The 72,089-nt window shown below is 42.0% G+C and overlaps 3 protein-coding genes and 1 long non-coding RNA gene across 5 annotated transcripts in view; all 4 read left to right on the top strand.

The window, feature by feature from the left end:
* The first annotated feature begins 2,895 nt into the window (after positions 1-2,895).
* On the top strand, positions 2,896-4,458 carry LOC139635553 (uncharacterized). Its single transcript, XR_011694250.1, has 2 exons — positions 2,896-3,103; positions 3,826-4,458. It is a non-coding gene; the product is annotated as an uncharacterized lncRNA (long non-coding RNA).
* A 2,332-nt stretch (positions 4,459-6,790) lies between these two features.
* On the top strand, positions 6,791-16,178 carry LOC139635159 (sortilin). Its single transcript, XM_071502206.1, has 21 exons — positions 6,791-7,153; positions 7,472-7,534; positions 7,842-7,918; positions 8,003-8,099; positions 8,602-8,769; positions 8,960-9,033; positions 9,317-9,363; positions 10,023-10,159; positions 10,334-10,417; positions 11,179-11,239; positions 12,633-12,785; positions 13,161-13,258; positions 13,347-13,446; positions 13,610-13,784; positions 13,866-14,059; positions 14,684-14,876; positions 14,984-15,100; positions 15,181-15,325; positions 15,418-15,524; positions 15,614-15,731; positions 15,819-16,178. The coding sequence occupies exons 1-21, from the start codon at positions 6,896-6,898 to the stop codon at positions 15,831-15,833; spliced, it is 2,481 nt and encodes an 826-aa protein (XP_071358307.1). The 5' UTR covers positions 6,791-6,895; the 3' UTR covers positions 15,834-16,178.
* A 1,037-nt stretch (positions 16,179-17,215) lies between these two features.
* fam3c (FAM3 metabolism regulating signaling molecule C) lies at positions 17,216-23,368 on the top strand. 2 transcript variants are annotated; one of them, XM_071502207.1, is made up of 10 exons: positions 17,216-17,323; positions 17,718-17,770; positions 17,887-17,991; positions 18,203-18,229; positions 18,558-18,681; positions 19,749-19,807; positions 20,187-20,237; positions 20,325-20,409; positions 20,550-20,676; positions 21,551-23,368. In XM_071502207.1, the coding sequence occupies exons 2-10, from the start codon at positions 17,755-17,757 to the stop codon at positions 21,638-21,640; spliced, it is 684 nt and encodes a 227-aa protein (XP_071358308.1). In that variant the 5' UTR covers positions 17,216-17,323; positions 17,718-17,754; the 3' UTR covers positions 21,641-23,368. The 2 variants fall into 2 exon arrangements, with proteins under 2 accessions (XP_071358308.1, XP_071358309.1); XM_071502208.1 differs by having other exon boundaries at positions 17,249-17,332.
* Positions 23,369-68,664: 45,296 nt separating this feature from the next.
* Positions 68,665-72,089, top strand: part of btg1 (B-cell translocation gene 1, anti-proliferative) — a 9,122-nt gene continuing 5,697 nt past the window's right edge. The window contains exon 1 of the mRNA XM_071501723.1: positions 68,665-69,127. Coding sequence (XP_071357824.1) covers positions 68,983-69,127 — 145 coding nt within the window. The 5' untranslated portion in view covers positions 68,665-68,982. The remainder of the gene's footprint in view (positions 69,128-72,089) is intronic.

Below are 72,089 nucleotides of genomic sequence, written 5' to 3' on the forward strand. Positions count from 1 at the left end.
TCTGACTCACAGTCTTTTGTTTTCTCGTTAGTCCATTGTTTGCCTGTTTTTACTGGCTCTGCCTGCCCTTCACTGTATGTGCAGTAATACACTTAAAAGATGCCTGGAATGAAATCTAACCTAGTCTTCTTGAGAGTCAGCTGTTTTAAGTCCAGGAAGTGAAATTAAAAACAAGAGGATTTAATGTGTGTGTGCGTGGGTCTAAAAACCAGGAGCCTACTATACTTGTGGTGTCCAACAGCTTTGTGGGGACCAACATGCTGCACCCCACAAGTTCAAATAGCTGTTTGTGGGTTAAGACTAGGTTAGACTGGGCTTAGGTCAGGGTTAGGGTAAAGGTTGGGGTTAAGCATTCAGGGGTGATGGTTACAGTTAGGATAAGAGGCCAGGGAACGCATTATATTAATGTGTGTGTGTGTGTGTGTGTGTGTGAGTATATTGAATTATTGGCTGCCTTTCAGCTGCTGCTGAGGAAGAAGACATTTCTGGCAGTTAGTGAAAAGGGCAGTGAGTCAGAGTACAGCTCCTGGGCTCCGGACTGTCAAGGCTGCTTACTCAACTCCAACCTTTTTTGTTTTTAACCTCAGGAAATCAGGAGACTTAATGCCCTGGAAAGGAAGCACTATCAATCCCCGCACTGAAGACATTTTTTATGTCATTTGTAACTATACTGCAATATCCTCAACATTTTGTCTCATAAATTACAGTAATATTATCTTGAAAGTAGTATTTAGTTATATACTCACATAGCAAATGTGTGGTGTTGATTCTAGAGTTTGCTCTAAAGGTTTGCTCCCTCTTCAGTGAACTGTGCACAATCTGGGCTGTGTGTCCTCAATTACTATGCCAAGCCACAGAGGAAGTGAAATCATGACTGTTGCATGAGAAAGATAGAGCAGCTGCTATTTTGTTGCACTCAATCTTCTGAATGTAGGAATTTTCCACACTTAAAGTCTGGAATCTCCACTCGGGGATATGACGAGATTGGAAATCCCGTGATAGGATGATTTTTTTTTTTTCTGATGAAAGACTGCAATCTGGCTGGCAAGTTTATACAGAGTGATGGAGCAGGAACAGGTCTGAACAAGGTCTGAGGTTTTATGAGTGAATGAATGGCTGAGTGGCAAAAATGGAATATGAATGAAATACCTGATGATCAGTCACTCTCTAGCTGTTAGTCAGTGAGACTGCTCTTGATCCATAAATGTCAACCCTGCAGTTAAAACACAGACCTCATTGTCTTATGGCCAAAGGCATAATAAGGAAATGAAAGCAAGTATTCATGAGGGATCATTTTGATCTCAATTGTCCTGGCTGCCTTTCGAGAAAGATTTTCTATATAGTAAGTAAGATTCAGCATGTCCTGAGTCTCAAAGAAACTAAAAATGAACTACAACTGTAATGGAACTAAAATAAACAAATGGTCTATCATTTGAAGAAAAACATTTAAAACAGCCAAACCAACCTAGACAACATTACATTCAGCAGCCAACATGTTTGGACATTCAATGTCCATAGAGGTTGAATCTAACTGACTTTGAGGGTCCCCTCGACTTTCACTTTCACTCTGTCCTGGTTGGCATTTGTGGTCATCTGTGAAATTTCTCAACAGCTATTGCGCAGTTTGTCTGATGGTTATGAAATATGGTTTAGACATCCACATTCGCCTCAGGATAAATAATAGCTCTGGTCTGATCTATGATGAAAATGTAAAAAAAAAAAAAAAAGGAGTATAAAATATTGAGATATCATGTTTTTTCTTCCGTGCATTCTTCATCCTACATGACACAACTCCACCGCCGCCAGCTGCGAGGGAGATTTGGGTGTGTTATGCAAGGAGCGGCTAATGCGGCCTTCAGCCTCTGGCCTCAAGCGTAGATGAGGAACAGGCTGCAGAGGTTTGGTAAACTCAGTTCTTTCAAATCCATAATCCAGATTTTTATTTTTATTTTTTCCTTTTTCTAAACTGTTCGTCTTCAACCCCTACTCATGTGACATCACTTGAGGCAATTTAGCAGACTACAAACATCCCCCTTTGGAGCCACGTTGCTTTATAAGACTTTTTTTTTTTTTTACACTCCCCCAGACCTGTAAATAGATTTTGGATTTCCCCTTTAACTGTCACACATTCATTTCAAAATGTTAATTTGACCACAGCTGTTGAAACTAATGACACTCCCACCAGTCTCAGCTGTATTTACTGCTAATTATCAACTGGTTTAACCATCCTGTTATTGTTATTATAAGACGTGCCCCGGCTTCAAAGATGTCAAACACAGTTAACAGTTTATCTCTTTGCTAAACTTCAACATGTTAAGAGATGTTTTCACTGTGGTTGAAAATTTCCACCAGTATGGGGATGGTTTGGAAACAGGGTTTTAGGAGGGAAAATCAATGGGACACAAATTCAACAGTTTTATACCTTTTTTATTTATTTATCTGGGGAAGTTGGTTGCTGCGGAGCATTGTGTCACATCCTAAGACAATGAATACACCCTGATACTTGCACTTCTTAGGAAACTTGATGCATTCTACTCAGGAAAAGGGTATTTGAACATTATTTCAGAATTTTGAGCAACATTTTTCCCTGGAACCTTTTTTTTTTTCCACCCCCTCAATTACACATCCTCACCTTTCAGACAGTAATACAACTATGAACACAAATTTAAAAAACAAAAACAAAAAAAAAACTTTATAGTGAATAGGGAGCAACCGAAACGCTGTTAATTAAGAGAGAAAAAAAAAAGTGTTTTTCAACCCAGTGGAAATTCCACTCCCCACCGTCTATCTCAGCTTGTGTTCACAGGAAATCGCAGCTTTTTCGTAGGGTGATGTCACTGCTACGTACGTGAATCAGTACGTACGTGGATCGAGCTCAGCTTTCTCATAGGGGGGGAGAAGCAGCAGCAGCAGCGGCAGTGGCTCTCACCTCCTCCTGGGATGAAGACACGGAGAGGACCCGTCTGAAGTCGCTCTCTGATAAAACATCACCGGATTTCTCTGCGGCCGCCGCGTTTATCCGAAACCACCTCGGCCTCTTTAAAGCTGCCGGGGAACGAAAGGAGGAGGAGGAAAAACAGCGCCGATCACACCGGGGCCTGTGGTGGGTTGCATTTCGTTATGTTCTGCCAGCCAACTTGTGTTTTTACGCACAGACGGGGAAGCGGCGGCCGCTCGTTCCCGTGGCCCGTGGTCGCCTCTTGAAGCCGTGGTGCGCCGTGGCTCCTCGGCCGCTGCTCTCCGGCTTCCTCCTCCGAGGCGCCCGCTTCTGGTGATTTACAGCCTTCAGCCTCAGCTGGAGCCTGTCAGCACGACAAAGTGCAGAATGCAGATAACACAGTAGATTACAGTCACACCTCGAACAATGCTGGGGTGTAGTGGCTGTTATTTTTTGGAAGACTAAAAGCCAGCCAAATTTAAAAAAAAAAAAAAAAAAAAAAAAGCATTTAGTCTTCTTCCCGCAAATTGAAGGGCAATTCTGGAAAATGAAATCCAAATATTTCCAGACAAGTTAGGTTTTGGACAGCTGATCATTGTGAATTAGATTCCTCCCGCGCTCTTTGATGCACTGCCAGCAGAGGCTACTGGTTCTTCCTGTTGATGTAGTCGTGTAATTGTAGCTGTCTTGCAGGTAATTTCCAACCAGCCACCAGCTTTAACCTAATGCTCTTCCAGTTACTGAAATGCATTGTGTGGCCTGTTGTGATCATTCAGCCTGTATGTTGTGTTTAAAAATACACGATTATTGAAAATGTGAATATTCTGTCTATCTATCTGAAGAAATCTACAATAATTAACTGTTTTGTTTTGTTTTTTTTCCTGCAGCCAAGCGTCCTTTCTCATTGGAGCCATGGTGGCAGCAGTCCTTAAGTTGTACTTTATTGGAACGGCGCTGACTGTCCTTGCAGTCATTTATGGAATAGTGGACTCCTTTGGTGGTCTGATGTACGTCCAGGACCGTGACCACATACTGGAGCTGGACCATGAGACTCAGAGACAGCTCTCATCAAGCATCCGCCAGAGACGATCGTCTGTGACTAAAAACATTGGCTCATAGTGGAGACGCCTTGGATGGGACTTACAGAAATGTCTGCTGGATGGACATGTGGGACACCTTGGACCAAGAGGCTGTGAGACGCCGTGCTTCCATTGCCGAGTTTTGACGTTATTGTTGTGTCAAACTTGTTGGATGTGTTGTGTGCGTTGTAAAAACACTGCACAAGATTGTTTGTTGATACGGAGGCCTAATCCCACAGTATGTCTCTGTTAACTCCACTTTTATCATCTGCTGTCAGACACTGTCGCAGCGAGTCTGCGTCAGAGCAACTACACGTCGGACTAAAAATGTAACAGCACTACTGAACCATGATTTGCACTAAGACTAGAAAGTTTTGTCCTTTCACAGGTCAATGTGTGCATTTTTATTTTTTTAAATAAAAGGAATTAAACTAAACAAGATTGAAGTGTCGTAGTGAGTACAAGTATACCGCAACTTCCTCTAAGACACAGATGTCATAAGCTGTTTACTGCAAAGGTTAAAGGTAGAACCCAGGCTGATTCACAACTCTGTAATTTACTGACAATTTTCAGCAGCGACTGAGCACAGAAAAGACGAACCAGTTCAGGGATGTGTTTACCCTTATACCGAGGGTATAGCGAGGTATTGTCACTTTGAAACAGTCCAAGACTCAGATAAAACAAGTTAAAACTTAGTTCAATAAAAAGCAACTGTGCAGGACACAGTAGTCAAGTCAAGTCAAGTCAAGTCAAGTCAAGTCAAGTCAAGCTTAAGCTTTTTGTGGATCTGTCAACATTACATGCAATATCTTTTCAAAAGGGATTCACCAGCCCATAAAAGCAACAGGTCCCAACACAGCCTACACTCTTTAGAGAACAAACAAAAAGTAATATTGGAAACCTTAAGGAAAGCAATTAGAGCACTTTCCCAATTCATATGTCTGTTTGCGCAACAGCAGACCTGACCAGTCTGTACTCCATGCCCCTGTGGTTTATGAGTATGTGCTAACAATGAATCAAATGTGTGGAAGCAGCTGCTAATAGTTAAAGTCCGTGGGAAACATATTCTCTGCTCCGTGCAGCTCGCTGGTCTCTTGTTTTCATTTTGACGGCTCGGTTTCTCTAGAATTCGGTGCCATTTCTCCTATCCAGGTTCAGATATTTTTCTCACGAGCTGACAGAGAGTCGGAGAGGCTGTCTCCCCTTCTGCTTGTCCTGAAGTTCCTTTTTTTCCCATTTTTTCCCTTTAAAAGTTTTTTTTTTCCTTGTCTGATTTGAGGGTGTTGTAACATGATGTAACAACGCTGATGCAAATAAGTGGATATTAATCTTATCAAATAGTGCTTCTTTGGGCTGAATATAACCCGAACCTGCAACAGACAGTGAACAGAATTCACTACTGCTTTATAGGAAATGTAAGATTCAGCATTTATGGCACTTGACGCATACAAGGATCTCCACTTTACAGGGCAATAAGTCAGGGCGTCCCACATGTTGCTTTGTCTTTTGTTTCCAGTCTACCCCCTGACCCAAGTACGAAGAAGAGCACCAGCTTACTGTAAAAGCCTTGTCACTATCAGGGGATACATAGTGTAATTTGCGTGTACATACACAATCATGTACTATTCATCGGGGGTGAGTCAGTGTTATTGTTTAATGAGTCACCTCTGTCTCACTTAGTAGCCGCTTGCTACTTGATTGGTTTGACCTCTTTTCATTTTATGTGTGGTTTCCTTTCCCTGAGCATGAAATATAGAACCAATGAAATCAAAAGGTTATATAACTTACTTTTGACTATAACTGAATCCCATTTATTATTTAAAAAAAATGAACATCTGGACAAGATTAAAATATATAAATGGAGACTTATTACTATGAGCTGAAGGACAAAGAAAAAAATATTCGAGGTCACAGGGTCAAAAGCTTAAATCTGAGGTGAGTCTTTGTTGCTGTGGTGTCTTCTTCCCCCTCTCCTGCTCTGTAAAGGCTTTTTTTTTTTCTTTTGAATGTAGTCAAGTATCTTTTACACCACCTCGTCTTGCATAGTGGCACAGTACAAATATCCGAGCAGCTATGAAGGTAAAAAGACATTAACTCGACATGGGGCTCAATTGTTTTATATAAACTGCGCTGCCAGATTCAGCCCATAGGCGAAGCAGCTGCGCGTCATCGTGCATCAATGCTCCTCTATAGTGTCTGAGAGGGGGCGCGCACTGACTCGACCGCGGGATCGGGCAGGATGGATGTGCGTCAAAGCGCAGAACCATCCCGAGGCACGTCGGCGCCACAGCTGGACGCTCACTCAGCGAGGGAGGCATCGCAGGTGAAGACATGGCGTCCCCCCTGCGTTCAACTGTGCCCACTACAAATGAAACCAAAGAGAAAACATCACTAACATGATGCTGCAACCACGCCCCCCCCCCCCCCCCCCCCCAACTCGCAAAAAAAAAACTTCTCCATTCCGCATGATATCGCGCATTTTTGAACCTCTGTGTTTCGTCATTTTTCGTTCAACGTTTCGTGTTTTCTGACAGCACACGAATGCATCACAAATTAACCCTAACAATTAGTCACACTGGGTTCAATAGTTTCCATTTCCTGGTCGCGAGTGGCCACAAGGTGCAAATGCTGTTGGACATGCAACACCCTCCCTGCAGCTCAGGTCACCTGGATGCGGGCAGAAACACCTGCAGGCGGAGGACGCACCACCTCACACAGCACTTTTTATGCTAATGACCCGTGGAAGCACTTCCCACCCCCCACACCCCCCCCACTTGCCTTAAGAGAGCAAGATTTTAAGAGTCAGAAACGGCAGGCATCTCGGTCGCTGCAAGGCTGCGCACATTCTTAGAGAGGTCTCATTATTTTCCCATCGGATATGATCTGGAGACTTGTGGTGCTCGGCTTGTGGGTGTGGGTGTGGGTCTCTCCTGTGGGTGCTGAGGGCAGAGGCCGCGGGGGGAGGACGGTGGCTTTCCACCGGGCTCAGCAGGATGAGAGCCGGGGCCAAGTGCGTGGTCGCCCCAGGAGAGACACCAGCGGCTCGTCCAAGCTTTCTCACGGTCATCCCTTCTCCGCCTGCCGGCTCCCCCTCACCACAGCCGAGCACGGAGTTCTGGACGACAACACACATGAGGTAAGGTGTGTCTTTTTTTTTTTTTTTTTTTTTTTAAAGCTGGGGAAGGGTTTGTGTGAATAGTCAGGTCAATGTCCAGCAAACAAGTTAATAGTAAAGAAGTGAAATTTAAAAAAAAGAAAGAAGTGAAGCGATAATAAATGATGATAAATGATTGAACATTCTTTTAAATTGCTTATCAGCACATTAAGCCCATTTTGCAAGCAAAGTTGTTCAACCATCACAGGAGTTGGACAGTATGTGAATAAAGAGGGTTCACTGTTTTTTGAAACTTTATAAGTGATATGTGTGAGTGTCCCTCCTCTCTCCTTCTCCTAGACAGGGTTTAATGGTGATGATGGCTCCTATGTAATTCTCACATGGGTTGGCGATGGCACAGGAGTGAGTATCCATCATAAAACACAACATGCTCCCTGCTCGTCTTTGTAAAGACACAGTCTGAGAAGCATGTGACTTTCAGATGTTTCACTGTAGCTGCCTCATCTCCGGCAGTCTCATCATCACAGCTTTGCATTTTCAGGCAAAATATATTCTTTTGTTTTTCCCAGCAGCTCTTATTGGTCTGAAATGTATCAGTTTTTTAACAGCCTGCCACAACAAAGTGCTGCATGTCATATAGAAATTTAAATGATGGGTTTAGTTTTGGACCCTCGTGATAAAGTTTCAACCACATTGCTGCATTCCCCAGGTGGTCCTGGTGCTGTCTACCATCAGTGCCCCCCTCGAAACTTTTCTGGAGGGAGGCTCCTCGCGGCTGTACAGAAGGTGAGTTAGCGTCAGCAGCGTGTCTGTCCCACTCTGTGCAGAACTCCTGCAGTGACAGCTTGACTTTATTTCCTCTCTTGTCAGTACGGATTATGGGAAGTCGTTCCATGATATTTCTCACCGGATCAACAACACTTTCATCAGGGAGGAGTTCGGAGTCAGCGTTGGACCAGGGAGCTCTGTAAGTTCACATTAGCTTTGGTTTAGGTAGTTCTGACATATGACTTTTTTTTTTTTTTTTTTTTTGAGGGTGAGGGTGTGTGGTGAGAGCTGTTAGAGTTTCAGTCGGGGGAACATGTTCACACACAGGGAGGTGTAAGTGTAAAGGCAGGTCGCATTTAGCCGCCTGCATCTATATATAGTGTGACGTTCAGAAATACACACACAGAAATGCACTGACATATGAACACTTTGTGCCAGCAACAGCAGCATGAAACAAAACCTTAAACAGTTGAACTTTACTGTGCATGTAAATACATTTTGCTCAGAATGAGCAGTTTGGCAGGAAGTTCTTCTTTCTTTTACTATATTTCGACTTGCTCATGAAATTATATTTACTGTATTTGTATGCTATCCCGTGGGCGATTGTTTGCCAGGTGTAGTAAACAATTTCATTTTGATATTTTCATCGCTGCAACCTTTCCTCAGATCTCCCATCTGCTTTTATTGGCTCTAATCGACAGGTGATATTGACAGCGGACACAGCGGTGGTGGACAACCCCGGAGGGATCATCTTCACCTCCACAGATGCCGGTGCGACCTTCAAGTTCATCCAGCTGCCCTTCCACTTGGCTCAGCCGATCACGTACCACTTCCTCAACCCTGACTACCTGGTGGCGCTCAGCATTGATGTGAGTCTCGCAACTGACTGCTTCCTTTCTTTCTTTCTTGCCGTTTTCGCACAAATGATCAAGGTGGTTTCACTTGCTCTTTGTGGTATTCTGAGCTAAATCTTTTGCCCATACACACACACACACACACACATCAAACACACCCCTTAAAGTAAAGGTAAACATTCCTCTGTTCCTTCCTGACATGCAGGGCGGCCTGTGGCTCTCTCTGGACTTTGGTGCCAAGTGGACAAAAGTGCATGATGGAGTGCATTCTTTCTCATGGTGAGAGTAAACAGGAAACTAAACCACACACCAAATCCCAGCGTGTCAATAGAAAACACGGTAGATGAACCTTATATTCTGTGAAAGCTGAAGGGCAGGAATGTTGCAGGATAGGCAAACACATCATGATGCAGTATTATAATCTTACTTGAATGGACCGATGTGATGTATGAGATTGCGGTATGTGTCAGAGTCATCTTTACAAACAGTTTCCAGTTTCTCTGAACATTCTTGCAACAGTTTTGGGGTTTGTGAAATGTTTTTAACTTCTTCTTTCCATCAGGGGGGCTGGCGTGAATTTGTTCTTCAGCTGCAGTCGAGTAGACACAGGTAGGAAACTATAGGAAAATACACTTTAGGGGTAGAAAAGCGTTTTGTTATGTATGTGGAACGGCGTTTATCAGGTAAATCTGACATTAAAGTGAATTCTAACATAATTAAATCAATAGAATAAAAACCATTACATGGGTGTTTATTGCCCCAGCATAAAATATCAAAAACAATATAACAATAAAAGACACTAACAACTGCAATTACTCTAAACACAAAACAAAACACAAAAAAGATTCTGTGTGATAAACAGACACATTACATTACACTGTGTGTAATGATCCAGATTAGTAACGATGGATTTTTACTATTCGTGTGATTTTTCCACTAAAGATGCTGCTGTGATTTATTTCACACGTTCACCATGTCGTGCTGCCCAGCTGATTCCTGTGTCGTACGTTTAGATTCCCACCTCGATCTATCAAAATAAGCTCAGAATAAGTTGTCACGTCCGGTCAAATATATTTACATAGCCCAAAATCACAAATTTGCCACTGCTTAGATAAGCGGTGTTTACTTAGGGGTTCAGTCAAGGTTTAAAGGATGTAGCAGAGCTTAACTGAAATAAATGCAGAAGGCCTGGAGTGTTATATTCAATAATAAATATGATTGAGCACACTCATGTTCTTCTCACCGAGTCTTGTATGTTGTTGCTGTAGTTGAGACGGATGAGAGGGGAGACCTGGTGCTGAAGAGGACAAAGGATCTGGGGAAGACCTTCACCACAATCCATGAGGACATCTACAGTTTTGGCTACATAGGAGCCTTTCTCTTCTTCTCTGTGATGGAAGATTCGGTGAGATGCGACATAAATTATCCTCTTTACACACACACACACACACACACACACACACACACGTTTGTATAAGGACAACCCAAAGACCACCATTATTACGCTAACAACACGCTTGTCATTCAGTTCATGAATCAGCGAGTGCTTAAATAGCACTCTGCATTATCTCGTTCCCAGAGATCCCCTCGTGTCATGTATTTCTCATCGGACCAGGGAGAGACCTTCAGTCGAGCACTGCTGCCCTCTGCTTCCACTGAGCAGGTGAGAAACACATTCAAAATCTGTCAGAGGCAAAAGCACATGAAGCTGATTACTTTCTGTGGTGCTGACTGAAATGTGTCCATAACACCAGGTGCTGTAACTGTCACATACTGAAAACTAGCACTGAATGAGGGTCAGATTCATAACCTTGTTTTCAGATAGTTCAATATGTCATTGACATTTTAGCCTATTTTAGACTATTTTATCTTGGCAAACTTCCTGTGCCGTGTGTAGACAGCATCCGTGCTAAAACTCTGATATTTTATTGACAGTAAACTATCAAACGACGCCCAGCTCTACCCCAGGAAATGCACAGATGTTAATATAATGATTTCCTTTGTCGTATGTTTCGCTCACACTGTGGAAACTTTGAAACTTTCTTTCAAGTGCTTCACTCAGACAGACACACACATGCTTTTAGCGGCTGGACATTATGGAGGTTATTTCACCTTAAGCGGAAACATCAGTGGCAACATTTCCTTTTTTCACAACGAACTGAACACACACCTGCTCTGGTGAAACAACCACCCTCCCTCCCACACACACACACACTCACACACACACACACACACAGTCACACACCCAGTACATCTTGCTGACAGCACAAACACACACTCTCTCTCTCACGATGATTAGACAAGGTTTATGGCAGAGAGTAAATTAGTCATCACAAAGTTTTTTTTTTTGTTTATTTTTAATCTTTTTTTTCTCACCCACATGTGCTATGCTATGTGTGTGTGTGTGTGTGTGTGTGTTTGCAGTTCTACTCCATCCTGGATGGAGATGAGGATATGCTCTTCATGCATGTGGACAACCCAGGAGGTAACAGACGAAAACGCATTGAATATGCTTTTTTTTTTTTTTGTCTTTTTTAATATGTGTCATGTTTTCAATATGTGTCTCTGTGTTTTTATTTTTTTTATGTTATATCCCTCTTGACCGGAGAACTACCTAACTCCCATATATTCAAGCGCATACTATCGAAATGACAATAAATCAGAATCTGATTCTGACATCCACAAGTGCACACCCACCTTAAAAACTTATGCTTGACACATATTCGCAAATATGTTTTGAGCACAACCGGACTGAAGTTATAGCTTTCTCAGCCCCTTTTGTTGTAATGGAAAAGCTCAACGGTAAAGACCAGACTGGTTTCACAAGTTCTTGGTGTTGCTGACAAATCATTCCATCATACTGAGTGTGTACGTGCGTTCAAGTCCAGCTGCCCGGTCTTTGTTCCTGTCTTCCTCCCTCCTGCCCTCTTTCTCATGCAGTCCCTCTTTTCACAGTCACGTCCATTTGTTTTCTCTGTTATTGGGATTATTTTGTGTCTGTGAAGAGCTCCAGTTAGAGCTGCAGGGGTTGAGTGATGGGGACTTTTGTACTGCTGAGATAAATAGGGGAGATATGGGGGTAGAGGGGCTTTATCTTTGTTGGCTGGAGGGAGGGAGATTTAGGTTACACCACAAAAGCTGACAAACATATCTTAGGATCAGGGAACAACACACACACACACACACACACACACACACTAGAAAAGTAAGCCACCATCACCTTCCATAGCTGAGCTCGTCCTCCATGGCTTTAGCAGACACGTGTGTGAGCTTCACACGGTTAAAATATGACTGATGATAAGAGAGATTTTACATCATTTAATTATCATTACATTCAATTTGAGACATCACTGCGAACAAAAGACTCTTATTTAGACCTTCTACCTTCAGATCTCATCGTTTTACATCTTGTGCCAGTGGTTTGGTTCACTTTCATCGGAAATCTGCTGGATTGTGACTGAAATTTTTATAGAACATGCAAAGTTCAGAGGAAAAATAATCGCATTCAGTATTTGTTGTGTCTCAGCTAAAAGTAAGAAAACAAGAACTGAGTAACCACAGCCTGTTTGCATGAGGAAGTAGTGTGGTTTTGTTGGAAATGTGATCCTGATTATGGAAAAACTTAAAAACATAACCACAAATAGGAAACAGACAGGACTGATGATCTGGACTAAGAGCTAATAAAGCATCTGTACTAAATTGTCGCAGATTCACAAAAGATGAAACTGTGAACCAGTAAACTGATCTTAAGGAGTAAAATCTCCCACACACCATGACCCAAAATGGACCGCCGGCCAAATGTAACCCTCACCGTCAGACGAGTTATTGTGTGTCTTAGTGTGGTGCGAGACTAAAGTTCTCCCTCTGTTTTAACCCAGACACCTTCTTTGGGACCATGTACACGTCGGATGACCGTGGGATCTTGTTCTCCAAGTCGCTGGAGCGCCACCTGTTCGATGGGCAGAGGAAGAGTGATTTCACCAACATTACCTCGCTGAGAGGAGTATACCTCACTAACAAACTAGACGAAGGTTTGGCCATGCATCTTTTCATTTTGTTTTTTGGATGCCCTTTATTTTTGCATTTTTTGTTTAAATCTTTAAGGGATGATTTCAATCTATTACAGCTTTGGTCCTGTTTTTGTAGCCTTTCCATAATTTCTATCACTTATATTATACGCTTCATTAATGGACTCATATGGCTCCTCAAAATGAAATGACTACTTGCACTTGGGAGCTATTGTTTTGAGCCATGCAGGGTAAATTCATGTATAAATGTATATTAATGAGCAGACATATCTCTTGGTCTGGGTTTTAACTACTTTCCCCACATCAAACTGCTGCTCCAGTCATTCACCATTTGGATATAAAACTGAACTCTGACCCCAGCACTGTGTTTCGCTGCAGATGGCCGTGTAAGATCTGTCATCTCCTTTAACAGAGGAGGGAAGTGGCGACAACTTAACAAGCCTGAGAACGTGGACTGCAGAGACCAAACTAAGAACGTAGGTTACATTAATCCCTGTTTGCATTTGTGTGCACTACATTATTCAAATGAGTCATTGTTCACTGAACTGTTTTTTATTTTATCAGTGCAACCTCCATATCCATGGAGAACACAGCCGCAACAACCGAATAGTTCCCATGGTGGCGCTGTCCGAGCCGACTGCGATTGGTCTGGTTATCGCCCACGGTAATTCATCTGCAGTTTACCCAACCTTTGTTAAGCAGAGCAAATAAAGTGAAAGTCAAACACTCTGCTATTTTCAGCTTTAAACCTCTCAATGAGTCAATGATGAGTCAGTTAGAAATCTAATGTGTAAAGATATGTTGGGATTATCTCCTCTCTTCTTCAGGCACTGTGGGTGATTCTCTGTCGTCGTCGCAGCACCCGGATGTGTTTGTTTCCTCAGACGGGGGTTATAACTGGAGGGGGACACTGAGGGGACCTCACCACTACAGCATACTGGACTCTGGGGGTCTCATTGTGGCTGTGGAGGCTCACCACGAAGGACAAGTCAAGACTATCAAGTACCGAGCGGATATTTTTACCTCATTGCACAGTTAAACAATGAGAGGCAGAGAGAGTGATGTGAGGTTTCTCGTCACCAGGTTCTCCACAGATGAGGGCCAGTGCTGGAAGTCGTACAACTTCACTGAGCAGCCCTTCTTCTTCGCAGGCCTGGCATCTGAGCCAGGCACCAAAGCCATGAACGTCAGTGTGTGGGGCTTCCGGCCCGAGGAAGACGGCCAGCCCATGTGGGTGGCCGTCACCATCGATTTCCAGAGCCTCATTACCAGAGAGTGTGAGTCGAGTTATATGATAATTCCTATAATTCCATATGTAGCCTGCTCCTTCACAGCGGATGATACCACCTGGTGGTAGGGGCATGAGGCCTTACAGCAGTTTCTCCTTACAGAAACTTTCCCTAACTTAACCTAACTATAAAGTTATGAGACGTAGGCACATTAGGTTCCTCTTTTTTCCTTTCTGTTGCATTTCACAACCAGCATGCTTTGAAAACAAGACACAAACAAGACTAAACAGGCATCCAGGGAATCAAACCACCTTCATATCTCGCTCTTCACTCGCCTGCTTGTCTAGGTCTTGATATCTCTGTAATCCTCTTTCATTTTTGTAAACTTACTTTCTCAATCCCCTTCCTCTTGCATGAACACACAGCTTTATGCTGAAGTTAAACCAGTTTTGGTTCGTTTCGGTTCCTGAACGTAGATGGAAACCGGATTTGGTGTCACCTACTGAGCAGGGCTGAAATGAAGCATAGAAAGTTCCATATCATGGAAAACAGATATATTACATTAGTTAACCAACCAGCCTCTTAACAAACTTTTTTTTGTTTTATTTTCCTACAAATTAAAGAATTGGCCTCGACATTTGTAACCTGACTGGTCGTCATGTGTTGTATCAGGTAACGAGGAGGACTACGAAGAGTGGTTGGCTCATTCTACAGAGGGAGGGGACTCGGACAGAAATGGCTGTGTCCTGGGTGTAAAGGAGACTTACAGGAGGCTAAAGAAACAATCTGTATGCAGGAACGGGAAAAGCTTTGTGGTGAGCAAGAAGCAAAGCCCCTGCTTGTGTACCAGAGAAGATTACCTATGGTGAGTTTGATCATTTGTAGCATTGAAGAACACAAATTGTATGTGGATGTGTTTTGGTCCCAGCATGGAGGACACTCCCTAGTGAACACACTTTCTGTCCTTTGCAGTGACTATGGTTACTATCGTCATGTGAACACCTCAGAGTGTGTGAGACAACCCAACGCTCCAAATAAAACTCTGGAGATCTGTTTGATTGGAGAGGAGGATGAGCTCCTGACAGCAGGGTAACAATGCTCGCCGCTTTTTTAAGACGAAAGGGACACACATCCTGCACATGCTCACACACTTCTGACCACGCTTGTAGGTATCGTAAGGTCCCGAGTAATAAGTGCGAGGGCGGGTTCAGTCCTCAGCTCGCAGTGCAGACAGTCATCAGGCCCTGTGGTGTTAAACCCAGCCCTGGCCCACCTGCCAGGTCATCGTCTCCAGACGCACACTTTGACACACCGGTCAGTAGATTTGTTGGTGTTATCAGTCTGTGTGCGTCCTGCTGCTCATGTTTAGCGTTTATGTGTGTAACACTGTCGTGCGTGTTTTCCAGCGAGAGAGGCTGGTGTTGATCCTGGTGTGTGCAGGAGCAGGACTCATCGTCCTGGTGGCTATCGTTTCCGCTGTCCTTGCTGTGAAGAGAGTGGTTTATAGAAACAGGTGAGCTAGAGACACACACTTGAGCTACACGTCCATCCTTATGCACCCAGTGGGAGCTGACCGTCGCTGTTTCCTGTCGCCCTCCGCAGGTCACCCTCGTACCGTTTCTCCAACCTGCAGATACAGGATGATGATAACAGCTTTACAGCCGATCTTGAAAGCGCCACCAGCAGCAATGGCACCGTCTGCCAACAGGACTCAGATGATGTAAGATTATTTTTGAGCTAAAAATCACTTTCGGATTGTGAGATTTTCTATAACTATACTCACACTCTTGTGTTCTTATTTTGACAGGATCTTATTGAATGACACATGAGACATTTTGATGGATATAACGGATATTTGCGATTGAAACCAGCTGTGCTGAAAAAGACTGCCAACTGCATTTTGTTGGACTAATGCCTCATATTTGGATGGGAGCAACCTTCGTGCCAAATTCTGAGGATTTGAATGACAAGCAAGAAATTGTTAAATATCTTAATTTATTGAGCTTACTTCATTTTAATGCTTTACTTTGCTAACTCTTCAGTTTGTACAGTATTTTTTATTTTATTTTACTCTGTTTGCACCACCTTTTTACTTCTGTTAAATGTGAAAACGAATACAACAGTCCTTAAAATTTGCATTTGTGAAAAATAAATTATTGCACCTTCATCCTGTTGAGTAAGTTTCAGTTTAAAATTTAACACGATTGGTTTAATTGCACAATAAACTTCTGTCTATCAGATGGCACTGGTGGTGCTGGGAACTGTCCCATCTGTTTCAACATGACCAGAGAAGAAGAAGAAGCAGGAAGTTGGTGTGATGGGAACAAAGATAGTTTATTAACAAGATGTCTCACTCGTGAAAAAGCTGCCAATGGAAGTAACGTATGGTACTGGATAAAACTGGATAAAACTGCACAGACCTGGCTCATAAATTACTTACTGTTTAACTATTCACTATTTACACACAAAAAAAAAAAAATTAAAGTAGATCTAAATCATTTCTTATGCAATAAAAACGATATATATTTCTGCAAAAAATAAATCAGACCCAGGCTGAAATGGATTAAAATTACATTTGAACACTAAACCACATTAGTAAACTCATCAAGAGACTGTAATGTATTTATAACTGGCTTCATTCTAAAGGCACAAATGGGAAACATGCTACATTTAAAAATATTCAACATGGGATTATTGTTACATGTGTTGGTGATGATGTGAATTTAATGGTGAAATATTTCATGCAAAGGTGCAAATTCACTAAATCGCTTCATTACAACAAATAAAAACAACCTATGTAAAATGATACTGGCACTGAAACAAGCCATTGAATTGTTTATTTATTTTTAGATTGACTTTATTGTTAAAGAATGAGACGTTGTAAAAGAACAGTTCCATTCATTTTGCCTTATTATTGGTGATGCTGGTGGTCGTGAATATAATATGAATGTAATATTGTTTAAATTGTTTAAATGTCATTTTTTATTACTTGTTTGTGAGCAAAGTCCTTACAGCGTCTCCGTTGTTAGATTCTGTCCATTGTTTTGTAAAATAAAAAAAAAAGATACAAACCTTAGATTTTGGCTGAAAAATAAATATTTGTTTAAAAAGTAGAAAATATAACGAATCAATTCTTTCTGAAGAGCTTCCTGTCTGCCCACTCGTTCGTCTCGGATTTCTTCGACAGAGTGGTGCCTCTCGCCATCTTTTCCCTCCCCCGACGAGCTCATCTGTCATCACACTGCGGACTCGTCGCAGGTTATGACATCCTGAGCGACACCGGGACTCGTCGTTACCGTGGAGATTGAACAGGTAAGAAAGGTGCGACCCGAGTTATACATTTTAACCTTTTAATCCAAATATCACAGTAACAGGTGACAGTAAGTCTGCGCAGACACAGACTAGGAAGTTACACAGCAGACCACTAAACGTAGCTTTTTTTTTTTTTTTTTTTTTTAATGTAGCATTTAAGCTACGTACAGTAATATCCAACCCGCTAACTCTAGCTGCTAGCAAAGTGCATCATAACGACCTACTGCCGTGTAATAAACGATTAAGTAAAGTTAAACTGACGTTAGCTGTAAACTAACTTTGTGGATTAGCCGTTTCCAGCTGTTAGCAACCCACGTCACCTTAAGTTAGCGTCGCCGGACCTCGACCCTGCGGAGACTGACGGGACTGTTTCATGACTGTTTCATCTCCACAGGTTTAGCCGTGCAAAAGGTGGCTGGAGGCTCGTTAAGATGGTCAGGGCTAGCGGTAAGTGCATCCACCGTAGTAACCCTGCTGTGTTGTTCAACATCTCCTAAGTTGTGTTGATTAGCAGCTGACGCTTCATGTGTCCTGCCTGTCCACCGTGTGTCCCACTCTTCCAGGTGTTTTGAAGTCAGCAGCGCTCATCTTTGCGTTCCTCCTAGCTGTCTTTCTTGCTTTCCAGCTGCTGGATATCCACATGGATTTCAAACTGAGCAGCGTGATGTGTAAGTTGCGCTTCTTTCATTTCGAAACACATCATAACTTGAGATAAGGAGAAGTTACTGTAACTATTTATGATATTCTGCTAACGGACCAGCTCTGATCATTGTTTGCTTTACCAGAGCAGAAATATATGTTTTGTTCAGAGAAGGGAGATTTCCCTCAATGACCAACATGAAAATCTCATTACTCATGTATGTAATGTTTGCTTTTCAGCAAGATCTGTGCCTGTGAATGAAGCCCGTAAGTATGCTCATGCTTTTTTTTACTTTGTTTTCTCAGTAAATGATTTTATTTTAAAGATGCCCCTTCCCCTATTTTTCTTTTTGAAACATCTCTATTCCAGTCGCACTAGTTGGCACATGTTGACCGTTAATAACTGTTTCACACAGTCTAAGGTGTGTGTTAAGCTCAGCACTTGGCATTTAGAGTGTAAATGGCGGGGTTTAAGTTGTACCATTGCTTTCTGTTCTGTGCCTGTTTTGTGAATAGGCTCATATGACTGGGCTACCTGTCACCTGATACTGTGCTACCTGTTAGTTGATGTGTAAATGGAGTTTTCTATTCACAGCAACAAAGCCAGTCAGGTACAAGTGTGGCCTGTCCAAGTCATGCCCCATTGGACACTTTGCCTTCAAAATGGCGAGTGGAGCGGCCAGTGTGGTGGGACCCAGAATCTGCCTGGAGGACAAACTGTAAGTGAAGTTACATCTTGAAACTTTCAGAAACACAGGAGCACCTCCTTTTTTCTGTCATATCATTTCAAGTCGAGTTTTACTGCACAGACCTGTTCTGTAAGTTTCTACTATGCACTCAGGTGTTTGGACCACTGGAAGTCACTAGTTGTTTTTCTCAGAAGAAGCATTTGACTGGCGCTCTTTATGTAGATGGGAACAGAACTCAGATGGGTGTCATTAATTAATTATAACAAGACTTTTAAAACTATTTTCTCAAAGCTTTATTTCATATCTCAGCAACACAGCTTTAAATGCACGATCCTGCAGCTGCCTTCTGTGTTTGCAAAGCACCAAAAAACTCCATCAAGCAGTTGACAGAAAATGAGTCTGCTGTTAGTCATTTATCAAGCAAAAATGTCAAATGTTCAGTGGTTCTAAAACAAAAAAAAAGCTGCTTTTCTCTACTTTAAACAATTATAAACTCAATATCTGGATGGTTGTTAAAACAAGATTTAAAACATAATTATATACATTAGACTTTTAACTGCTTACTTGCACAACAACCTAAACATCACCAAAAGAACAAAAAAGTAATTAGTCATTGCTGATCACTTGTGCCACAGGTTTTTATTTTAAATCAGTCAAAGTCTTGTCTGGTGTAATGTTTGATTAAGATGGTAAAATTATACTTCTATGCAAACATCCCAAAACTGCTGTCCTATCAGACATCTTCACTGTAACACTTTACTTTGAGTCCATCTGTAATGCGCAATAAGAAAGTTTCATGCAGCAATAAGGATATGTTTAAGCTTTAATTCATTTACAGTGTTTTCCAGAAATTATAACTATTATTATAGATTTAATATTACAACTGTGTTTTACTATATTGTCCCTCATTAGCTGTTGAAATACATTAAACACAAAACCTTGAACTACATTATGGTGTTTTATGAACACACAAATATGTATGTTGTGTTTGGAAATGATAAATAGGAGGACTTAGAGGAACGTGGCTTAACACCAGGGAGAGGCTTTTCCTGACATGTGAAAGTATTCTGATGGGCTCTGCTCTTATTGTTCTGTAGAATAATGAGCGGTGTGAAGAACAATGTGGGGAGAGGAATCAACATTGCCCTGGTCAATGGTAACGTTATCAGTTCCACACCTTGAAGTCAAATATCCTTGAAAGAACCGCTGTGGATGGTCGTGTAACACTGTTGTGTCAAACCTGAAGTGTTTACAATGGATGGAGCCATTTTTAAAAAGACGTCATAAGCCTGTCCACAGCAGAACGTGATAAGCTCACCTTATCTATTATTGCCTGTTAATCGGGTCAATTGACACCAGATACAAAGGCTTGGTAATAATATTGTACACAGCAATGAGTCGCTACCAAGACTGTGCACTTAATATCATAAAAGTTGTGTAAGCTGTTGTGAATCATACAGTAATTAAAACCATGAGTCCCGTCTGTGTCATGTAGTGACCATGAGGTTTAAAGTGGGATCTTTTTCCCTCCACAGGCAGAACAGGGGAAGTTATCAAGACAGGCTTTTTTGACATGTGGGCAGGAGGTGAGTATATTTCACAACCTTTGTGTTCTGAACATTTGAAAACACACATGCTGTAACATTGTGTTAACCACGTGGACCCTTGTGCAGATGTGGCTCCCTTAATTAAATTCCTGAAGGAAATTAAAGAAGGAACAGTGGTGATGATGGCCTCATTTGATGATCCCTCAACGAAGTAAGGACTTCCACTGTATTCCCTTGATTACTGATACAATTTAGGCTCACATGATTAATTTAAATTGCTTTAGTTATCTATAATATTGATTGAGCTGCTGTAGGTTTGCCCGTGGAATAATCGCCTTCCTTGCTCTGTAGGCTCAACGATGAAGCCAGGAAGCTAATTGCTGATCTGGGCAGCTCAGTTATCACTAGTTTGGGCTTCCGGGATAACTGGATCTTTGTAGGAGGGAAAGGCATCAAAACCAAGAGTCCATTTGAGCAGGTAAGACAACCCACAAAATCCTATTTTCACTTCTACTCTCAATTTCAGCTGAATGATTAGAGCAGTGTCTTTGTCTTTCTTTACTACCAGCAAATTCTCAGTGTTCACACAACAACGCAGGTGTTTCCCATCAGATGTATTTCAAGCGTTTGCTAGGTTAAGGCCGGTGGGAATACTACCAGCTGAACTCGGCACAAGAGTTCAGAATTAAAAGATATTTGACGCAACAGATTTTTCGGATCATGATGATTGCCAATAAAGAGTTCTCTCATCTGCTGCAGTTAGATCAGCACTCTGCATAGCATCATCTCAGGAAGTGGAAGATGTAAGGTAATTAGGTAATTCCTTGTTAAATGAGAGTCCAACATTGTCCACACTTCATCCGTCAAACTGCAACACAACACACATTGATTCTGTCACAGTTTTAAATGCAGTAAGTACAGCTTGAATAAACTTTAACACGGCGGTTTGCTTGTGCAAACCTAAACCGGAGCAGAAGGTGTGATGTCAGCCTTCTCGTGTGGACACGTGGACGTTATACTTGCATGTGTAAAAGTGAGAGGTGACATAAAGTGCAGTTTGAGCGCAACGGAACAAACTGTTCTTTCTTTAAATTCATTCCTCTGTCTGTAATGTCTTTACTGTATATGAGCAAACACATGCTGTGTATAACCTTGGTGTAAACTTCAAGCTCTAGACAAACAATAACCCAGTTCATGACAGCTATTGGGCAGTGCAGTGTTTTCTTTGTGTCATCATCGTTTAATCTCTTGGATTTACATTAATGTCACACCCTGCTGGCTATCAAAATAAAGCAGGCGATATGGTTTCACAGTAAATACAGTGTGAGTGTGTGTTGTGTTTCCCTCTTCAGCACATAAAGAACAGCGCCGACACCAACAAATTCGAAGGCTGGCCTGAGGTTTTAGAGATGGAAGGCTGCGTGCCCCAGAGGCAGGACTGACGTAACCTCTTGCTGTGACTGTCAACCACCGGTTTCTCGTCACCTCTGTCCACCTCGTCCTACAGACATTTCTGTCCTCATGAGACTTTTTACTGGTAACATGTTTTTTTGGGCTGAGAAAGGTCTTTTTGCACCTCTCACCCTGAAATCTTTTATTACAATATACCAAAAGATATAAGCAAGAAAGAGGAGCCACCATGAAATGTCAGGCAGCCCTGAGCAGGACAGCGAAGCTCGGACCTTCTTGCACTTCTCCTTCTGCTTGGACACCAATGCATAGATGCTTATTAGATCTTGTAATTGGAAGTTGTAGAGAGAGTCCACTGATGAGAAGGGGCTTTAATTACTGGAGTACAATCAAACTTCCTGTCTGTAAAGACCACAGACTTAGCTTCAGAAGGTATTGCATTATTGCACTGCTGTAGATGGAAACACATTTTTTTGGCAGGCTAAATTTCCATTGCCTGTACCCTGCCTTAATCTCATTAGCCTATTCACATTTTTTCAATTTTTTTTAAAATCATACCATGACTTTTTGAGTCCTTATGTTTCTTTCAGTGTTGTGTTTATTTTGAGAAAATTAATATTAACAGGGTTTGAAGATGTCTCTATTCATGATCTTATAACCAAATGCACCAAATTCACTGTGAAATTTGTAAATATTTGTTTAGAGGAGGATTCGGATTTGAAAGGTCCTCATTTAATGAACATTGTAATAATAATAATATAATTTCTTAAAATAAATGATATTGTTAGTAATATGTGTGTGCGTGTGGGTTAAAAGTGTTTTGTTACATCCAGTGATTTTTTTTCTTTTTGCTGTCGAGCATTTGTACTGGTTTAGAGTTTTTTTGTGTTCATATGCAGCAGAACTCATACTCTGAACAGTTGTTCCAGATGTTTCAGCATTCTGTTAATCATTACCGTATCAGTGTTGCCATTTTACAACCACCTTCAAAGATATTAGGCTGTTAGAGTTGTCACTCAAAGAGTCTTAATACACACACTGTCGTCTGAACCACCTGTCAGGTTTTTGTTTAGACTTCCTGTCTGATTTTCAGTTTCCAGTTTCTACAGAAGTCCTTTAAATGCAGTGCCTACCTGCTGTATTTCTAAAGCTTTTTAAATGCTGCTAGCACCAGGTTCTTCCAGCTGCTGTTAACTGGAAATCAGCCCAATATGGCACATCTGTGCACCAGGGTTTGTAATTGAGCTTTCGCCCCGTCCTCTTGTCTTTTCCCATTAGTTTTTCCATCACTTATATGTCTACAGTACCGGAACAGTTGCACTGGTGGTAATATGGTTTTAATGTAGTGCAGTGAATACATACAGTGTGTGAGCAAGATGTTATTTTATTTACAGGTTGTTGACAAATTAACAAAATGAAATTATAATTTAACCCAATACAGCATCACACATTACAAGTTAAAAAATGAACATGTAGGGTTGAATAAGTGCCTCTGTGACAGTCTCAACACATTGAAAATGTAAAGCATCACAAAGGGTTGTATGAAGTGTGAGAGTACTGTATGCTGTCTTTGTGTTTATCCTCTGTTTTCCTACACTCTTTAAAAAGTTTAATTATATTCTTATATATGTTTTAAGATGACTTTGTAACACCTGTTCAGGGATTCCAAATAAAAAAACCAGCCTCTTGGCGAACAGTCACGGCAGTGTACATTAATGCTAATGCCACTGTTAAATAAACCAATGAATAAAAAAATAAAAGTCTGATTGTTGAACGTATTTCTTCTACCATTAGGGAAGGTGTGTGAAAACACACTGCTTCCTCTCTCTCTCTCCTGGTCTTTGAGGACATTTGAATTGCTGTAATTATACTGTTAAGAAACAAGCAATCCAAGATTCATCAACAGAAATGTACAGATTGCATAATGTGGACATGTTGTGCTATTTCCTCTTTTATCACTGAGGTGAAGCTCTTTTTGCCCCAGCCAACTGTTGTTGAATGACACTTACACACAATAAAACACTGAGCACTGCCTCTATGCATCTTAAAACTATCTGAGCACTGTATACTTAATATATCATATATTTCCTGATGTTTTGTTTTTTGATGATTTGTTCACAACAAATAAAGCAGATATGGACTGAGAGAGTCCATAGAATAATGGCTCTCTACATTTTCTGTTTAAAACTAAATCACTAACAAAGTAAATCTCAGTGGCGTGTGTCTCCTAATTTAATTGCACCACATTATGTTGTCATACTGTGCAAGAAAATATCACTAATAATATAATAATGACACTTCCTGGCAATATCTGCTGTTAAAGAACCCATGTCTTTAAAGTGACAGGCAGGGGGCGCCATTGCCTCTTTTAATTCAGCCTGTGCCTCTTGTGCTTTGTTATTCCTCTAATACAGTACATGTGCTGTTTGTTGTTGTGCTTCAGGTATACAGTATATTGAATCTAAATCAGCAGCCCAGCCCATTCTCATTTATGTCTTTTTAACATAATCACCTGCTTGTCCTCTGTGGGAGAGCACAAAACACCATCTCATGAATAAAAAATCAACGTGAGTGTGGCCTATCCTGAGGAGGAATCTGGTTAAAGTTAAATTAACATCTGATCCCTACCTGTTGCTTAATTCTGATATGAGGACAACGATCAAGGGTTTGTACCTGTGCTTTTTATATAGTCTTTTATATGACTATCTTTTATATTTTGTTACAGCGTTCTGCTGTAATGAAATGTAACGACATGGACCCGACCTGCACCTCAACCCTCGCCCAGGGGTTATGGGAAATTTTTCCACCCTCCTACTCAAAATACATTGACCTCAGTCCCAGACAGTACAGTAATGCAACAAGTCTCACATATACTTTCACTATCATTTGTATGTTCCTACTCACTTGTAAACACACACACATACACACACACACACACAGACTCACACATTGTATATTGCACATAACTCTGGGTCTGTCCCTGTGCCAGTGGAGTGGCCTTCAGAGTTCCCCTCCACACACAGCTCTTCCTTATTCCCTGTAAATGAAAAAAAAACACGGCGGTGCTCTCCCTGTCATCTCATCTGAGCTACACACACACACACACACACACACACACACACACCACATCCCCCTGACACTGAATATCCCCATGCGTGTTTATGTAAGGGAGGGCATTTGCTTGGCAGCTGTTGCAGCATCTATATCATCTGTTATGTTGGCCTTGCATATCAAAACGCTACTGTTTGGCTGTGTGCACTTAGACACGGATGCGTGCACGCTTCGTGTAGGCTGAACCCCCTCTGAGCTCCCGTGTCTCTGCGCTAAAGGATGAGCTGTAGGAGTGAACCATCTCCGACTCGTCTTATATAAGACATGCTATACGATGCATTATGTATGAACATAGAATATTTCCCATCACAGAAAACCTCTAATGATGAGACTTCTCATGGGAGCCTGAGGGCAAAGCTGCATAAACACAGGAGGATAACGTACTCTCATGAAACAGAAAAGGTGGCTTGTTTTTTTGTTTTGTAGATGAGTTTGTTTTTTTTTTCTTTCTCCCCCTCTGCACACTTCCCAGAATAAATCCGTCTACGGAACAAAGGTGCTCACCTCTCAAAGAAACTCTGAAGAGCTCATCTCTTCCCAGTTGCTTGGGTGTGACCTTTGAACTCTGACCTTTCACCCCCCCCCCCCCCCCCCCGCCCCGACCAACTGGCTCTCATGCTTCAAAACAACTCCTCAAATCAGTGGGAACCACATGATGAAAATGCATTTCCTCTCAACTTTGTCGTTATATTTCTGAGACTGAAACACATTCACAGCCTTAATTACACAGCACAGATAACTAAAGCTCTCGCAGTGACTGTTAAGCAAACACTGTTACCCTCCTATGCTGACATTTCTTACCGCAGACCAGCACACACACACCAACACCTGCCCTCAGCTCTCCCTGCTGTATCTTCATCCAACCTCTGCCCTGTGAGTCAGCTGAGCACAAATCCCTCAGTAACCTCTGAGACATCTGAACTCTGAACTTTCCAGAACGCAAATAACGACCTCAAGCAAAAAAAGGCTTTTCTATATCTGCACCCAGAATAACTTACATGACTCAGACACCCAGCAATGACCACTGGTGGCCAGAATCAATATAACAATAGTCTATGCTTCATTGTCATGGGGTGGCTACTTCTTAGCATGTGCAAACTCTTGTCTTCTTGATTTTTTTTTTTCAAGTCTGAGACAATAATATTTTATGCTACATTCATCTGGTAAAAACTTTTCGTAAAAATGATTAAGGGCTCAGTGTCTTGCTCAGGAGCATTTTTGACTGAGCTGTTGATCAAACCACCAACCCTTATGAATAATGGACAACAGGTCTTAGCTACAAACTGATGATGGGGAGGTTGTATGTAGGCATTTATAAGGCAGGCAGGGCCTAACAAAAGACTCTGCTGAGTCGCATTATAGGAACTGGAGGGTCCAGGATTTTTGGAGTTTCATGCACACCGCAGGGACTAAAAGTCAAAATACCTTGGCCCCCTCTTTTTTAAGTGATTTCATTGACCTTAATGCTATAATAAATCCCTTTAATGGAAATAATTTCCTTTCTATTAGAGTTTCTTGTTTCTTTACATCTGCCTGACATTGATGGTTTTGATTTTGGTAAAGGTCCCTAACACCGTCACAGACACAGCAACAACACTGTGAAATCTTTGGTTATCAGTCTTTAATCTCCACTGATCAGGGCTGTGGCAATCAAAACATGAGCTGACGAACAAGTATCTTCTTGAATCTTTTTATGTTTTTCATAGTAACGCTACCAATCCCCAGGCTTTCATCATATGCTCTGACATGCCTAAAAACTGACTTTTTAAGACTTCACTGGACCCAGCTTGCACCGTGGGACATTCAATGAAACTGTAAAATAGTTATCACACACTCTAAATGCCACCTTAAGTTGAATCCTTTGTTTTTTCAACATCAGTCCTTCCCTGTGATATCCACCCAGGCCATAATATGTGGTCTGAAGGTCCTGGATTGAGGCTGCTGCTGCTGTTATCTATACGTTCCTGTATTGTCTGCAGTCTGAAACCACTCCCTCAATCTGCCTCTTATCTGATACTGGACACCAAACAGGACCCAGCCCTCTTGTTTACTTCCAGCTCTGCACATTAACCCTATGACTTTTTCCACAACTGTTTCTTTCAGGGCTCTTCAACCCCCACACTCGACCCCCTTCCCTCCGCCTCAATCTAAGCAGTGACCTCACTGCCCTTGCTCTCTGCCCCACCTCCAATCTTATAAGTGCCTCTCCATCACACACACACACACACACACACACACTGATCCAGACAGCTGTGTTTACACTCTGTGGGTCTGTGGGAACTTCCTGCTGACCTCAGCACAGACACACAAACACCACACGGGCCGCAGACTCTCAACCGGATCGATTGCTGATCATATGGATCTTTTCTGTATATTCCCAAATGCGCACAAACAACGGTAAAATGCAGACTTTACAGAACGATGTGCACAAAGAATCAGACTAAAAACTATTTTGCATGGCTGGATATCTCTACGGAATGCCATACAGTTGTTATGACAGTGGATGTGTTGGTTTTACATTCCCGTCCAGACTTTTTTTTTCTGTAAACCTCAAGATTTAATCAAGTTTTATACCAATAACACTAACCTTTTCACCCTCACTAACATGGCTCAAACACAATTACACACATGCTCCTTCTGGTTTTGTCTGGAAAACAAAGGTCTCATTCATAACAGTCACTCTGACTTTTTCTTACTTCTAGCTCAGGGTCAGGAAGTTTCACCGCTGGTGAAAAATAGACACACATTTTTTTTTTTTTTTTTTTTACACACCAGTCGGACCAGTGGAAACCATGAACCATGAACCAGAAGCCAGAGTGAGCAGATGACTTGGGGTGTGTAATAACACCTTACACTGCCTGCCTTGTTTTTAGTTGAGTATTACTTCCTCAAACTGGCATTTTTTAGCACTTGTTTTGTTGTACTTGTTCACAACAACATTTGCGGCTTTGTAACTCCAGTCGCTTTTCCATACTGTGTAGAAGTGACTGAAAAATATGTGAATATTATCTTTCGAAGCAGCTGTGTACTATTTATGCTTTCAGGCTGCACAATACTGTGACTACAATATGAAGACGAGGCTGCTGAGTTTTCCTTAACTTCATTCCTTCATGAACCAAGAGCTCTCTCCAGCGGTGGAAAGCAACGGCAATGTTATATATTGTTTTTTTCACATATTTTCTCCTACTGAAGTTAGCATGGTAAACAGCTAGCCAAGGCCCGGCACACTACGTTATCCATTCACTGTAGCCTCAATCTGTCCTGAAGGCATAGCCTCTTGTATTATGAAGACAAGGATGGCTTATGAAGACAAGGATAGAGGATGGGGGGGGGGGGTGGGATGGGGGGTTTACCCCTCTGTTTACACTTGGATCACAGACTTTACCTTTGAGTCTCCTGCGATTTGGCTTCTGCAAAAAGTGCAACAGCTGTTTCAGACTTTTTATTTTCACCGACTATAGTTTGTGAGTTCATGCAGACATTACAGCACATCAGAACTGTCTGGAAGAATATTGTTAATGTGACCAATAGATTTCCACTGCTGTGACCACAAAGTCTGCCTCATTCATTATGCAACAGTCTAGACAACACTCTCCGTGATCGAGCGCTATCACTGCCTAAAGCTGGGATTCCTTTACAAAGTAACTCACAGGGCTTTAGGGCATCAGTGCTCTTGATCTTTTGGCTACTATCTTGTTTGCATCACCAGCATTAAGTGGCTGATCTCATCATACACATTCATTTTGACCCACTTATTCTAGGGGCTGTAAAGAGAAGCAGGTGAAAGATAAACTTTGTGAAACCTGCTGAGCGAGCTGGATGACTTTTTCTCCTGAGTCCATAAGTGAAGCATGTGAGAAAGTTACTCCCCCAACCAAATCAATGACTTTGACAAGATTTATTACACTGCTATATATGTATATGTATGTGTGGCTTAACAAGTATCAGACTGATTACATGCTTACTCGCAGAGCCATAACTATCCCAGCTGGTATTGAAAAAGCAGTGAGAGCAGGAAATCACACTGTGTTTTTCTGGGAAGCCAATGCAGCTTTTCCCCATATATTCATCCACCTCATAAATTCCTCTGCATCAATCTGCATCTTGCATTCACCTTCACTTCACAACACATACTTATGTTTAATCTGTTTGACTGTCATTCCACCGGGTTCATGTCATCACGGCGCACTCTTGGTGTGTTCAGAGCCAAGAAATTTCTATTGCACAGTAGCAGGGCTGGCTGTTGTTGTTTTGCTGATTTTGCATTTGCCCCCTTACATATCTTAAGACTCATTTAGTTTCTTGCATGAACCAATGCCACATACCAAAGCAATTGTAGCTGGTTGGCAATGCATGGACCTTTAAAATGCAAAAAAACCCAACTCAAAAATACATACAGTGGACTGAACGAGCCTCCAAACATCATACACAGTGTTTTCTCACTGGAGTTTGTCTCTAAGCCTGAATGCTGTTACACTTTACACCCTTTTCTGCACCAGCAGCCTTGCGTGCAAACTTAGACACATTACCACGTTGTGCTGGAGAGCCCCCAGACAAGGGCGGGGTCATCAGCTATGCCACAGGGCTGCAGTGGTTTGAGGTTTCACTGTGAGTGATGTGCTAGATGATGTCAAATGATGATACAGTAGTTGTGTTGTTGGCTATATCTGGCTATACACTTTGCAGCACTGTAGCAACAGTATCACCATATTGTCTTTTTGTGCCATATTACAGTTCACGTTGGTAAGTTTGAACTTCCAAAGAAAAAACAAACTTTCTTTTATTTGGCTTCTGGTTTCCTTTTACAGCCTATAAAAAGACACACATACACACTGAATTTGAACCTGTTCTCTGCTCTGTACAGTGTAGATTTCTATAAGTATGGAAAATCTAATACTGTGGCTTAAATGGGGAAATCTCATTACACTGCAATGTTTTTGACAATGTGTTCTTTCACAGTGTAAATCCTGGAACAAAGCTTGTGACCGCCTCTATCGGCTCTGTATCTGAGGTCGACCTCCAACTTCTTTGAATTCATACTGACAGAAACCATGTGCATTTAACCTCATAAAAGCTACATAATTCACATGACGAAAGAAGCAGGGAATTCGAGTCAGGGGAACATGATTCAGACTGATCAGTATGCTGCAAGGATATCCTCTTATTGTATCATGGCCTGTCTTCTCAGAACAACAAAGGGGTTGTTGTTGTGGAGGTACAAGATCAAATTATCATATAAGGTGTTAAAAGTAACAGCATGTAGCTATATGAGACCAATCTTAAGATGCTGTAATAGACAAAATTAAATGGGTTTCATAGAAGAAGTGTTTTGACTGGAAAGGCCTCAGAGCCGAGAGCAGCCTGAACAAACAGTGTCCACTAATGGCAGTCATGTTGCTTTACCATTTGCCCGTGCATACTTTGAGATCCTGCCAAGCCAACTGTATACGCTGTAGGTGACGGTATTTCACAGTTTCCCTGGCTGTACAAACGCAGGACTGTCTGCTGTGTGTTTTTGCTTCCATAAAAAGGACGCAGGTGTGTAGGTTTAACCTGTGCCTACACCTCATGGTATGCCCCAACGCGCACACACACACACACACACACACACACACACACACACACACACACACACACACATAGATCCTATGAGAGGTGTGTTGCCTCGCATTCCCAGGTGATTCTTGGTAAAAATAACTTCAGGCTGTGCTAAACCCCGAGGGCCCTCGAGTGTCAACAGGGCCTCACACCTCCATGGTTGTGAGTTGTTTCTATCGAATTGGTTGATTCTAGCGTCCAAGAGTACATGCATGCAAAAATACACTCTCACACACACACACACACACACACACTCACAGCACTTCTCAATGCTTCGCTTTGGAAATTATGTTTACAGGAGCTGGCTTGCAGGACTAAAAGTTGGACAGCGAGTTGCACAGTCGACCTACATTACATCTGTGCAAAAGGCATGCGCGTATCTATGCACATATGTTTCAGCTGAAGCTTGAGCAAAACACTGTTAATCACTGCAGCTGACTTCCCCTCTGAGTCGTTCGTCAGATGTCAATGCTTCGTAGTAACACGGGGAGTGAAGGTCACTGAACCTTCAGAGGGTGTTGCAATCTCGCTCCTCAGGTGACCAATGAGAATCCAGAAATACCTGGTGATAGCAGGGAAGGGGAGGGGCCATTAACTTGCTCTGGCAAAACAACGTCTTTATATGTGTGTGTGTGTGTGTGTGACAGAATGTGTGCCAGAGGGTGTGGTGGTGGAGGAGAGAAGTGGAGGGGGGGTTAAAGGGATTGGTAAGGTGATTGTTGATTGAAAAACATGGTCGTAAGGTGATTGGACAGGATAATGAGGGTGTTGTCCTATAGAACTGGCGTTTGCATGAGCTGTATAGTCCATGTGTGTTTCTGCCTGCATGTTTATGTTTTCGACCTCTGTGTGTTTAGGTTTCATTGTCTGCATGATTGCCCGAGTGTATATCCACCACTGCAGGACCATATGTGTTTCATTTCAGCCCCAACACAATCCCTCTCAGATCATTTTTCATAACATCTCTGATCTCTGCCCCCGCACCGCAAATGGCCTCCCATGTCACACGAGCCGTGTGGAAACGCAACACCATTTGGCCCGAAGCTGTCCAAATATGGCCTGCAGCCCATTTGGTCACGCCCGCCCACGCCTTGAAGGCTAGCACAAGAAATTGTTCATCATGTCCCTAATTCAATCAACAGCAATTTCATTACTAGAGCACAACAGAGACAGATAACGATGGTTCTCATCTTCCCTGCTCTGTCTTTTCAAACCATTCAAGTGTTTTTCAATGGCAAATGTAATTACCAGCAGCACATGTTGTGCAAAATGCTAATAGCAGCCAAGGACAAAACCCCCTCTGTCTCTATTGGCCAGGCACGGGGAATGTTGTGTGAGCCATAGAATCAACTCATTTGGGCTCTATTTGCCTTTATTATGTGACCTCAATATCAAGCCTATCATTTTCTCCGCCATTGTTCGAAAACCCTCGCTGCTGCTTCTCCCACTCTCTCCCTCCTCCAGTAATCTGCGCCGGTTTGGTGATAATTATAGCTTACTGGAAGAGATGTGGCTGGCTGTGAGCTCTGCCTCCTCTCGGGTGGAGGAAACATCAGGAAAAAACAAGGAGACTTCCACTTTCCCCTTTCTCCTGTGGGGGACAGAATTCGGGACTGAGTGGGTGACATCTTGGGGAGGGTGCAGGATTGCTGCTGCTCTTCTCTCCCTCCTGTCTTGGTTTAACTTCCTGCCAAAAAGTGGGCCGCAGGGTGGATGCTTGCTGCTGTCATGATTTGATCCACTTTCTTCTTTCCCCCTTAGACAACCCTGCATTCATATACCTCCTCACATACACACACACACACACACACAAAATAACTAAAGGCCCACTTAAGTGCTGTGAAGGAAACAGTGGTAATGGTTTCCAGTACGTCTCCGAGAGTGTGTGTCTGCCCTCTTGATATTGAGCAAATGTCTGCAGCACATGTATGCATGTGTGTGTGTGTGTGTGTGTGTGTGTGTGTGTGTGTGTGCAGTCAGTTTCTAAAGGTTCTCAGTGGTCTGATCCTGTTACACTAATGGCTGCAGTCTTGCCATCCTTTAATGGCATACATAGTTCACAAGGGACGGATGGATGACACAGGGAAGAATGAGGTGCACGCACACGCACACACAGTTGCACACATGCGTGGCACATGCATGCATGCAGTGTATGCACACATGAATCGCATGAAGCAACAAAGGAACACATCTCCATTACTAGGGACTATTACATAGAGGGCCATTTAATCGTAGAGATAACAGGTCTTTCGCCTAACAAGCTCTGGCAGTTTAAAATCCCAAGTCCTCCTCTTCATATCTTAGCATGTGCATTTCCACACATAGTATCGCCACTAACACAGGACATATGCTGCAGTATGTTCCTGATTTGAAAACATTAGGACCCCCTTCTTTTCCCTTTCAAAATAGTATGATATCTAATTATAATTTCAACCATAAGACTCACTTCAGCCGTGAGGGGAAGATGCAGATGATGCGGAAGATACACAGAGATCAAAGCTTAAGTAAGTGCTCCTCATATAGGAGTGTTTACCTAATGTTTTGTGCTTCTTTGCTTGCAGTTTGCACACTTCCCCTATATTCCTATTTATAACTTTCCCTTGCCTTAGAGGAAGAGAAGTGCATTGTTGTTTGTTTGCAGACTGAAAATGCTCACATACAGTATTTCTCTGTCAAATGGGAGCAGCGGCAGCCTTGAGGTTAAAGAAGCAGTATTATGGTTGGGGGGGAAAAAAAAAAAATACTGGCTGGTTTCCCAGGATAGGCTGGGAAAATATGGGGGAAGAAAGTGTAATGTGCCTCCATGCTTTTAAGATCCACTTGAACAAGAATCTCCAAATACTCTGAACATATAATCATCTATCCTTTCTTCATCACACATGGAAACACACCTTCCTGCTCGTGTTGAGGAGCTAATAAACAGTGTTTTCACCTCTGCGATTGCCTGCCGAGCCTGTCTGATTTAATAGTTTGGTAGTAAACTCTGACCTGTGACCTGTGTTGTTAGACAAAAGGTGCTCCTCCCTTGGTGATAGAGAGACGGTTGACTTGTGTTTTGCAAATGTTGACATAGTTAACAGTTTTAACACAGACCCTGCAGAGAGAGGAAAGGCTCCACCGTGGTCATAAAACGCAGCTTAGACTGAAGAGGGGCCTACCAGCAGTTGGGCTAATAAATTTTGGTATTCGGTTGTGGTTTTGTGTGCGCATCAGTCACAAGATGCGTATTTCAATGTACAGTCCTGCACACAGAAGTCACAGCACATGTATACGGTAAATGCACATATGAATGGACAATATAGCACATCCACAGGAGCAGCTGCAGCCTCGTATCATGTCCGCCGCTTTGTCTCCGGAGGAGCAGAGTTTATCAGGTGTCAGCGAGCCAGAACTGCGTCGTTACAGGGCGTATAAAAAAAACCCAGACTCAGCTTCCTCAGCAGGAGCTCATTGTTGCTACCCTCAGATCCTGGCTCACAGCTTTCCAGCAGACTTCACAGGAACAACTCAGGAACACAACAACACATGCTAACAAAATATGATGCAGAAAAACATTCAGGTCTCCTATGAGTTACTTTTATATCCTACTAATTTGTTTTAGAAGCTATGTTTTGGGAACAAAATGCTCCACTGTTGCTGTTATAAGTTAAGACATTTTAATGAAATTTCTAGGAGACGAGGCTGCAGAAAAAGCCGTTGGACTGGGGGAAGATATGTTGATTTCATTTCATTTGTGCACAGTCCCGTGATTATCAAGCTGTCTGCTCCCTTCACTGGTTCCACTGTCTTTCCCCTTTACCACATTTCCAGTAAATGGCAGAACCTGTATCTGTGCTGTGCACTGTAAATAAACCCAGGTCAGACTTTTGAAGATTCCTTGGAAAGACAGAACATCAGCAGCGGCGAGTCATAACACACACTGAACGTATAAAAGACAGCCAATTATTTCGTTTCACTCGTCACACCAGAGAAGGTGACCCTCCAAACAAACAGGTGATGCATGCATGGAAAAGTCGTGGCGGTTGAGCAGCTGCGGCGCTCACTTCAGTGATGGTTACCTTCGGTCGGGGTGAGTGTGGTTTCTAATTTCGTCGTCTTGATGCTCTGACCACAGAAGGTCTTGTTTGTTTATCAGCTCTTTCCAACCTATGTTTCCATTTCCGGAGAGATACGCCTGCACTATCGGGCTACTGAGGATCATCCAGAACACTTGAACACTGATCCTCTGTCGGTCACTCAGTCAACACACACACTCATGTACACACTACTGTATTCAACAACCCCCCCCCCCCCCCCCCCCCCATCTCCCATTGCTATCACAGCTGTGTTTAGTGTGCATCTGTGTCAGGTTTTGTGAGGCCTCCTGCTAATCCATCTCCACTGCTGATTGTCGCCTTTTATCCCCATGACACTTTCCAAAACACCACACAACTCTTTCATGAGCTCATCCATAATTAACCTTTCATAATTCACCTCCATGGCCTTATGAAAGGGAGCTTGTGAAATCTGGCATCTTGCGAGGTAGTTTTGTTCGTCACGTTGTATTTGCTTTCCCCTCCCCCCACACGCTGTACAACAGGTAGGACTGGTTTCCAGTGATTATGTTAGTAGTGCAAACAATGTATCTCATTTGCTTAGGGAAAATTGCCTGTCCTACTGGAAAGTGGATAATGTTTGTACTGTGAGCGATGTGAAAAAAAAAAACCAACAGCAAAACCTCCAGGTGGCTTTTTCCTCATTGTTTGATCTGAGTCTAGACATGAGCGCTCACACTTCACTGCACATAGATTGATGTGAGAGACAATATAACATTAGCAATATACAGACAGCAAGCCGCTAATGCATTGATGTGTGTGTATGTCACTTGGTGTGAGGTTCAAACAATGTGAAATGTGTTTTTCAGGGAAGAAATAGTGGCTTTTTATCTATCATATTAAACCAGTATGTGGGAAGAGCTTGAAATAATAGCTTTTCGGTTGTTATTTATGCAATGCTTTTTATCTTCCTCCGCTCTTCCGCATTCTCTTCCAGCTCCCCTTCCTATTTGCTGCCTGTAATGAAATTGCTTTCTTACCCTCTCATTCATCAACTCCAGAGTCACTAAGAGTAATGGTAATGAGGTAATGGGTGATGTCTGCTTCTCCTTCCACTGCCTTTCCCCACACTCCCCCGTCATCCGTCTTCCTCCCTGCCTGCTTTCTAGTACTCACCAGTCGCTGCCTCTTTAATGGGGTAAATCTCAGTGTTCTTAATTATTAGTTTTTCCTTTCTTCTATTCTGTGTAAACTTTAAAGTCGATTTTATTGAGTTTTTTCTTTTGATTCAACTCACAGCAACTGTGCTGTCACATGTGGGGACTGAAGCTGAAGAAGTCCCCCAAAAATCTCAGGGCACACACTGCATGTATAAAGATCCTATTGAATGGGATTTGATGAAAGTAATTTTAATTTTCTCATCCGTGCCCATTCATCTCATTGTACATATTGGTACTTTCCTCCTATGCTGTACATACTAAGCCGGATTATAAGAAGTGCGTAGGTTATCTGTGCATTGGCTTATTAGAGGGTTGAAGCCAAAAATGTCTTCACCTTTTCTAGTACCTGCTGGATCATAAATTAACCCTTCAATGAGCTGTGCACTACTGTTGCCACATGTAGCTTTCAAATATGGCACTAACCAAATGCAGTTTTCCAGGTAGCAGAATAAATCTGGGCCACTACTTGGGCCACATGCTTCTTTTCTTCTGGCTAAGTATACACATGTTCCAAGGCCCAAATCTGGCCCACATGCAGCATGATTTTCAGATGTTACTTCCACATCTGGACCAATTCTGGTGCACACACAGAAACTATTGTGGCTGTCAGACAATATCAGTGGATAACAGCTGGAATTTGCCCAGATGTGGGAGAATATGGGCCAAACTCAGGTCGAGGACCCAGGCATACGTTGGGCCAGAAGTTTCATTTGTCATTATTGGTTACACTGTTGACAGTAGTAGATTTACCATATCTTGGTAACTTTTAAAACAATGAGGCCCTGACTTAAGACCTAAGTACTGTAGGAAAAGGTTAGATAAAAGTCAGCATGTTCATCTAATAATCCATGAAGACATGAAAGTAAAGGAACAGTATTGTACAGCTGGGTTAGCCTGAGTAATAGAATACAGTATTATGAAAGAAAAGTTATTTCTCTTAAACATGACACACAGATGTTTACTATTGAAAGTCTGCACAGGGCATTTCCTTATGTATCCTATAACTGCACATAATAATGTAGTTAGCTAATAGCTAATTGTAGGTAACAAGCTAGTTAGCGAGTTAGAGTAGATAAACAGATTTAATACATTTCTTATATTAGATTTTTGTTTTCAGAAATGTTATTAAAAAAAAGAAAGTTTTTGTCTTAGGTTTTAATCTGTCCATACTCTGTGTACAGTAAATGTATGTCACTGAGGACACAACAAGGGAGAAAGAAAGGAAGCATTGTTCGGCTTCTCGATGCTTCTGCATGGAGTTAACAGTTTTAAAGTTTGGACGAGGCAGTGTGGCATTAGTTTTTATGAAGCATTGGTTAAGTGCGGCCTGGATGTTTTCCTTGGCATTGAGGAGAAAGAGAACAACTGCCACTGGCTGCAAAATGACGACCAATGCTCCAACTCCAAGTCACAGTGCGTAGAAGGCAGCCATTGCTCGGCCTAAACACGGCTTCTAGGAAAGAGTCTGGCTCAGAGGTTTTTTAATGTTGTCAGTCAATATAATGGATTTTATGTTCCCAGAGTAACCAGAAAAACACAATGGCTATTATGGACTGTCCACGTTGGTGCTGGTTCCACTTACATCAAGATATTTGGTTGGCTGCAAAATTAAATCACACAAAGCTGACACTTCGATCTTTATCCTCTGCATGATGTAACATAATATATTAAATATCAATATTCAATTGGCCATTTAAAAAAAGTTACATGGCACAGTATTATTAAAAGAAGTGTTCCCTTTTGGTTGCAGGAACAGTAAGAATATGCAGTATTTTGTATGCAACACATTTCTCAGAAGATATTTCCCATCCCCCTCCTTATTTGGCGGGGGATTGTATCTTTAGGGGACAGATGCAAATATAATCCATACGGCATTGTGTTGCAAAGAAAGACACAACACACCCTGTCATAGACAATACACTGGACTGACATATTGTACTCCCAGGATCACGTTTCCACCGCTTTCATAGCCAAAGACGTTAAGCTATGAAACGTTCTGTATTCTAATGTATGTAAAACCTTTCGGTTTCTTACGGAGAGCGTCCTTGCAGCAAGGTGAAGACGTGTAAATTGTATCACAGTGTGTCTGCATGATATCAACTTATTATTGAGATTGGAAGGGGTTTCAGTCATTGAACTGATTGCCAAGTGCAGGTGAAGAGGAGTGGAGATTGATCACAAATGTAATGTATGACATGTGTGGCACAGGCAGAGAGAGCTGATCTGAATATCTCAAATCAGGTTATGCTGACCCGCTGGCTTTCTTTTCTCAATTTGCATGTGTGATTTCTGTTTTTTTCAGTGCATGTCCACAGGCATATGGGCTTGGTGTGTCTTTTGCAGTTATTTCTGAGTGCGTCAGTTCAATTTCCTCTTTCAACATGTCATTATTGCAGGAAAAAAAGTGTTACAAAGCTCGAGTGCTCTTATTGTTGCCCCATCTCAAGCGACCTCACAACATATAATCAGAGGATATGCCACATGTTTCATTACCTGAAAAAAATAAAGTAAAATGCTGTTAAATCAAAATAAATGTCTTTCAACCAATGAAATCTAACAAATCAGCACAGGGCCAACTTTTCTTTATCAGCAATTCCCTCCAGACTCATACATCTTATCAGAGGTCACTCACAGAAACACCCCCCCACCTGGCCAGATGAGGAACTGTCTAGAGGCTTTAGGTTGATGTGAATGAGGAAGTAGGTTTTCTCTCTTGATAAGTCCATCATAAAAAAGAACAATAACTTTCTTATCTGGGATTAAAAGTCACAAAGAAAAAACATTTTATACTTTCTTTTCTGATTTACATGTTTTTTTTAATGAAATTTTAAATTCTTTATTGGCTTTTCCAGCAGTTACCGTACATGATACAACACAAGATATAATCTTATAGTAAATCATTGAACAACAGGCTAGAGAACATAAAGTAACATATACATCTAAATATAGCTCAAATAACACAGAGAAATAAACAGGAAAAATGTACAACTAAAGTTCACAATAAAAGTAATAATAATATTGACTATGTATCATGTTTATTCTTTTAAATAAATCTTGAAAATTAGACCAAACTTATAAGTGGTTTAACAATTCACTGGATAACAAAATGACCAGAGTACCTTTAAGGGAGCTCATTTTCTCTCTTTTCTTGAATGTTGTCTTGGCAGTTGTATATATGTTACTTAAAATAAACCGAGAAGTTGCATATATGAGGGGAACTCACAGTGGTGGAAGTGCTCACAATTTTCTGACACATGCAACATGTAAGGACAGATTGTAAGTAGATGCTTCTTCATTTTAAAGATCATAAGGCAAAAAGGAGGGGAACCACCGCCTCAAAGTTCCCTAAAGACACACTAATTTTATTGTTTTTTTTTGAAGAAGTGTAACCCTCTGTTTTTGTCCTGCTGAGTCTGCCTTACTCTATACATTACCCTGTCTCTCCCAGGCTAATTAGTGGCCAGATTGATAGTGTGCGTAACGTAATGTAGCAAGGGGCCTATTTAACAAAGGTTGTGTGAATGTGCGCGACTGGAAGGCAAATTCCAAGAGCCCCTGTGTTGTCATTTATCACTCAAAGAGGCCCTTAAAGAGCCACTTGCAGAGCCTGAGGTATGCGAGGATGGTTGCATACTTATCAAAGTATGGAATTTTTCCCTTTCGTAAGCATAAAAAAACTGACTTGGCCTAGATGTTTTCATCTCCAAGGCAAAAGCAGTTTTCTCTTTCTGGTAGCAGTGAGGCAGTGGCAACGGAGCTGATTTCGTCTTTCAGGGGAGTGTGGGGATTTTTAAGTCATTGTTCCAGCTATGGCTTGTGGTGTAGAAACATTTACGGAAAGAAGAGGGGAGTGTGAGTGTCACACAAAAAGTTCAGTACTCAGATTTTTTTTTTTTTCTGTCAGGCTGCACACCCATGCAATGGAAAAAAAGGGTTTGGCAGCTAAACAGTAACAAACAGTATTCTGCAGACCTCTCTTCATGGTGCAAAGGTCACTCGGTCTGCAACAGATGTTAAAAGGCCAAATCACAAGCCACTGTGAGCGTGGTGGTGGTGGTGGTGGTGAATGAGCTCCTGTGTTCTCCCTGCATGTCTGCCGTCTGTCTCCGCAATCAGCTGAATTTGGATCAGCTCTCATGTGGACCAGTGTGACAGAAAAGATGGATGAAGCGGCAAAACATCCACCCTAACTGTGTGTTCAGACAGAGCATGAAGTGAATTTTAGAGTCTGCCCAACCGGAATGGAAAGGGATAAATGATCGAATCATTTTGCGCGAATCAACACAAAAACATGTTTGTGGGTGTCACAAATGTTTTAACCCCTGGGCCTTTGTTAATCTGCTTCATAAACAAGGAGAGACACTAGAAGGGGATGACAGAAACAACTTTCGCAGTCATTGTGTGTGTTGCTAGCTAGCTCAAAGCTAACATCTGTGCAGCTGGTACACCGGCTGTCTGGTGTTCATAAACAGGCGAGTGTTCACGTCCACCAGAATGATGCGAGGGGAAACTTTGCTTCGCTTTCTGTCGGAAAACACTTCAACGTTGCCTCAGCTTTTCCTCCCTCAGCGACTGAAGAATGATCACCTGCAGAAAAGCAACTCACAGACACGTGGGCTGCTGCAGTTTCAGGTGAAGACTGGATGGCTGGGTGTGTTTGTTGGTGACTAAAAAGGTCAGATAGCCACAGTTGTAGACATAAAAGGGAGAGCCAGCTGTGGACGATGCAGCTTTGAGGCTAACAGCTGCTCAGAGCCAGATGCTTGGCTGCTACGAGTCACTCACATTTTAAGCTTCGTAAACAATGATTTCACGGCATGGGAGAAAATAGTAAGCAGCTATGTTTGGCATGCTCTGAATGAAATCTGGCAGAGCTACGGCTTCTCTTTCTGTGAAGCAAGTTACACAGATCAAGATGACCTAAAACCGGACTACTTTATTTGTTCTTGAATGTCGTGCAGCATCTGCTGCTTTGCTGAGACTCTTCCAGTGAAGTGGTGAGGTAGCCAACATCCCATTTGTTTTGAGGACTGCAGCCGCTCTTTAGGGAGAGGGTTAAGCACTAATCAAACTCAATCTTAGTTAACCAAAGAGTTTTTCCCCTTTCATCTTGTAGCTTATACTTTTTTTTTTTTTTAAAGCCAAACCAGCCAAACAATAACCCCACAGGCACCAGGTTGTTTTGCCATGTCGAAATCAGCTCACACAAACCCTGCATCTGATTGATCCAACTTAAAAAAACCATCGTCATGTCTGGGAGACAGTTGGGGAATGTGAACAGACTTCATAACACTCAAATTAGCACTCCCACAAGTTATCGCTACACATTTCTAGCAAATCTTCACACACAAGGATACACACTCACACACAAATATACAGAATCAGGATCCACAGGAGGCTGTTTGGCCTCTAGCTCTCCAGTCAGAGGACCTACCAAGCTACACGGCTCATTACAGCTCCTTAGCCCTCCTCCGCAGCCCTGTAATTATAAATCCCCTGACAACCCATCCACATAAAGCCTTTCATTAGCATACAGGAGCACAGGAAAGTATGAGTTCATCATTGTTTGAGATTTCCATCTTGCTACCTCTGGGGTTTTAAATTTGCATGGGCAAAACGGCCTATTTGTTGACAGGACAGCCAAAAGGGGAAGTTTTGAGTGGTTTGGATTTGCTGTGTTTGAAATGTTTACATATCACATGCTTGTGCAGGGGCCGCTTGGATGTTTCATCTGTGTGTTTATGTGTGTGTGTTTGTGTGTGTTGCAGCAAGAAGAGGCAAGACTGATTTGGTTGGCGAAGGCATAGCAGATGTAATCAGCGTAGGCAAATGCTACAGTCTGAGAGGACTGTTTATGCTTATCAGCCACACACACACACACAAGCACACAATCCATTATGAACACACCTCATACACGCACTCACACTTGATCTTCTGTAGTGCAGGGACTATCAGACAAACTTGTTCTGGTACACAGAGAGGATAAGGACCTGAGAGTTGTGCCATCAGATCCACACATCATCTGCTGTCATTAGTCTGCCTTTGCCCTCTGCGATACAGTCACCTGTGTGTTTTTCCAACGGGCTGGCTGTCTGTGTTTGGTTCCACGGTGTGCCCTTCAGGACATGCAAACACAGCAGATACTATCTCCCACTCACGGCATCTCTGTGGATCCTCACGAGACTCCGAGATTTACATCCAAACAATCGGCCACTTTGTGACGCTGGTGTTGATTACAGCCTTAAATGAGCTGGTGGATCATATATCTGTTCCAGCTGGTGTTCCGTTCTGTTACGTGTAACATTCAGTGACCGATTTTTTTTGCAGGAACTGAGAGTGTTCTGGATTCTACTTTTTGAAAACACTTATGGTTGTACTGCTTGTGTCACTCTGTTTCCATGCTAGCGGTGTAGCTCTGCGGATGGCAGTTTCTGCACTGAAATATCTGTCTGATGAATTGGTGTGAAATTTGATAGAAACTTTCATGATCCTTTGAAGATTCATCTTGTTGACTTTTCTATATCGTGCCACCGCCTGTGACAAAACACTAAAGTAATTTACAGAGTTCAAATCATGTATCTCCTTACGATATGAAGCTCTTTTGTCTTTCTCTCCTTTTATCGCTGCACTTCACTCACCTCTTCACACCTGGCCAGTTGCAGTATGAAGCGGCTGTGTGTGTCGCTTTTGAAAAATAAAATAGATAAAGGATGCAGTAAATGTGAAGTCGTCTCTTTGTTTTTCATCCAACCAACGTTCTCTGGTGTGAAATGAGCATCATGCCACAAGGGACTGTACCCGTGGCTATAGACTTTCAGTGTTGTTCATCTGTCAGTTTTGTTTTCTGTCTGCCAGCTTCCCCATTTAAAGCTTATTGTGTTGGATCACGAGACGGGCCACGGATTGCCCATGCTTTTCCCACGTGCCCACGCTGTTCCCTCTCTGTGCCAGTCTTGTTTGGCACTGGCTGTTTCTCTCCGCAGATATAAGAGGCCCATTGAAGCGGCGAGGCCTCGGCAGACAGTTCTGTGGGGGTCGGGAGAGCTTGCTAATCACAAGCTGCCTATTATGGCTCCGAGACAGATGCAGGTTGTGCTGTAGTATGTTTGCTGGAAAGTGATAGTGGGCCTGTGTGAGTGTGTGCGCGAGTTGTTGTGGAAACTCATCAAATGACCATTGTTGATTATGTCTGTGATGTAGGTCAATGGAGTTCTCCGCCCGCCCCTACTCGCTGGACTTTTTGACCCCGTGCTTTGTGAGAGGCTTCTTTTAGAGCCACTGGCCTGTGGAGAGGGTGGCCCAGGAGGGGTGTGTGTGTGTGTGTGGGTGTTTGTGCGTGTGTATTGCCCTACTGAGAGAATGAATGATGTCACCAATCCCTGTAGTACAATCGGCCCTGTTGATGTCTCCTGGCAGGCTGAAAAGAAAGGCAGTGTTTATTGTCCCGCCTTGTGGCTACGCTGTTACTGACCACTCTGGTCAGCACCCAGGATTAAGATACATGAGAAACTGTACTTATCTCTTTTTAGCAACAGACAATGGTGAATTAACCTTAAAGGAATATTATCCCCTAAGCCATAATGGTGTGGTAGAGCAGGGTATAAAATGAGTCAGCTGAATAAATTAGCTGCTGTTACCCACAAGTGGAAAATATCTGGTTGTATCCAGCCCACAGGAGGACGGAGGAGGAGGACGTTTCATCTACCGCTTCTTTTACTCATGAGTTATAATAAGAGCAATTAGCTCAAAGATACATGTATCTGCTGTTTTCATTGCATTTTGTTCTGAGGTGTAAATTACGACTGTGATATCTTCAGTGACCCTGACAAAAGTCTTTAATTTTCTAAGGAGAAAGACTGATTTTCTCTTAAATGTAGCTCTACGAAATTGAGCATCTTTTTTTTTTTTTTTTTTTAATGAAACTACTCTTTAAAACACTAGTTTCCAGATTTCATTCTGCTTTTGACCCCGTAAAATTGAATTTATGTCAACTAACCCTAACCCTAACCATATATATAGAGTATATACAGTATACTATAACATGTTAACCATGTTATCATATTATCAAGCATTTGTTATCTTTTATAGATTGATGCCTCATTAATTCATTCATTCAACAGACATATTAATGAATTAATTAATTGTTTCTACAGTATATGCATGATGTTTTCTATGAAGCTGAAAGGCGTCATTTATTTAGTAAACTGATCTGACATCATTTTACATAGCTGCTGGCTGCCAGCATCTCTGTCATGTGATACCTTAGGCCTTAGTTTGTCCCCAAGTGTCCTGTGTTTATCTCCTGGAAGCTAAGATTTGACCATCAAAATGTTTCTCATAACACTCAGTGACTTATGGATCGTAGAATAGTGGCTACTTGTGTGCATGCATAAATCAGGTATGTGTTTGTAGTCAAAGAGCCTGGAACTTGTTATTTCACCATGAAGGTCGTCTGTGCGTCTCAACTGCTTTCCCACATGTAATTAGGCTTGATGAAGTGTGACACATTCTGCATGATGCTGTGAAAGGTCATCTGCACCAAAGCGGAGCAACAAGCCCGATGACCCCTGTGCATGGGGAATAACAACACACACACACACACACACACACACACACACACACACACACACACACACACACACAGGGAGGTACACATGTGTGCAGGCGTAAACATACACACATTAAGTCCTCAGCTGGTCTTTCATGGCAGGTCATGGTCGTCCTCTCTCAGCTCTATCAGTGTAAATCCCATATTCCCTGAACTGGACCCCAGTTATCTCTGCAGCTAAGAGGCGCTGGGTGACATTGGGATGCGGTTACACCCTGGATCCCAGTAATCTCTGGGCATTTTTACCTCCTGGCTGACCTCCAATCTCGGCTTCATTGTCCAAATACCTCATTGTTTGGCTTTGTCCTCTCCCACATAGTTACATAAGAACATAAAGCACGAGCAAACGTTTCTACAAACACCAACGCACATTTAAAATACACATGGTGTGCATGCAAGCCTCTGTGAAATAGATGCACCCATGCACATTTTATGGATACATTTCCTTCCAACTTTGGCTGGGCACGGTCATTTATGAGGCAATATAATCATCATAACATTCTTCCTGACTCTCTTCCTCCATTCTCTCTCTTTTCTTTTATAATTTCTTTTAGCGTTTCAGACCAGCCAATAAAATATTGAGCATTATGGCCATATACTTTTCTCTAACTTTTTTGTTTTTTTTTTTGTGAATGAGCACATTTTTAATGGCGATTTATGGCTGCAAGTATATGATTGTTTGTGAAAGTGGAAAAAAGCAGTGACATGGATGTGATTTGTCGCAGTTTAAATTGGATTCTATGAAAACAGCTAGGGAGCTGATTGGCTATTATAACAAATCTCAAGGTTCATAATGCATTTCATACTTTTGTTTCATTCATACACACACATTACTTCATTTTTTGGCAAAAAAAAAAAAAAAGGGGCAAGACATAGACAAACAATGAGCTCACATGGATTCTACCCTCCCACTGGTCCCGGGCTGTTCATAGCTGCCCCACCTCCTGCCTGCTCTGAAGTGTCTGATGGGTTTATATCTTATTTATAGGGCTTTGAAGTCAGCACCAGTGAGACCCACATAGACCCTTAACCCTTGAGTCCCCATGAGAAAAAAAAGGGTGATTGACTACATGGAGTTTTCCTTTACCTTCCTGTATTTTATGGTTTATTCTGGATGACCTTTTGGTCTTACAGTAAGCGATTGGCTTATGTCGATTTCTCAATATGGCCACATAACGACAGCATGGGATGATCCATCAGTATATTGACACTGGGCTGACGTAACATGTCGAGCAGATGTGTGTGGCGAGGAGGCTCAGTCATGTTATCCCCCCCTGCTGCCACTCTGTTTCACCCCTGAGGCTCCTGTGGCGTATGATAGTAATAAATTTAGCAGAAATCACATCAAGTAGACTCACGGCTGTATCGATTGTAAGAATGACATCATCCCTCTCGCTCTCTGTCTCTCTCAGCCCTTTAAATCCCTGCGGAAGGAAGCAAAGTAGGGAGTGAAATCTTAAACCCTGAGAGATTCTCTTTCAGGAGGAGAGAGTGTTGTTGATGTTCGGCCTCACCTGTCTCTCATTTTCCTCCCTCACACAACCACGTATACATGCATGTCCACGAGCATCTGCGCTACGGGGGAATTTTACCTCTGGCATAGAAGTTTCCACATTAGTCTGCTAGAGACAATCTATGAGACAATTACATTAGAGCGCCAAGTACATGTGGAAAAGCTTCTCACACACTTAGGGCGAGAGCTAATGAATATGAGCCTGTGAGTGTGTGTGTGTGTGTGTGTGTGTGTGTTGGAAAGAGGTTGGTTTGTGGCGACGTAAAGGGCGAGCGAGCGTGCAAGCTGTGCTTATTTTCAGCCTTATAAATGTTTTTGTTCCATATGCAGCTCTGCGACATATGGATGCACATACACAGCTAATTGGTTTTGAGTGCTAATGAAAGAAGAGTGTTTTAGAAGGTTGTGGGGCTCTCTGGCTGCTTGGAAAAATAAAATATTTTTATTGCATTTAACGGTTGGACTGATTCATATCCATCATTTTCACTTCAGCAGAACCAAATGTTGCTGTTTTAAAGGAAAGACAGATAGAATATCAATAAAAGCAGCCAAAATAGTCAAAATATATGTAAAAAAAATTATCCTAATCTTGGAAAAAAAACCTCTGTAATAAAAGACAGACTAATTCAAATGTGTATATATGAGTGAGTGAGAATTTACTTCCTGTGAGTTTTCAGTAGATTGTATTACCATTGCAATATTCTGTCTAACCCTCTGCATGTGCTTGCAATTGTGTTTTCTGTGCAGTTGCGTGTTCACCCCCACTGTGTTTCTGTGTGTGTGTGTCTTCAAAGCACTGGGTGACTCATCCAGGCCGAGCACGCCCTGTTCTATTCCCTTCAATCCCTGGCTCATCCTCTCTCCGTGCCCCAGGGAGTTGATGAGATCTTCTGCCAAACTGGGCATGACCACCTGCACTTTGCAGATACGCAAAGGTTTGACTCACGAAATACCCCAAAACTGCCTCGGGTTATTGTTTAAGGTGTTGTAAACACCAGCACAAAGCAACATTTTGACTTGTCAGACACATGATCATCAGAGTCTTATTTCAGGTGTAGATGTTTTTATTTTTATTTTACACAGATCAGTTAGATCCTAACATTTTTTAATGCATTTTTTTTTTTATGGCTTTCCAGAAGTGTTGAATAAACAAGTACCAGCAATGCCCTGCTTCAAATTAATCCAGTTCAGCACAATAACACCCAGCAGCTGACTCTGTAAATACCACAGTCCTCCACTGTTGGCCACTGAGAAGCTCCGTAATTGACAGCTCACTTCTTTGCCCAAGGGCATCCTGGTTGTAGTTGTTGATACAAACAACCTGAGAGTGGCACTCATTAACGCCCCTTTTTTTCAGTCAGTTCTTAGATAAAAAGATAACTGTGGCTGTGCTGCAGGCTTCAGCTCCGGTGCTGGGCCACAGCTGATCCTGACCTCTGACCTCTCTGTGGAAGCCTCTCTGTGGGGCATGGGAAACTTTTTCTTCAGGCCATATTCAGACTGACACAGCCTCCTCCTTCATTTCAGTGAATTTACTGTGTTGGCACAGATGTGGAGGGCTGTAGCAAAAAAATTACATACAGGTTCATTCAAGAAAAACACTGAACAAGTTTTGCCATGCAACACTATCCGGAAACGCTGTGCTCGTTAGTGAAGTACATGAATTCCTGGAATAATACCCTGTAACAAGAACAGAGTAATTCTATTGTTTACACCACAAGTGTTGAGCAGCTGGATAAAAATGATTGTTCCAGAGTTAATGCAGTTCTGCTATGAGCTGCAGTCTAGTGTTGTGGTCTCTGATAAATTGCAGATTAGGGTAGGTTAGCTTAGCATAAAGACTGAAAACAGGGAGGGTAAACAGCTGGCCTGGTTCTTTACAAGGGAAAAAAACCCACCCACCAGCACCTCTAAAGCTCATTAATACACACATTATATCTGGTTTGTTTAATCTATACAAAACCAAAGTGTAAAAAAACACAAGTTGTCATTTTACTACTTCATGCCTGGGCACAGTGACCTCAGTGGTTGCCTGGCTACCTCACGGTGATGATAAGATTCCTGAATTAGTAGCATTAGTTGTGCTGGTTGTCAGGATCTCTACTTCCAGTCTTTATACTAAGCTATGCTAATTTGCCTCTGGCTGTAGCTTCATATTCAGCATAAAGACTTATGAGTGGTATCGCTCTTCTCATCTAACTCTTCTTGGCAAGATCACGAATAAGCTTATTTCCCGAAATGCTGAACTGTTTATTCCTTTAATCTTCATTTGAATGTCACAGTGTCAAGAAGGTGCTGCTGTAATTTCTTTGTGTGCACTTGCCTTGAATTTTTTTGTGCAACACGTTTTTTGTGCACCAATTTGTATTCAAAGCTGCGATTCCTTCATGATTTCTGTTTGCACTCAGGAAAATTGTCTAGGTGGCGTGTATCGAGGTATTTGAAGTGGAAATCCTTTCTAGAAGAGCTGTATACCTCAAGGACAGTAAAGCTGGTGTGTATATATCTGTGTGTGTGTTTATTCATACTGAACCCGTAGATTAAAATGCTCTGACCATTCATCTCTCTGTCATATCTATCAAATGTAACGCAGACACACAGTCCCTCCTCTCAGTCCCTGCAGTCCCTTTACGTTGCTATGGTCAATATTTGTTTCCCTGCCCACCATTTCTCACCTTCCTGTTTATTAATCTCCTGTCCTTTGAAATATATGACATTTAATTATAAATGGATTAAGAATTCAGCTTCTGACTTTGGGGTATAGGGAGGGAAACAAAATACATTGAGGGCATCGCACACACTGTGACACAAGACAGATGGGCTTTGTATAGGTTTTCTTCCATTAAGGCCTAATGCAGACAAATTATGAAGAGAGATTGATTCGTGCTTGTGTGAACAGCAGTCACTGGAAGTTCTATGGAGTCAGATGATTTCTTCAAAGAGCCACTGTGAGACAAAGGCCTGTGTAGGAGAGCAGAGTCCTCTGTGGTAGAATTACTGCCTGGTTTAAATTTGCTGGAGGAGCCTCTAATAGCAAGAAGCCTCTATCATCTCGTTCTTCTTTTCATTTCCTCTTTTTTCTCCCCTTCGCTGGTTCAGATGCCGAATTAGAATTCCCATTCAAAGTAGGTCAGCGCCCCCTCTCTCTCCTTCTGTTACCCCATCCTCTCTCCACCTCTCCCTGTCTCCCTGGCTCTGTTCCCTATGTAATCCCCATCCAAAGCGCTTCACTATGAAAAAAAGAAAAAAGCCAGAGATGAGACTCGGGTGCTTTGATTCTACTTACTCTGCTTCAAGCTAATTTCTTCTTTCCCTTTGTGGCCTTCCTCTCAGTCCTCCTCTTGATGTCTGCTTTGCTCTTCATATCTGCCTAAAACTGCTCTTTTCTTCCCCTCTCTCTGTCCATCCGACCGTCTCTTCTCCTCTTTACCCTCTCCTCGGGTCATCCATCACTGTCACTGTACTCCTTTGCAGAGCTGCTGAAATTATACATTGAGGTTGATCCCAGCCTACATCTCTCTCATAGCCCCTTTGCAGCATTTCAGGCAGTTTAGCTAATGCTCTTATTAATGGGGCTCCGTGTAAGGCTGAAGGAGACATTGACAGGAAAGATGGCTGCTTCAGGAACCGAAAGTCACGGGACACTGTTTCTAACCATTGGACCATCTAATCGTCCTAAGAACAGCATTATTGTATGCGCAATTAGATCAAGTCTTTCGAATTTTAAAAGGACCATGGAAAATACACATATTCACTTTCTTGTTGGATGAGAAGATTGACACCGCTGTCGTGTCTATGCCAGGAGCTACAACCAGGAGACCGTTAGCTTAGCTTAGCACAAGTGCTGGAAACAGAGGGAAACAGCTAGCCTGGCTCTGTGTAAAGGTACCAATATATGTGTCGGACTTTCTATTTCTTTGCTGTTGCAGTTATTTCATGGAGTTTCAAGCTATGTAGCAAAGCTAACTGGGTACTTGTCGCTTGCCTTACACATTTTTATCGATCATAGCACAGTACTCTGTATTTTTTATCTATCCACCCGTCTTGTCTTTCTAGGTTGAATGGCCCTCATAGATTATCTCTCTCTTCTTTGATAATCAATTAATACTGTACCTCTGTCTCTCTCTCCTCCACTTAAATTGCTCCAATCAAAGCCCTGATGACTGGAGGAGGGCAGTGTATGTGTAAAAGCTCTGCAGGGGGAAAAACCCCTCATAATCCATTTTAATTACCAAGAACAAAAGCAAAATGCAGCCACTTGAAGGTGACGCGAGGGCATTCTTCAAAGGGCCTGTCACTATGGCAATAGCTCAGGGAAGGACAGACCCCTGTGGCACACACCAGCCTGAGCATGGTGAGCCTCTGTCGTGGACTTAGAAACGCTTTACAGCTTCATAGATGCCATCGATGTCTTTGGTTAAAAAAAGAATTCACTTGAGGCCAGTGAGTGATACAGCCGGCTCCTGAAATGTACTGTAATGTTTAACTCAGACTCCTGAGGTAAAAAAACAGACACACAACAGCTTTCATATATCCATAAAGAAATAAAAAAAGCATTTGTTCCATTGTTAATGTGACATTTTTCTTGATGGCCCTCTCTTTGATGGTGTTCGCAAATTGCAGTGTTCCCTGAAGGCAGCAGCACTACAAAGCTAAGCTTTATCTTTTACAAACACATGCTGTCGTTTCTCTCGCCTACTGCCCCATATGGTTGGATTTCCTTGGCTGGCCAGACTGTTGAACAGGCTGCTGCTAATGAAGGGTTGGATGTTTGTGTGTGTGGTTATGTGAGTACAGGTAACATTGTGCTCCTTTTATTATATGATCCATAAAAGAGCAGGTATCTTTCCTAGACATCCCTATCCATATAATTTCATCCTGAGTCTGTCCTGCAGTAATTCTTGCTGTAACATGTTATCCAGCTAAAATAATACTAGATTTGAGTTTGTTAGAACAAAATCTTGATTATGTGTTTGTTAATGAAAACAAATTCCAAGATATATCCTTTCAAGCAAATATTAAGTTGTATCGTATCATTTTCTTTAACTGGTCATTCGAGTTGCATGATTTCCAAATCATTTTGAATTGCTGGATTGTTAACCCGCTGGGACTGTTTCATGCTCAGTTAAACATTCATTGCAACCAGATGACAGGTTAATGGTTGTTTTTCCAACATATCTCCAAAGTTATACTCTGACCCTCATAATCACTGCAATATTTTTTTTATGTATTATTTTATTACTAACTAATTATTTACTAATAAATCCACAGGGGTGAAGAGTCCACATAATAAAGCTTTGATATGCTACCCTAGAATCAAAGTTGCATTTATTCTCACCTCATGACAATACAGAGAATTTGAAGATATGTGTATTTATTGGAAAGCTTTTTAAATATGAATTTGCCGACGTTGACCCCACGATGCATTGAAATTCACAAATTCTTTGTTCACTTTCTTGTTTTCTTTTCTCAGTATTAGATAATATGTCGAGTCTGGGTGGTGGATATTCATGGTCTTGGTTAATAAGCTGTATTTATGCCTCCACGCCTGCGACAGCTGTGGCCGGAGGTATTATGTTGTCGGGTTGTCCATTCGTCCACCCCATTCTCGTGAACGTGATATCTCAGCAACGCCCTAAGGGAATATCTTCAAATTTGGTTCGTTCACTTGGGCTCAAGTATAAACTGATTAAACCTTAGTAGTCAAAGGCCAAAGGTCAAGATCAGTGTGATCTCACAAAAGATGTTTTTGGCCTCTTAAATGTGATATCTCAAAAACTAGAAAAGGAAGAATTCATATGCTAATTATGACACAATTTAACACAAATGTTTTATAGGATAAAATGATGAAGTGATGACATTTTATATCCAAAGGTCAAAGGTCAGCGTCACTGTGACATCATAATGTTCTGTAAAAACACTTCTGGCCATTATTCAACGCTGTAACTCAGGAAGAGGACATTGTGACCTTATTTCCTGCAACTTGACTGGCTGGTGGCGGCAGACAACCACGAGACAGTAATTCTAGATTTATACCTATTATATAATGAACTTACAAATTATATTTAAGACATGCTATTTTTTCTAAAGTCTTAGAGGATTATTTCTGCAGCTTATAGTCTTATTTTGCCTGGTGGGAAAATGAAGTAATTTTTGGAAACTATCTGTCCAGTGAGAGGGTCGGTCCTCGCCTGAGTGAAAATATTTGAACACACTTAATTTCACACAATCAAAGAACTTCTGGAGTTGAGGCACTGGAATTCCTCTGCCTTAGCCAATTAAAATCAGCTGTCTCTCTTTTGCCTCAGTGTAATCTTCCACTTTGTGACACATATCCTAAATGTACACACATGCACAGACACGTGTGCCTTCACATTGGCACAAACACACTCAGGGACAGCATGAACTTTTGGCTGCAAAAATGTGTAAGTTTGATAATTTCAGCTGTATTTACTGAGACCAAATCCAAGTCAAGCAGCATACAGCACACTAATCTTCAAAGGACAGCTTTGTTATACATTGAGGGGGCATTTTACGCTCCACTGACCTGTTCCTGCTTTTGCTTGATACCACGTGGTAGGAAATACCCTCATAAATACAGAGGGCTCGGCTCTGGCTGGATGCAGCAACAAGGAGCCCCGTTGTTGTGGGGTGATGACAGATTTAGTCTAGACTGAGTTTGTGTCTGCCTGCTGTGGCAGGTGTGCTCACACTATATAAGTTGTAAATATAAATATGTATGTGTATGCTACGGTGATTTCATACACAGCGAGCTTACAAATTAAGTTGTCGGAGTCTGTTAACCAGTCCTCCCTTTTCACCAGCAATTTTGTACCAGCCACCAACCAATGAATAAAAACAAACCCTGCTTGATAAGCCACTAAACTACGGCTAGACACTCAAAGGCTCAAGTATTATACAGACGCACGCAGTCTCTATGTAGTTAGTGGGAGAATCTGCCAATCAATTCATTGTTTTCCAGAAGAGAAATTGTCATTGAAATAGTAGTATTCAAGGTATCACCTTCCATGCAACATGGACTTGTTTTGTGCGTTACGGGCTTTTAAAAGATGCTGAACGCGTAGGAAGGGGTCATTTTAAGATTTGAATCGAATGTGATTTAAGTGTTAAGAGTGTTCTATGTGTGTGTGTTTGGCCTTGATCAAAGCTGCACTGATCTTTATTCCAGCCTCACTAGATAATTACCTTACACACGTCTTACACACTCACACTGAGCAAATAAACCTCCAAACCCTTTACTATTGGGGACAGGCGAAGTAAGATAGATGCACACAAGCCCGAAGATAAAAACATCCATAAATACACATATACACATACTGTGCATACTGTAGACAAATATATATACTTCACATTCACATACAGTAAATAAAATCACAGAAATGTACAATAATATACAAGCGTAAATGCATGTGTACATTTATTCACACTGGAATACTCAAACAGGCTAGAATATATGCACACACATAGACATGCATCAACAAACTACACACATAATCAATCACACATTCATGCAAATACTCAAACATGCAAAACAGCCATATATATATATATAGATATATACAGATATATCTATATATATATATACACGTGTGCACCCCCCCCCCCCCCCCCCAATTGCGTCAGGAGAGTGCTGGAAATTACAGAGTCAGAGATTATCACTTAATGCAAATGGCGTGTGTGGACAGGAGCTGGACAGAAATATGAACAAGTGCAGGCCGGACAGCTGCTGTAACAAGCCCAGAGAGGCGCGACACTGGATGCCAGCCTCTGACCTGTACATGACACAGTGCCAACTTGCCCCGCGTTCGCTTTTATTTATAACTGTACTGTCATTTGTATTGTATCTGTTATCCGCCGCCCATCAGGCACCCACACCAGTTCTCCCTTATTTACTTGATATGTCCTCACTGTGCTCACCTTACTGTGCCCACAATACTTGGCTGCTCTCAGCCTTTTTCCTCCCTTTGACTTCACCTTTGTCCTTTACTGCCCTCCTTGCATTGTTGGAGTCCTTTTCCCTGGCAATTTTGTGCACGTCGCCTTTCACATCTCATGCCCTGTTCATCTTGTCACAGCTCATTTGCTATTTAGAGTTTGTAATCTCGAAGCAACCTTGACATTTAATCGTTCCTTTTATCCACTGACTGATTTGACCACCAACCTCTTTTCAACCGTGTCCCATTAAAAGGGAATATATTAAATAAACACGCTGTCTTTTATGTTGTTTATCTTATCTGATGATTGGCCAAAAATAACAATAGCAGAGGGTGGCCTGTTCAGATACCATCAGCAAATCCTCACAAAGTAGGAATTTGTCTTGCCTCCCAGGGTGTGCAGCATGCCAACGCTTGATCAACAGTCTTGCCGTTGCAAGTGAAGAAGCCAATTAACTTCCTCTGTCACCTTCCAGCTAAATGGAACCATTGCTGAAGGGTGGACAAATTGCAGTCAGGAATCTAATTTCAGATCAACACACACCTCGGGGCCTCTAGAACAGCAAAAAATTCAATCTGAGGAAATTTGATGACTTGCACTTGCTGCTCTGTATTGGGTTTGACCCATCAAAGTTGCTCTTAGTTGAACTACAGGTTGGGCAGCAGCCCAGGGAAAGGTGCAGCAGTTTTAAAGGAACCGATCAAAATTCTGGATGATATACTCATCAGACAGATGGGAAAATCAATGTCAAAGTCATTTATCTGCATCCAGTACAGAGAAAGGTCCATTGAAATGTTTAGCCTGAATTAGCATAAAACTGAAATTGCTACCTAGCTCAAAACCTGTTTTATTTGTTAACTAGCAAGCTAGACAAAACTAGGAAACTGTAAATAAAGAAACCTTATCGTCATCGGGTTTTTGCTCACACTTCATGGTAGAGTTAAGAGAAGCCAGCTAGCCTCTTTTACAGGTTCAAACTAATCCTACCACTTGTAAAGCTCACTAGTAACATGTTTTATCTTTTTATCTTAAGATGCACACAAACAGAAATGAAACAAGACAAACAGTTTTCAGCAATGCTATGGCCCTGTGAGGCTGTAGTAAGGCACAGTGGTGCTTTGAGCTAAATGCTAACCTGAAGAAACTAACAAGCTCCCATTGACAATGCTAACATCCTGATAATAGGTTGTTTACCACACTCACAATCTTAGTTATGCATGTTTGTAAATGACTGCATTAGCAACATTTGCTAATTAGCGTCAAGCTCAACACACTACAGCTGAGGCTGATGGGAGTGTCTATAGGTCTGCAGCTTATAAACAAACTAAATTAACATTTGGATTTGATCATGAAAACCACACCACTAGCTAACAATAGGCTAACAATTAAGACAGTTTGGATAGTTTAGCTAAGATAGTTTCGGAACAGCTGGAAGGTGTATTTTTTGACTTTGGATATCTGTAAACAGTCCCCAAAATGTTGGACTGTTCCTTTAATCCTCTAACGTCTTTGTACTGTTTAATATTGGAGTTATGAGGTGATCAAGCGGCAGTAAAATAGCTGTGTGGGCATTTATTTTACGGCATGTTTTTACAACTGTTTTTACCGCAGTCAGATACCAGCTCAGACCCTTTGGACCAAGCTAGATGGTCTGTCACCCTGACACAATATCACTCTCCCCTCTGCAGTTGTTGTCTCACTAATTCTGCAGCCACACTGCGCCCTTGTCACCATTACACAATCTTCACCTCACCCTTTGTCCTCAAAGAACAAATTGACAGGAGCTGGGAAGCACACCGCCCAGGGCTCTCTCTGGGATCTGACATCACTCTAATACTCTTCCCAATGTACAAATGGGAGGGAGAGAGAGGAGCGATGCCGTGACATTCACACTTCCTCTGCAGCAAATTCATTTCCCCTCTAATCTTGATGGACATTTCACTCCGGTTGTGTGTGTCTAAGTCTAGATTGTCTCGCGACTCTTCACCTGCCTTGTTTTCATTCCCTCATTTCCCTCAATACTCATTTTCCTCTTATTTTCTATGTCGCCCCCTCCGCTTCCACCACCTGTACCCACCTCCTGAAAACACTGACAGCAGAGACAGAAGCTGCACAGGGCCAATTTCCTGAGTGCTGCTCACCACTGGCACTCATTTAATTACTGCAGAGACAGAGGTGGGAGGCAGGGCCTGTCAGAGCTTTAGCCTGGATCAGTGTGGTCCCTCACAGCTCCTTCTGTCCTAGGGGACGGCGGTGGTGGGGGCAGTACCTGTCATATTCTATAGCTTCTATATGGACCTGAGCTGACAGCTAGAGATTAGTTGTCTTTGTAACAGTCCTGAGAGGCCTGGTAGCCATATGGCCAGAATCCTGGATGAATGCCTTTGATTTTGTCCTCTTTCTTTCTTTCAGCTCACTCACTCACTCTCACACACACACACACACACACACACACACACACATACAGACACATCTGAAACCCTTTTAGTGGGCATCTAGTGGGATTATAAATGGTGTCAAAGAGGAGGTGGAATGTGTCTCAGTGGGAGCAGTGGCATCATGTGCAAGCCTTCAGCATCAAAATGTGCAGGTAATTTCATTTGCCTGTAGACTGAATTCATGTGTCTCACAAAACAGCCTGTAGTAACCTACATGAGGCCTGGAATCGGCTCCGTTTATAAAGAACCGCTTCATCTTGCTACTAATCTGGTGGTAGTAAGAAAATCTGTAATATTGCCAGCCTTATATTTTTAAGATTTATTACAAAAGCAACAATATGCAAAACTGAAAAGTAATGAGGTGCACGCCAAAGCCAGTTAAGCGGCTGATACATGCCGTGCCAAGAAAAGAGAGCTCCAATTTTGTTATCAGTAGCAGTTAATGTAATTATTCTATGGTGTGTGCTTTATTTTGTACATTCTACACACTATTTCAATAATAACTATAATATGACACAGATCCCCAGATGGAGCCCATCACTCAAGGACATGTGTTTGTCACTGCAGGCAGGTGACTGTTTCTTTACTCACAGGGCCACCATGTTGCCAGGTTTTGTTATCATTTTATCATTTTCCACGTTTAGTTTTAGCTGCAGCTGAAACTACCTTTCAAACCTGCCCATCTGTTCCGTATATAACCTAAAGCTAACATGTTGTATTGCTCTTCCTACCTGTTATATTGTCGTTTCTGCACTGAGGTTTCCATGTGTTTCCACGCTATGCTGGTTGAATCACTGTTTTACAATAAAACAAGAAAGTGGAGTGATAATTGTCAGCAAATGAGAAATGAAGGGGGAAAAAAAAACTTTATGCAGGGAGAAGCTTATTAAAAAGCTGTTGTTAGCCTTTTTAGGATTTTTCAATCAACTTTTTAGTCTCAGGGGCCACATGACATTAATTGTAACAACACCACATCCCATTGCTGAGGCTGTACATGATCACATTCATTCCCTCTGCGTGATTTAATTTGTCCTCCCACAGGAATGCTCGCTGTGACTGTTCCTGCATGTTTCAGCCACAGCTTCTCAGTCTTCTCCAATGTTTGGATTGAACCCACTCTGAGGATGGGAGCAGGATCTGTGGACATCGCCATGGCAACTGCGACCACATGTTCTCCCTTTGGAAACATTAAAAACACTGTTTGTTTCCTCTTACACAACACCATAAACACAACAACACACACTTTTCAGTGCTGAGCTGTGGTTTGACAGAGAAAATGTGGCTCCTGCTGTTCCTCTGTGTGGTGAACTCTTTAACCTGACACCGGAGTGGCCTGTTTGCCTCAAACACGTCAGGGTTGGATCCAGCCTGTAAGCTTTTCATGGTATTGTGTCTGTGATGTTTCAGGCTTGCTGCTTTACAAGCCCTGAGAACTTAAGACTGGTTGAGGGAACTTGACGAGTCATTAACGCCTCTTCTGCAGAAAAACACTCCCATCCACCCACACCCCCACCCACACACCCTCACACACACCTCAGAGATGCTGTTGGGTCATGTTCCAGATACAGTTCAACATGTCCCGACACAGCTCCCCAACAAAGCATCCTGTAAACTAGCAATAACACAGCTTGAACTTGGTTTGGAGTTCAGTAACACACATATGCTACAATCCACATACCACTCAGAAACAGAGCAATATAAACGAGGCATATTTGATTTTTCTTTCCCCCCAAGATCGTCTTCTCTCTGCTCTAAGACCACAGAGGATAAAAGTGAAATTTGAGCAGATTGGCTTTTTCTCATTCACCACCCAGTCGTCAGTCTCACAATCAGTCTGGCAGTTCTTCAACATGTCCTGGCATGTTTCCTGACACTGAGTCAACCAGAAATAGCTTTAACTTTCATATGGTAGAATGACATGAAGTCTTTTCACCAAAATAAGATATGTATTTTTACTTAGCAGAGAGCCCCCATACACCGAAGAAGCACAGCTCAGCCAGCTTGTTCGGCTGTTAGATATTTGAAGTTAAGGATAAAGTTAACAATATTGTCTTCAAATCTTCAAAAAGGGGTCAGTCATTTCTTAAAACACGTGGGCACTGTAGTTTTTGGAAAATGTTTCTCAAGCAGGAGTAAACAGTGTGTTTGTGGAGGACTATTTTCAGTGGCGGTTTGATACACATTTAAGGCTTTGGTGAGGATTTAAATCAGGACACTGTATGTGTGATTGACTCCAAATAATCTCCAGTGGCTGTGTTCATTGCAGTTAAAGTAGAGGCTCAGTAGATGTGTTTTAATTGTTTCTGGACAACAGTGGAGCTCTGTGGTTAGGAGTTTAATGATTAAAACAGGTAGAGTGACAGATACAGAAGAAGCAGTCAATACTGGTTGTCTTTTCCTGATAAAAGGCAAAGCTTTGACAAACCACCAAGGAAATGCGCTGCTATGAATACTGTATCTTCTACACCACAACATTGCCTTAGCTCAACATGCCTACATTGCAGGAGCAGCAGCAACTTCAGAGGCACTGTTAAATCTCAATACCACATCAGGTGTATCACCCTCTTATCATGCCTCCGTGCTGACGTCTGTGCTTTCACTTCCTTGTTACAAGTTACTGTTTGCCTGTCTCAGCTAACTGGCAAAAGCGATCGATAACTGGTATTTTTTCCACATGTCATTATTTAAAGTGCTCTCTGACATGCTGTGACCAGCAGCCACTGGCTTATCAGCCCAGAAAAGGTCAAGGGTTACATCTAAGTCAGACCTGTGCAGCTTTGATTATATGCTGTCCCTAATTGTAGGTGAGGATATTCGCTGTCAAGGCTGTTGAGGTACATGATGTCACTGCTTGGCGTGTTACTGGGAAGAGAGTGAACATTATCGTGCACACGCAGCATTCAATGCACTTATCTTCCACCTCACCTGACTAACTTGGTGCATAATCTATCATTTAGTTAATGAATTAACATTCATCATATAGGTTTATAAGACACCCTTACAAAACATCAACAGAAGAACAACTTCCATCTGTGCTGTCCAGGTGATCACACCAAAATAAAGAGAAATAATACTCAATCAAAAATAATAATCATTCCCTCCTTACTAATACAATTCATTCATTCACTCAAAACCTTAGTAACACAAAAGGTCATCAAATATCAAATACAAAAAGGGAGTTAAATGCGAAAATGATAATCACGTCTATTTCTATCTTCCTTATTACCACAGGACAAATCCAACTTTCTTCTTCCAAAGCGGGTCCACTGAACCATTTCCATTTGAAGTGGCAGTGCACCAGCTCTTGTTTGAGAACAAATCTACCTTGTTCTTTGATAAGTTAAAAAAAAAAGTTTCTTAGAGATACCATATCAGCATTCTCCATCTCAAAATTAAATTTCCAGCACATATCACACATATGCATTATGCCCATTTTCTGTTTAAATATTTAGCTTGCCTCTATTTTTGGCTATATCATTCAACTATCTTGCTATAGACTGTTGTATTTTTACTTTATTAGCTTAACGTGATATAAAAAAAAATATACAGGAAGTTGGAGTTGAAGCGGGAGCTTGACTAACACAGCCTGCAAGTGTTTACACGCCTCTATCATATGGACAAAATCGACCTTCATGATGGCATCAGTGCAGATACTTCATGGAAAATCCAACAAACCTGTGAGTCGTCACAATGAGGTATCTTAGCTACAGCCCCCATGGCATGTTGTCTGCCGCGCTTATATCTCTGCAGATCTGAACGACAGGGCTGCGGACTTTATTGCCATGCCCTGTGAAACCATAGCTTGTGTCATGAATAGCAGCTTCGTTGTGAAATGACAGCTTGCGTGGGCCCAGACTGGATTTGATCCCCAGCTGTTTGAGGCTGTTTAAAGTGTGAGTCATGTTGAGGGATTTAAGTAGCGCAGTCACCTACTCTCGTTCACACATGCACACTCTTGCTTTCTGTCTCTCTCTGGATCGAGGGTGCTAATATTTCCTTCGAGTTGAGACACAGCACACTGACAGGAGCCAGTGATAAAATCCTGTGTGTGTTCCTTCTTATCTACCTGAATGATAAGGATATCATTCACTTTCTATTGGCCTTTGAAGTTATACTGTGAGTAATGCTGTTGTATGGCAGACAGATAGACTTCCTGAGTATACAAGGGAGTGAAAAATTAACATGAAGATGAATTACGATGATCTTGTTTTTCTACACTCTGTTGAGATCTTATGGTTCTGGGGTTATTCTGCAGAATAAGTAAGATTCTTGGGAAAAAAGCTTTATGTTTTTTAAACAGCCTGTAGCCTGCTAGTCTGAAGGTAACAAAATCTACCTACCACCACCTTCAAAGCTCAGTAATTAAGGCGTGACATCTCATTTGTTTAACTTGTACAAAAAACTAAAAAAGTTTATGTCGGTCTATGGTTAATTCACACCCTTCAAGTTCATTTTCCACTGCCTTGTGTACTTGGGAAGGAATCTGTGTAGCATATAATAATATTACACACAGTATAACTCTCAAAAATGTCAGAATATTTCTTTAAATGTTTTGTTATTCCATTTAGCTGCTGTGGGTGTTATTGGAAACCCTGGTTTCTGTGGCCTTGAGGGAACCTAAATGTCAGTGTAATCTATGGTTGAAATATACTTGAATAATAATAAAACTTTCCTCAGTCGCTTGCTACAGAATTCAAATGCTTTCCCCTGTAAGTGTCCATTTCAGCAAAACTAAAAATAACAGCCTCTTTTCAACCAATCAGAATCAAATACTCACTTAGGGCATAATATAATATGGCATTAATCTGGGCTGAGCTACAACACACAGGATGCCACAGTCTAGTTTCTTGCACAACACAGAAACGTTCAGTATGTGTGAAGACAGTGTCCCAGATAAAGTGAGAGGAACATGTATGTAATATTCATTGAAATGTTACATATTTATGTCTCATACTAATGTGCTGCAGTCAGACACTGTGCTATGCACCCTGTGGCCAGGACTACGAAGCGAGTGCAACATACCCAGGATCTGTTTTCGTTATCTGACTTCACTGAGCCTAACAACTGCGATCATGCTAAATGGTCACTCAAAGCTGGCTATCAACTCGCGCGTTCACGTAAAAGGGGTGGTGTTTGCAGCATGTGACCAACTGTAAACATGCACAAATCTACTGGCAGTAAAGTGGCATGTTTGCCAAATGAAGAGCAAATTATAACATTAGACAAGTGCGAAGAGGTTAAACAAAAGTGGCCCTTTTACACGCATTGCCCGGTTATCTCTAACATAACCTGCTCCGAGGCAGATGAGGTGTGCAACTTAAGTTACCGAGCTGATGTAACCCAGTAAGGAGTGAAAACCCAGGGATAAACCTGATGTTACCTCGCTTCATAGTACAGGCGTCTGCTCAGGCCGTCTGTGTGTGTGAGTGTGTGTGTGAGTGTATAATGACTCAGCCGTAGGGCTTGAAACTTCGCCATTCCACCAAGGAAAGTCAGTAAGTCACTGCACGAGAACAGCAACGTGCCACATGCAATATGCCACATACACACTGACCAGTCAGCAAGTGGACTTATTCTGCACTGATCCACACACAACATACAATATTTACAGAAATTATACAACCTTTAAAATGAAGTACATCTGTTCAAAGGCTCACATAACTGGGCAGAAGCCATATCCTGGCAGGGAAAAAAAAAACATTTGAACAATCTGAAGGGACTACTCTACAAAACCTGCCTTTGAGTAGCAACAACATTAAGAGTCTATGGCCATGCTGGCAGCTCTGTGAGGCTTTATTTGAGCTAAATGCTAATGTCAGCATGCTAACATGCCTCTAATGGCAACTCTAAGTGCATAACAGATATAAAAATTTACCATTTTCTCCACCTTAGTTAAGCATCTTAGCATGCTCACATTTGCTAGCACAACTAAGGCTGATATTATCATAAGTTTTGCGGGCATTTGGTCCATCAGTAGTTGTAACATTTTACTTAAAACCATAAATGTTACCTTCATGGTGGTGCTACAGGAAAAGTCAGATAATGAAAGTCATTAGGATTCATCATCTGGGAATCATCACAAACTGTTGTGCAAATCCATTGAGAAGATGTTGAAGTATTTCACCTGATATGTGAAAACTCTGGTGTTTCTACCACATTTCTTCAGAATCCATCAAAAAGTTGCTGAGATTTTTCAGTCTAGACCAAAGTGGTGGAGAAATAAGGCCTTTACTATTATGCAATGGCTTAAGCTGAACACCCTTAAAAGGTGATGGTGATAGTCATCAGAAAATAAGTTATATGCAGCTAAGCAGGTGTATCTTACATCATGGTCTCGCTGTCTGGAGCACAGACAACTTGAACATGGCAAGATCTGAATGTACAGTAACTGCCGGTAGGATACTTATTACCCTGACACAATGAGACTCACGCACGTGCTTTGGGTCTTAAATTGAAAAGTTCTAATAAATCGCTTAAACTCTTCACTTTCAGTAACTTCTTACCTGTGATTTACCAATACATGAAGGTGCTGAAGGGATCAGGAGTCACTTTTCAAAACTGGACCTGACTAGTCTTGGCAGACCCCTCATGATCTCAAATGTCACTTCTATAAATATACACACAGAGGCTCTCACACACACACAGACACATACACAGCTATATGAGGTTTATATTGTTCAACTCAAACATATACAGACAAGAAATGTTTTAGTCCTCCCTTTTTCTTTCTGGCTTGAAATAACTGAGGAACTGAGTCACTTGGCATGGAGAGCGTCACGTTAAGTGGAAAGAGGAACTGAATGATTTGTACATCAGCATGTACAACTACGGACAAGTTGAATCCATCCAACCCAAGGCTGGTTTATGCTGTGCTGTGCTTTTTGTCTTGTCAAGCACAAAACATGAATAACTAAATGTTCTGGAGAGCTGTGAGTGTGAATAAGAATAATGGGACATCTACATAAAGAAAGGTTTTATAGTGCTTAGACCCACAGGATCCATCTGGTCTTAAACCTTAAAATGAATTCAGTAAATACAGAGAGTTGAGGTGAATCAGAGGTAGGAAAACATATATTAAAGGAAAGCAAAAAGAAAAAGGTTCCTGAGGCATTCAGTGTGCACGTTGCTTCATTTCTGTGGGAGTCAAGGCCACAGCACACAGAGCAACAGTCCAGGGGTGAGGAAGCTTCTTGTGAGAGAGAGAGAGAGAGAGAGAGAGAGAGAGAGAGGATCATGGAAAGTTTGTGGTTTTCTCAGATGAGTCTCTTCCTGGTGACCAAGGATCTAAGTGGGAAGGGCGCAGAGAGTTTCAGTAACTTGTTTTCCTCAAAGGTGATGACTCTGTCTGAGCCACACCCATACACTCACAGCACAGTGATGTCACTCATGTTTGAGACCCGCATTTGCATATAGTGTAGTGTGCCGTTTAATGTTCTTAGACTGGCAGTCAACAAGTTGAGAGAGTGTCTTTTTTTTCATGTTGACTTTGGTGACATATTTGGTGATAAGCGCAGCTGCTCTTTGCCCCCACAAATAAACAAGGATACTCTGTTCCAGTGCAGTTTATTTATTACTTTCAGCGTGTGTTATGATTTTACACATGAAAAAAATGATGCATAATCTGATTAGCTTCAGATGAATGTTGTGAAGTAAAAAGTGTAATATTTCCACAGGAAACACAAAGGTGCACAGTATTATATAAAAAAGAAAAAAAAAAAGTAGAAGCACCTCCAAACTCTACATGGATACTTGGGTAAATGTAGTTTTAAGCACTGAAGTGATGGTTTAGATATAATGCGGTTTCAGGTTTTGTACAGTAAATGCAAATATACTGAGTGGAATTCCCAGTTATTTTACAGTACAAAGGGACATTACACTGACAGTGACTCTGCACTCAGATGATAAGCTGGATCCTGCCCAAACTGACAGATAATTATCTGTGAACGCTGAGAGAATGTTACTCAGATGTGTGTATGCTTGTGTGTGTGTGTGTTTGCGTGTGCTGGGATCATCGCTGGCGTTGTTTTGTCTCGCGTCGGGATGAATACAGCCTATGTTGGTTTAGTTTTTGTGTGACCCGCAGATGTTGGTGTCTTTGCTGGTGTGTGTATCTCTTTTTATACCCTCAGCATGTACATGCACACCATGTGTGTTCGCCCCCATGTGAAAAAAGGAGCTTGTTTGGAAAACTCTGCCCACAAGCTGCCACGGTCTCTCTCTTCATTCCCAACCTGACATTCTTTCCTCCGCTGTAGTTCACGTGCGGTTTCAAGATAAAAGCCTCCATTCATTAGTCTAACTGAGGGCACAGCATAACGACAGGATACCCCACCCTTGTCTGGCAACCACGGCCATATTTTACCCAGTGTTGGTGGCCCTCACATGAAAAACAACCAGTACAACAGGATATTTTCTGCAGTCTGTGAGTGTGTTTCAGAGTCCACAATATTTTTTTACTTTCAGTATATCAAAAAGAGCAGGAAGGTTTGGGGTTTTCCAGGTTTTTAATCATCCTTCACTTGCTCACTCATTGTTGCATGTACTTTCTTTCTCTTTTATCCTATTTGACTTTTATCTCCCCTGCAGAGCTGCCAAAGCTCAACCAGACACACTCTGTCAGTAATCTGGCATTTGCCTATCCACAGTTGTGTGTGTGTGTGTGTGTGTGTGTGTGGTGCAGATGTGTGCAATCGTGCTTGCTTGCAAATATCCCGCTTGCTCCACTGGCACTGCAGCTGCTGCACACCCAGGAGGAAAATCCTGCAGGAGTAATGGGAACATAAGATGACTTCCTTCAGCAGCTACTACTGTGTGGTGAAAAATACCACTGTGTGGCGTTTGTGAATCATCTCCACATACTGCTCCCCACCTGGTGTCACCACTTAAAGTGGTACTCTACCTCTCAAAAATCTGTCTTTTGAGTATGAAATGCTCAACACGTGTCCACTTGAAGGGCAGCTGTAAAGAAGTGGTTGTTTTGTGTTTCACTGTGTGTGGCAGCTGTGAGCACCTTTAATTCTTGTTGGTTGCACGGATTCCCATAGTAACCGCTTTTTTATGATGGAAAAAAGCTTTTAAAAAAAAATCACAGAAACATATCAAACCACGCCTGTAGCACAATCCATCAGAGTGCCAGCCATTTGCTCTTCCATTGGCCAGAGCCATTCTTCTCTAGCTCACTCACTGGCTGGCTTGGTGAACCCCTGACTGGCTCAATCGTTTGTCTTAATTGCTATTTAAGGGACTGATTGGCTCCTGGGTTCCTCGTTAAATAACAGTTACTTCTTTAACAGACAATACAAACTGCATGAGGATGATGATAGAAATTACTGTGGCCATATATTGGCAAACGTATCGATGTTTGGAACCTGTGGAGTGTACTGATGGAGAGTGTATTGCGGTGTGGGAGGGATTGAGAATTTTGCTTGGATGATCTGATACTTTTTTCCACTGTGAAACTGTTTTTCTTACGTTGGTTTGCATAAAAACATAAAAGGTAATTATGAAAACAATGCATCTTAAAAAAACTCAACTAAACTAAACTCTACTAAATTAGAGTCCAGCAGTCTTGATGCCTGGTTTAGTTGCTTGGTCGCTGACCTTAGCTGACTTTGCAACTGTATTTCTTAAACATGACAACCAACTTAACAAGTGAATGAAGTTGCCTCCTACAAATTGCAATAAAAACTGTCAAATAAAGTAAAGATCACATTTCTGATATTAAAGGTCCCATATTGTACAAAGTGAGATTTCCATGTCTTTTTTTATTATAAAGCAGGTCTAGCTTTTATATTAGTACTGTGAAAGTATCAAAGCGCTCAGTCCACAGAGAAATGCACACAGCCCGTATTCAGACAAAGTATTCTGACAGTGCTTTAAAATGAGCCAATCAGAAGAGAGGCTCAGGGCCTCTCTTCTGATTGGCTCACTGACCTGTTGTTGGTAGAGCCCCAGGGAGAAGTCCAAGAGAGGAGATGTAAAACTACATTTTGATGGTTTTTAGTTCTTAAAACCAAAAATATTTCTTCTTATGGATATCAACACTTCAAATAAAACACAGGAAAAGGGTAAAATATGGGACCTTTAATGCATGTTGACCAACAACTTTTGGACCATGACCTACATCTTAGAAACTTCAATCTACCCATCGCTCCAACAAACCCATATGATCTCATACAAACTTGGATATTTCACTGCACTGGGTTAGTAATAGTTTGGCTGGAAGAAATTTCATTCTACCGCTATGTGACTTATGGAAAAGGAATGTGGGAGTTATGTGAAAATTTACAGCTTCCATGTGAAGCCCTCTGGATAAAGTTAAACTAATATGATTTGTGGAGAAATGAAATTCTCAGTTTTGTCAAACCACAACTTGTGCAGCTGTGTGTTAGTTTACATAGGTTAAAAAAAAACAAAACAGAAATGTCCTGGCCGTCTATCACACACTGAAACTCTCCACTGTTTCGTAAAAAAAGCAAGGTGGTGTGTAACTGTGGGTGAAACTGTGACTATGAATGTGCTTGGTAAAGAGGTGGTGGTTTACGCATGTATGAACTTGTATGTATGGTTCAGTCGTTCCCTGGTCCCATGAGAGGACCCTTATTTGATGACCAGGAAATGAGTCACTGCTTATAGAGGCCAGTCTGACTAATGCCCAAATGTCACTGATGTTTTAAAGAATTTAAGAAAATCCTGCCTCACAAATGAAAAGATTAATAATAAAATGTTACTATTCTCTCCCAGTATTAAATAACCGTGCATTGTATATCATTGTATATCATGTAACATCACTGAATCTTGGAAATACACATGTACTTTTGAATAAAAATGACTGTCATCATTATCTGGTTGTGAATAAAAAAAATGTTCAACCTCACAATAACATGATAGTAACATGAATTCATGAACTGTAGGCCTAGTTTTACATTGTTTCCCACCCTGCTACACTCTGCTTGATAAACCGTTCCTTAGGGAAAAACCTCTATGTGTACAGGACACAAATAAACACATGTGTGTGAAGTAGCGGTCAAAACTCACACCACACAGCATTATGTCAGTTTAGTGACGAGACACATGCATGTACACGCATGTCTACATTTTGTGTGCATTTGTGTTACACCTTCAGGTGAGCGGTTGAACCAATCAGTGCAGTGCCGGTCTGTTTGATTGCATCATGATTGGAGCACTCAGCGGGTCAGCATGACTGTCTGCAACAAACAAAGCACAGCAGCCTGTACTTTTCCACTGATTTCAATGAGCACGTAGGGGCCAGCCTCTGAAAAGAAATCTGGCACAATGTTGTGCTGAACCAAGGGTCACATTGTTGATTGCGACTTTTCCCGTTTCATGTGTGAATAAACACCCACAGACGTGCTCACCTGCACACACACACTGAGAGAGAGAACAAGAAGAACCAGGCACTGAGGTGATATACTGGAGGCAAATAATGTAAACAGTCTCGCTCTCTTTTCCTGTCCCCGTTTTACACACACACACACACACACACACACACACAGACAGTCTGACCTGAAAATAAGCAGCAATAAAATCATACGGTACCATAAAACAATCTTACAACCTATGGGACCCAAATGTTGTTTACATAGGCTACAGCAGTTTTAGTCCCAGATTGAGTGTAAAACTTGACAAAAAAGTTAAATGTGGCAGGAAACTTTAATAAAAACTAGATTTTTAAAAAAACATAATTTGTCACTTTTATTTGCACCAGTAACGATTCAAGCCAAGGCAAGGTGAGTGAAGTTCATAAAACAATTCATACACACAACATAAATCAAAACATTAAAAACAAACATTAAAAAATAAAAATAAAACAGAGAAAAGTATAGTTGTACACTGAGAACTGCCCCAGGTTCAGTCAAAGGGTGGTGGAGAACACAAACATTTTTTGATCTGGTTTTAAAGTTGAGGCAAGTCATCTTCTGTCTCCTGAAAGTTTACTCCAGCGCTGAGGTTTATGGTAGGATATGCTGCTCGTCCATGTTTAGTTTGGACAATGGGAACAGTTAGCAGAACGCTATCTGATGATCCAGTTGACTGAAAGGACAATCAGAGATGTGTGTTGTTCCATTTTTTCAGGTATGGCAAACCAAATAGAACTGAATAGGCCTGCAGCACACCACACTTTATCGCTTGGATGTGTTATAAAGTAGAATTTCCACAGTTGGCTAAACAGCTCCTACTAATAATTACAACAAAAGCAGTGTATCCTACCTCCACAATCCAACTTTTTTCAACAAAGATTATGTGAGTTTTTATTCGTTTTCTTTGTTGTTGTTGTCTTCTTTTGTTTCCTTTTCTTCCCCCCCCCCCCCCCCCCCCCCCCCCCCCTCCTGCTTCCCGTATTTCCCACAGCCCCTGAAGGCAGCGCGGCTTCACGCTGTGTACCCACTGTTTATTTTCAGAGCGGTGACGTGAACGCTGCACTCCTCCTATATGAGGCCCGTCAGACGGAGGCAGGCCCGGGGATTGGTGGGCTGTTGTTGCTGTAGCAGCTTGTGTCGACGCTGTGGGGAGGGAGGGGGCGCTATAAAAACCCGCTCCCCCGGTCGGAGAGCTTCACTCTGGAGGAGGAAAGTAAGCAGGGAGGGTTGGTCAACGTGGCACCAAGGGACCCCCCCCCAACCCCCTGTATTTACCAACAACAGGCGCCTGTTTCCCAACACTGTACCGTCCTAGCGAACGGACTCTCTCTGCAAAAAAAAAAAAAAAGCTTCCCTCTACCTCGACTAATAAATGCCAAGAGAAACAACACAAGCGCCAACAAGCAAGGACCGCTGCTCTGAAGTGGAGAGAAAGACGAAGAGTCGGACAGACACATAAGAGAGAAAAAGAAAAACCCAACAAAAGCGCACGGATCGTCGCCGTCGCCTTTCTCAATGCATACCCTTTGTGCCCGGGGAACGATGAAACCAGAGATCAACGCCGCCGTCGGATTTCTGTCGAGATTTCTGAGGGTAAAAGGACACGTAAACGATCGACAGGTCCAAACATTCAGCCAAAGCTTACAGGACATTTTGGCAGGTAAGGAAACCAGAATATTCTCCATTTGCGCCCACACGACACGGCTGTAAACGCCTCACATTACACACCGCGGCCCCGCAGGTTAAATCTGGGTTTTTGTTTGACGGATAACTCCTTAAATTCGGCCGGTAATGTGTTCAGAAGGATTCAGAAGAAGCCTTTCTTTGTTCTCCGAAGTATCACTATCTGGCGCCGCCACCGCGCACCGCCGTTTGCGCACGTCGGAGAGGGAGAAAAACGACACAAAGTATAAACACGCTGTGTGATCGAAGACCATCGGCCGACGGCAAAAAGCGACAGAACCCGGCATTTGAAACAAAGAAACAATATATTGTGTTTTAAGATGAATTCGCCACTTTGTTCGGAAGAAGGAGGAAAAAAAAAACGAGTATGAGGGGGTGGAAGGAGACGCTTGGCTCAAACAAGGAAGTGCGCTTCGGTCGATAGAGCTCTCAAAGAATGGAGAAAAACAGCCCCCAGTGAGTTGGTAGAGGCCGTTCAATTACGTAATGCATCGGGCTAAATAGGTTAATAATGAAAACACGTCCACTGTCAGACCAGACTTTAACATAATCAGTTAAAACGCGTTTTTTTTTTTTTTTTAATTTTTCATACAGAAGCTCCATTTGAAAACGTCACATTTTCAACTTTTTTTTGTGTTTCGACGACGATTGTATAATCATGTCCTACACGATTTGATACCCTTTCTGAGATTTCTGTCGTTTCACGGTGAATTCCGTTTTTTTTTTTTTTTTTTGTTTTGTGTTTTACCGCATCATCCATTCATTAAAAGAGCTCACACACAATACACCGACTGGCAACAATGAACGGAAGTGTAATCAAATCACTTTCTCTCCCTTCATTTCCCAGGAAATCAAGCTGCAGTTTCACCCTCAGGTTTAATTTGAATATTAGTTAGTATTATGGGAGTTTTTACAGATTAGTGCTGCTTGGAGGATTGTGTCTCATTTCCTGCTGTAAACACATTCCAGTCTCAGGGCTCTAAAGCTGCCATACATCTGCCTGGCTTCATCCACAACAGCAGATGACCTACATTTCCAACACAAGGGCCTCACTCATTCAAAAACACGCCTTAGTTTGCAAGTATTTGTTTTTCAGGAAGATATCTATTATATAAGAAAAGTAAATAGATAAGATCCTCAGCGAAAATACAAGATCTGTGCAAATTGTGTCATTTTTGTAAAGAGCGTAAATTCAAAGATTTCTGTTTACAAAGAGAAGTTTTCTCAAAGGAACAATAAAGTTTTACAAGGAACCTCAAACTCACCATTTGGTGATTGTTGGTGGCTTACTGTTTGCCTGTGTTAAAAGATTTAGGGTTGAATTTGTGTTTGTGTTTCTTTGAGAAAATTGTGTTTTTGTAAATGAAGCAAATCACAAGCTGCATTTGGTTTAAAAAAACAAAAACAAAACAAAAACATCTGTGAGAGCTGAATTTCGACCGTGGTGTTTGTAAACAGACAAAAGTTGGGAGCTGAATGGAGTCGTCTGGGAGGCCTGTGTGTGGGGGAGGGGATGTTTTTGTGAGAGCCTATAGGAGGACATTAAAGACGGAGGCAGCGCAGCATAATCAGGGAGGAAATGGAGGGGAAATCCACAGTTAACACACCCTGTATTTAGTGGACGTAAACAAGAATTATATCAAAGTGCTATAAATTATAAGGTTTAGTCTGCCATTTTTAAGACTGACCTCTTAAACGGTTGTTGTTTTTGTTGTTGTTGTTGTTGTTAAAGGAAAAACAAAAACAACAACAACAAAAAACATAGCTGATATAATCAAATGCAATGAAAAATTGTGTCCGTTTTGAGCACGAGGCAAGCGTGTGAAAACAAAAGTGAGTGTGTGGTAGTACCCCGTGGGGCTCGCTGCTACTAAACTAGGCCAGCCAGAGCTCTTTTGTGCTTGGAAACATCACAATCACCCACTATTGTGTCTGCGCGTTGAAAAGCTGGGCGCCCGGCTCCTCATGTTTGTGCTGAGCGAAGGGAAGTAGGGAAATTAGACCCAGCGACCAGACCGAAACCGTGATAGTTGTGTAATTGTTCTGAGGTTTCAGTTCTTCCTGTCGTTTGCTCTCCAAGTTAACGGCCTTCAAATGGAAACGATCCAGCGACCCAGAGGCCAGGCCAAAAGCAGCTCGCTTAATGTATTTCTAGTCCTCGAGGTCAGCTCCAGTGAATAAACAACCCACTTTCGTTAAACTCTTTAGGTTAAGCGCACACTTGCATGCTTACTTTTCCGTTTCCCATATCCTCCCCTCCTCCTCCACCTCCTCCTCCTCCTCCCCTGTGTCCTCGTTTTTAAGAATAGGCCCTGCTGAGCTGATCCTTTCCCAGCTGCTCCAGGGTTTGTAGGTAGCTGCCTTTTGTGGCTCAGTCCGAGGCTGAAAGATCATCCAGCCCCTTGTGTTCTTTCACGAGTGCCAGCCCCTCCATTAGCTCAGCAGTATACATCCTTCTGCGATAAGACACAGGGGCAGGGGGAGGGGGGTTATTATCCTTGTAGATGCATACAGGTGGCCTCCGGGCCCTGGCTTGAATGCTGGCCTACTTCACTTCACCCTGTCTTTCATCGGCCACAATGCAGTTACCATCAATGGGAATTCAATATGGATGAGCCTTGTCGGGGTAAATGAGGGGTAGGTGTGTTCCTCAAAGCAGGGAGGTCGATAAATGAAAAGGTCAGAACAAAAGATTTAAAGTATCGATCGGAAAGTGTTCTTCTATGCCAAAAGTGAACTTGCAGGGAAGGAATGAGCCGTATTTCACTCTCTCGTGCAGCCCAAATCAGACAGTCAACAGTTTAATTTTCCGCTCATCATTTTAACCACTAAAATGCCTGGAGCGTACTGCGAGTGGCGTCACTGTGAATCACTAGTTTCACTGCACGTCCAAAACTGCACGGTCGAGAGAGAGAGAGAGAGAGGAAAAAAACCCCAAC

This window comes from Trachinotus anak, unplaced genomic scaffold (assembly GCF_046630095.1).
Source record: "Trachinotus anak isolate AG129_WGS33_773 ecotype Australia unplaced genomic scaffold, CSIRO_AGI_Tana_v1 ptg000018l, whole genome shotgun sequence".
NCBI classification, from domain to species: domain Eukaryota; kingdom Metazoa; phylum Chordata; class Actinopteri; order Carangiformes; family Carangidae; genus Trachinotus; species Trachinotus anak.

Coding starts and splice junctions, on each gene's coding strand:
- fam3c (XM_071502207.1), top strand. Junction 17,992..18,202: donor CAAACTGAGCAGCGTGATGT/GTAAGTTGCGCT, acceptor TTTGCTTTTCAG/CAAGATCTGTGCCTGTGAAT. Junction 20,410..20,549: donor TTTGATGATCCCTCAACGAA/GTAAGGACTTCC, acceptor CTTGCTCTGTAG/GCTCAACGATGAAGCCAGGA.
- LOC139635159 (XM_071502206.1), top strand. CDS start 6,896: ATGATCTGGAGACTTGTGGTGCTCGGCTTGTGGGTGTGGGTGTGGGTC. Junction 12,786..13,160: donor CACTAACAAACTAGACGAAG/GTTTGGCCATGC, acceptor GTTTCGCTGCAG/ATGGCCGTGTAAGATCTGTC. Junction 13,259..13,346: donor GCAGAGACCAAACTAAGAAC/GTAGGTTACATT, acceptor TTATTTTATCAG/TGCAACCTCCATATCCATGG.